This window comes from Bubalus kerabau, chromosome 23 (genome assembly GCF_029407905.1).
Source record: "Bubalus kerabau isolate K-KA32 ecotype Philippines breed swamp buffalo chromosome 23, PCC_UOA_SB_1v2, whole genome shotgun sequence".
NCBI classification, from domain to species: domain Eukaryota; kingdom Metazoa; phylum Chordata; class Mammalia; order Artiodactyla; family Bovidae; genus Bubalus; species Bubalus kerabau.
In genome coordinates this window covers 37489415-37560846 of record NC_073646.1, presented here as the reverse complement: position 1 = coordinate 37560846, position 71432 = coordinate 37489415, and the positions used below count along the sequence as shown (strand labels likewise).

Sequence of the window (71432 nt, the reverse complement as noted above, 5' to 3'; positions counted from 1 at the left end):
TAGTTTAGGCAACTGAGGCTGAGAAGGTTTAAATAACTCACCCAGGGCCTTCATATCAGTCATGTTCTGTGGATCCCTACTGGCCAACTGTCTATATAGCAGAGAGCATAGGTGTCCCTGGAGCACATAGAAGGCTCAGGGGCCTCCTGAAGCAGGTTCCCTCCACACTCTTTTCTCTCCTTTCTCTCCCTCTATCTCTGGCAATCAAACCATTCGATCCTAAAGGAAATCAACCCTGAATGTTCATTGGAAGGACTGATGCTAAAGCTGAAGCTCCAATACTTTGGCCACCTGATGCAAAGAGCCACACATTGGAAAAGACCCTGATGTTGGGAAAGATTAAAGGCAGGAGGAAAATGGGATGACAGAGGATGAGATGGTTGGATGGCATCACCGACTCAATGGACATGATTTTGAGCAAACTCTAGGAAACGGTGAAGGACAGGGAGCCTGGCGTGCTGCAATCCATGGGGTTGCAAAGAGTTGGACATGACTGAGCAATGGAACAACAACAATCTCTGGCAAATTCTTATAAATTCTTAACCATTTAATTTTTTATTTTAGTTACAGAAAATCAAAGTTTCAGAAATCTTATTGCACCACAAGCACTACGATGGTTATAAATAAAAAAGGTAAAAAGCAAGTGTTGGTGAGAATGTGTACAAATTGGATGGCTCATTAATGCTGGTGGGATTGTAATGTAGTACAACCATTATGGAAAATGGTTTGCAGCTCCTCTGCAAGGTTGGCATAGAATTACCACATGACGCAAGAATTGCACTCTTGGATAGATGTCTAAGAGAACTGAAAACAGTTTCTCAAATACATGTATCTTCATATCCATTGCAGTGCTATTCCCCAAAGCAAAAGGGTGGGAACAAAATCAATGGATGAATGGATAAACAAATTGTTGTGTGTCCATACAGGATGATACAAACTTATTTTTAAGGCAAAATAGAAAAAGGTTTTCTTTTTTTTAAAATTGGGGTGTAGTTGCTTTACAATGGTGTGTTAGTTTCTGCTGTAGAGTGAAGTGAACTAGCTACATGTATACATATATCCCCTTCCTCTTGGGCCTCCCTCCCACCCCCGCTATCCCACCCATCTAGGTCACCACAGAGCACCAAGCTGAGCTCCCTATGCTAAACATAATGTTACAAAGCAACTATATCCTGATTTTAAAGAATAAAAGGGTTGAACAAAAAAGGTTGACAACAAAAAAAAGAAAGAAAAAATTGTGATACATAAAATTCCTTTTGAACATTTGGGCCACCCTATCTCTCCCTTTAGGGTACCTTGGGCACATGCATTGACCAGCCCCCTTAGAAGACATCAGAATGCCTGCTTCATGTCAAGAGCACTTTTCCCTGGTGCCAGCAAGATGACTCCTTAGAGACAACAATCCCTTTAATCTTCTAAGGGTGCAGATCTGGGTTGCGTAAACTGTCAATATGTCATTTGATATACAACCTTTTCACTCAAAAACTTACCTAACTTTGCTTTGACCTCAAATGTTCAGAACAGTCCTCAGAGCTTTCTGAAAGATTGTCTCTTGGGTTATAATCCTCAGATTGGCTCAAAGAAAGTGTTCTGTTTCTTTCTTAGACGGACTGTTAATTTTTTCATCCACAAATAGAATAGTATTCAGCCATTGAAAGAGTGAAGTACTGAATGCATGGCGGAAGAGGAATGAACCTTGAAAACCTAAATGAAAGAATCCAGACACAAAAGGCCACATATTACCTGAATCCATTTATATGAAACATCAGAAATAGACAAATCTATGAAGAGAGAACTTACATTGGTGGTTATCAGGGCCTGGGGCGAGGAGAGAGTGGGGAGAAAGTGTTTAATGGGCACAAATTTTATTTTGGTTTAATGGAAATATTTTGGAACAAGATAGAGCTGTTGGTAGCAGAACTTTGTGAATGTGGTAAGTGACGCTGAATTATTCACTTTAAAATGGTTGATTTTGTGTCATATGAATTTTACCTCAACTAAAATTTTCAAATCCCAGTGATGTACCCTAACAAGTATCAGATAGGTCACGATGGTGCCTGCAAAGCCCAGAGGCTTTTTCCAGAGGCCCTGCGCACTGGCCAGCCCCCTGTTGACCAGACCAGGGTGAAACCTTGACCTTACAAGAAGAGGGACCCTAGTTGGGTCTGGGATTCATCATTTCTTTATCATTAATAGCAGTAAAAAGTTGGCTTGATTCAGACCCTGTGTTTTGCAACTAAGAAATGAGAAGCACACTCAACAATGATAACGATGGATAAGATCAGCCGTTCTCACAGCCTGAAATGCCCTCTCTCCTGTTCTCCCTCTGGCCAAATGCATGACGAGATGGGTCTAGACAAGTTGAAGAAGCACTCTTAGCCAGATGAAGAAGAGTCTTGAGATTCTACCCTGAGGCACTAAGATTTTATCTTGGGGATGATGAAGGTGGTTGTAAGGATTTGAACCACAGAGGAATGTTACAAGATCCATGTATTAGCAGGCTCTGTCAGTGGTTTAAGAAGAGAATCACCAGGAGGGAGGTGGAAGGGGGGGGTCGGGACAGGGGGACACATGTACACTTGTGGCTGGTTCACATCAATGTATGGCAAAAAAAAAAAAGCACAATATTGTAAAGTAATTAGCCTCCAATTATAATAAATAAATTAATTTTTTATAAAAAGAGAATCACCTGGGTGAGGCCAGCATAGAGTCAAGCAAAACTTGTTAGGTAGTCACTGAAGCAATGAGGAGAGGCCAGTGCTTTGCCTTTCTTCTGCAATGTACCCCAGGACACTTGTTTTTTCCCTTCATCTCACACTTCCTGTTTCATTAATTCCCTTCTATATAATTGTCTGATATTTCCCTCTCTTCTCTGATTCCTCTTTCACTCCTTTTCATCACTTTCCGCTCTTCTGGAAACCCAAATGATTCTGATAGTGACATGTTTGAACCATCTGCAACATCCTCTAATATCTGACACCAAAAGTTCAGTGAATACCCAACATAGTCATGGGTAGAAGGAAGTACATATCATCTTTGTGGTCACAACTGGCTTTGCAGCATTTGGAACAAGAGTGGGAGCGTGATGGGAAGTGTGGAAGGAAATATTTATCCCACAGGAAGATGACACAACCTGCAGAGTTATTTCAGAATGCCCCTTGAATCTAAGCAAACAGGCAGAATTTGGAATCCCAAGTTCTGGCTCTGTGTTCTGGATTCATAGTTTAACTGCTTGGGCAGGACTCTTCTCCAGCCTGTCAAGTGGGAATTAAATAACCCCAATACTGTTTATAGGAGAAGGCAATGGCACCCCATTCCAGTACTCTTGCCTGACAAATCCCATGGATGGAGGAGCCTGGTGGGCTGCAGTCCATGGGGTCGCTAGGAGTCGGACACGACAGAGCAGCTTCACTTTCACTTTTCACTTTCATGCACTGGAGAAGGAAATGGCAACCTACTTCAGTGTTCTTGCCTGGAGAATCCCAGGGACAGGGGAGCCTGGTGGGCTGCCGTCTCTGGGGTCGCACAGAGTCAGACACGACTGAAGCGACTTAGCAGCAGCAGCAGCAGCAATACTGTTTATCTCACAGAGTTTTCACAAGGATCAGTTAAGAGAGACATGAAGGAACTTTATATGGTGTGGTTGAGATGATGTTCAGTTGCTAAAATGTGTCCAATTCTTTGCAACCCCATGGACTATATGCTGCCAGGCTCCTCTGTCCATAGAATTTCCCAAGTAAGAATACTGGAAAAGTGAAAGAAAGAAAGTGAAGTCACTCAGTCATGTCCAACTCCTTGCGACCCAATGGTCTGTAGCCTACCAGGCTCCTAAGTCCATGGGATTTTCCAGGCAAGAATACTGGAGTGGGTTGCCATTTCCTTCTCCAGGGGATCTTCCCGACCCAGGGATCAAACCTGGGTCTCCAGCATTGCAGATAGACGCTTTACCCTCTGAGCCACCAGGGAAACCCAAGAATACTGGAGTGGGTTGCTATTTCCTTCTGCAGAGGATCTTCCTGACCCCAGGGGAAGATCTCCTGCATTGGCAGGCAGATTCTTTACCACTGAGCCACCAGGGAAGCCCTTGGTAGAGATGTTAGCGGTTAGTTTATCAGAAAAGAGATTCTGGGATAGAGTAGAGAGTGAGCAAACGCTAAGGAAGTCCTCCTCCTCCTCTTTGCTGTAAAGTCTATAAAAGTGCCTCTGCTTTGGGGAGGGGGAGGGGATTTCTCTATGGGGCAATGTGTGTGGGTCTGAAAAAGCATTCTCCTACTTCAACCCAGCCATCTTGTCTCTGGTTTGGATGCCTACCCTCTCAAAAGATCCAGGCTTTAGCGATAGTCCCACACCCTCTACCCGCCCCCCACCTCCTCCCCCTGCCCCGCAACACACACACACGCACTATATTCCTGGGCGAGGCTGAGCCTGGTTGAAGTTAACACCTTGGGCTCTAAAGCTAGATGATCTAAATTTGAATCCCAAACTGCTTGAGTAGTTAGGGATGCATACTTGAGTGGTCACTTCACCTTTATGTGTCCCTTCTTGCTAATTTGTAGAAGAGGGGACATAACAACACTCAGCTCATAGGGTTATGGGGTAGACTGAATATCCTAATGCAGGCCAAGTGCTCAGAACAGGAATTATTAGCTTTCCTTGCCTGAGGATAGGTCTCTCGGGGAGTAGGGGTGGGGGGCAGCGGTAGGTGGTGTGCCCCTGTCTCTGCAATCTCAGTTGAGAACCTGAAGCAAAGCAGGTCCATATAGTCCTTGCCGCCCCTCCATGTCCTCAGCCTGCCTTTTCTCTGGGGAAAAACTTTAGCTAAAGAATAAGCTTAATCAGAGAACTGAGAAAATGCAGAAACAAAGGAAATCAGTGAAAGGAAACCAAATAATAATAGTGTGGTAATTATGCATTATCTTTTCATACTGTTCATGGGGTTCTCAAGGCAAGGATACTGAAGTGGTTTGCCATTCCTTTCTCCAGTGGACCATGCTTTGTCAGAACTCTCCTCCATGACCTGTCCAGCTTGGGTGGCCCTACATGGCATGGCTCATAGTTTCATTGAACTACACAAGGCTGATGCTGTGATCACTCACCTAGAGCCAGACATCCTGGAATGTGAAGTCAAGTGGGCCTTAGGAAGCATCACTATGAACAAAGCTAGTGGAGGTGATGGAATTCCAGTTGAGCTATTTCAAATCCTGAAAGATGATGCTGTGAAAGTGCTGCACTCAATATGCCAGCAAATTTGGAAAACTCAGCAGTGGCCACAGGACTGGAAAAGATCACTTTTCATTCCAATCCCAAAGAAAGGCAATGTCAAAAAATGGTCAAACTGCTGCACACACTAGCCCTCGTATCACACACTAGCAAAGCAACGTTCAAAATTCCCCAAGCCAGGCTTCAACAGTAGGTGAACCGTGAAATTCCAAATGTTCAAGCTGGATTTAGGAAAGGCAGAGGAACCAGAGATCAAATTGCCAACATCCACTGGATCATTGAAAAAGCAAGAGAGTTCCAGAAAAATGTCTACTTTTGCTTTATTGACTACACCAAAGCCTTAGACTGTGTGGATCACAACAAAGTGTGGAAAATTCTGAAAGAGATGGGAATACCAGACAACCTGACCTGCCTCCTGAGAAATCTGTATGCAGGTCAAGAAGCAACAGTTAGAACGGGACACAGAACAACAGACTGGTTCCAAATTGGAAAAGGAGTACGTCAAGTCTGTATATTGTCACCTTGCTTATTTAACTTATATGCAGAGTACATCATGAGAAATGCTGGGCTGGATGAAGCACAAGCTGGAATCAAGATTGCCTGGAGAAATATCAATAACCCTATATACGCAGATGACACCACCCTTATGGCAGAAAGAAAAGAAGAACTAAAGAGCCTCTTGATGAAAGTGAAAGAGGAGAGTGAAAAAAAGCTGGCTTTAAACTCAACATTCAGAAAACTAAGATCATGGCATCTGGTCCCATCACTTCATGGCAAATAGAAGGGGAAACAATGGAAACAGTGTCAGACTTTATTTTCTTGAGCTCCAAAATCACTGCAGATGGTGACTGCAGCCATGAAATTAAAAGATGCTTGCTCCTTGGAAGAAAAGCTATGACCAACCAAGACAGCATATTAAAAAGCAGAGACATTACTTTACCAACAAAGGTGCATCTAGTCAAAGCTATGGTTTTTCCTGTGGTCATGTATGGATGTGAGAGTTGGACACTAAAGAAAACTGAGCGCCGAAGAATTGATGCTTTTGAACTGTGGTGTTGGAGAAGACTCTTGAGAGTCCCTTGGACAGCAAAGAGATCCAACCAGTCAATCCTAAAGGAAATCAACCCTGAATACTCACTGGAAGGACTGATGCTGAGGCTGAAGCTCCAATTATTTGGCCACCTGATGCGAAGAACCAAGTCATTGGAAAAGACCTGATGCTGGGAAAGATTGAAGGCGGAAGGAGAAGGGGACGACAGAGGATGAGATGGTTGGATGAAATCACTGACACGACGGACATGAGTTTGAGTAAGCTTCAGGAGTTGGTGATGGACAGAAAAGCCTGGCGTGCTGCGGTCCATGGAGTCGCAAAGAGTAGGACATGACTGAGCGACTGAACTGAACTGATTATGCATTGTCAAGGACCTTTAGTTCCTTTTCAAGGACTATAGATAAAATTCTGAGCCATATCTTGTGAGCTGTCTGGTAGATACTGAAACCCCACCAGGTGGAAGAATTTAAGTACAAGATGACTATGATGTAGCCACAACATAAGCTGCCACAATTCTGAGAGTTGGCCTCAAAGAAATGGAAACAAACAGACCCTGGATCTGAAGATTAACTATATTTAAAACAATCAAGATGGGACTTCCCTGGTGGTCCAATGGTTAAGAATCTGCCTTGCAATGTTAGGGATGTGGGTCCAGTCTCTGGTAGGGAACTAAGAACCTACATGCTGTGGAGCAACTAAGCCCGAACACCACAACTACTGAGCCTGAGAGCCACAACTAGAGAGTCATGCACTGCAATGAAAGATCACACATGATGCAACAAAATCCTACATGCTGCAACTAAGACCCCCCCACACACACACAAAATCAAGATGACGTTGATCAGACCAGACCACCAATGACTAATTCAGGATGACTGTCAGAGCCAACTGTGCTGTTTCTGCAGGTAAAGCTTTTGCGCCCTGATTGTCCAGAGGTTGGGGGCGAGGGGAAGGAGTCAGCCTTTGGACAGGCATCTGCCTTCCCCCCACCCCCCAGTTACCGGCATCCAAAATAAAGCGAGGCATACTTTCCATCAGCCTGGCCTCTTTATTGGGCTGGAGAAGGAAGTGGCAACCCACTCCAGTACTCATGCCTGGAAAATCCCATGGACGGAGGAGCCTGGTAGACTACAGTCCACGGGGTCTCGAAGAGTCCGACAGGACTGACCAATTTCACTTTCACTTTTCACTTTTCACTTTCATGTGTTGGAGAAGGAAATGGCAACCCACTCCAGTGTTCTTGCCTGGAGAATCCCAGGGACGGGGGCGCCTGGTGGGCTGCCGTCTATGGGGTCGCACAGAGTCAGACATGACTGAAGCAGCCGCAGCAGCTTTATTGAATTTTGAGTAGCTAGCGGCTGGACTCCACTTTCAGTAACAAGGAGACCCAGAAAGTTTGTCTATTTCCATCTCCCAGCCACCAAAACTTAGCTATCACCTATTACCTCCAATGGCAAGATCAAGTTTTGCTGTCCTGAGAGAAATGAGGATATGGGAGCAGAGATATAACACAAGTATATGATCTTGCTTTCATTATTTGCACACTTCAGAGTGTAACCTGTGAAATTTGAGTCTAACACATAAATCACTCCAGACCAACACTGCCTGTCATATTGTGGGCGATTCTCTCAGCCAGTGGAAGTCAGGACTGACTTCCCAGAAGAGGAACCAACCGGGCTAACAAAATAGAAGGATGGGAATAGCAGACTGATGGGGCCTCTTGTATCGCCGAGTCTTCCCTGAGTGTGTGTGTTTTTTTCCTGAGTGTTATTTGATTTTCAACTTTGACTGATTGCTGACTTGTGAGAAAGAAGATAATCTACTTAGAGTTGGTGAGGATACTGTGTTCTCATGCCTGTGTAGTAAGTTTACCTTGGCTGTACTATAACTGCCTGTTTATTTGTCTCTGAATAATGTCTGGATCTTAGTCACATCTGCTCCCTAAGCATTGAGAACAGAGCTTTGAAAGTACATGCCAAGGCCATTGGTACACAAATGATTACACGAGAGGGTGCTCTTCATGCACACATGTCCTTCTTCACAGTCAGAACGTGAGTCTCTTCCTGTTAGGTCTTACCAGCGGTGGAATGAAGGAGCACAAAGATCATGCCTTCTATTATTTCCCCTTGCAGAGCAAGGCCATTTGCCTTTGCTAGGATGTGGCTCTGGCTACATTTTATTCCCAGGAAATAAATGACTAGTCTACCTCTGTTGGGTTATACTCCAACCAGCTAGACTGGCCCTGAGGTGAATAGGGCAGGTGATGGTTGTATAAGGCTTAGTGAGAAAGTCATCATAGCTGAGTATATGCTTTGTAGGAAGATAAAAGCATATACTTCCTACAAGAGTTTTATTCTCAAGAAGAAAGGCTGTGGGTTAGCTGAGTGAATTAAGTTGTCAGTAGTTATCAGATATCACCCCAGTTGTCCCTGTGGGATGTAGTTTGTGTACCTCTCAGTCAGGAACATAGAGAGGTGGGTCCTCATGACTTGCACTTGTCCTTGTTCCTGCTGAGGTGAGATGGAGTCCTTCGTTCTGGAGACCCATGGGGGAGCCCCTGGGCAGGGGTAGCTGTGGAGATAGAGGCCAGAATTTCATGCAATTTGCATTTGTAGCCTTGGGTCTCACTATTTCCCAAACTGACCTTTATCACGAAATGGCAAACATTAAATACTGGCATTGCAGAGCAAACGACCTGCCACTTTCTCAAGAATATTGAAGTGAGTGTTGTGTGTGTTAGTCATTCAGTGAGTAGCCCTTCCCCTCTCCAGGGGATCTTCCCAACCCAGCCATCAAACCCAGGTCTTCTGCATTGCAGGCAGATTCTTTACCACTGACCACCAGGGAAGCCATTTCTCATATTAGCTTATTTATAACCTGTTGTTTTGATCAATAGTTGTTGGGAAGGCATTTGCAGTCACTGAGCCTCAGTTTCTACATCTATAACTGGGAATATTAGCATTAAGCTATGTAACAGTGCCCATAGAAGGCACCAAGAGGCGGCAAAAGCACATCAGAATTCTTGGGACTTTCTATCCTACTTTTCCTGAGGATCATCTTCCAGCTTCCCAGGTCTGTCCTTTGTTGATACTCAGGCTTGTTTCCATTTCTGTCCTTTGCTACCTCTCTGTAGGGCTCCATTTTCCCAGAAATTTCAGAGGTATGCCCCACACAGACCTTGGCTATGTGTCTCACTCCCTCCACCGGGAGGCTGCTCCCAAGGGAGGGGACTATGTGGATTTCTAGCACACAGCCCAATACAGTATCCATACCTAATATTCACCTACTTGTGCTTGAGTCAATGGACAAAAGAATAGATATATTCAGGCATTGTATTTACAGTGGCAGCTGTGGATTATAACAGGTGCGGAGTTGGTGATGGACAGGGAGGCCTGGCGTGCTGCGATTCATGGGGTCGCAAAGAGTCGGACACGACTGAGCGACTGATCTGGTCTGATCTGGGAGAAAGTCTGAACCAAAAGTTGACGGGCTATGATGGTAGAAATTTCATGCTGCGTGATAAGTTCCCAAGCAAATGAAAGAGGGCAGGAGACATAGTTGGGACGTACTGCAATTTACCAGTGAAATATCCACACACTCAGGCTGTCATCCAACAGCCCTGCAAACTCTCAGGCCAGAATGAGGGAAAGAGTAGGTGAAAGGTGAGTGCTACCTTCTGCAGATGAACTGAAAGTGAGAAAGGATAAACAGAGAAAGAAGTGCACAAACACAGCTTAAATGTCTTGTGTTTCCGTTAAGTTTAAGAATCTTTTAGATTTAGTTTTTCACATAATTCATGATTTCCCAGTCCAAGAAGTCCCAGGACATATGGGGCAAGAGTAATGACAATAAGGCCATGTAGTTTCCAGACCCTCAATCCTTGGGCTTCTCTCATCAGGAATGGAGTGAAGGCTGACAGATGACCGACTTCTAATATAATCCTCCTCGCCATGTCCTCAGGCCCCATTATAAAGTCCCTATTTGTCACAAAGCAGGAAGCCATCTGCGCTGACCCTGTTTTGCCCCACAGAGAAGCTTCATGCCACGTTTCTGGAGTCCTGTATGTGTGCTGTATGCGCCACATCACTTGTGGATAAAGAGCTGGGGTCCACGTGATGATCAGGCTGCTTTCTCCTCTTTATACCCATTGATCTTGGACTTGCAGCCTTTTCAGAGAGAAAGGCAACCGTTATTTGGTCTAGAATCTGTGTAACTTGCTGTCCACTGCAGGCCCCTCTGAGGGCAGGACAGAAATAGGCCTGAATTGATACCATTGGTGCCGGCATCACCATCTCCTCCGCGTCCTGTGTCTCCTTCAGGAGCCCTCTCATCAACAGAATCCTGATGGATCCTCCTAAATGTACAGGGACAGTGACCAAAAGCCCAGCCAGGCCCTCTGATTGTGTTAACAATTCAAGAAGATGGTGTGGTCACCAAAGAACCACTTGAAAAGGACATGCAGCCGCCCAGTGGTCTTACCTCCACCAACTCAAGTCCACCAACCTTTCTCATTCCCACTTGGCAGGAAGTGCTCTCTTGGTGCCAGGGACAAGTGTGTTGTGTTAGTCACTCAGTCATGTGACTAGCCCACAAGGCTCCTCTGTCCATGGAATTCTCTGGGCAAGAATACTGGAGTGGGTTGCCATTTCCTACTCCAAGGGATCCTCCCAACCCAGGGATCAAGCCTGGGTCTCCCGCATTGTGGGTAGATTCTTTGCCATCTTAGCCACCAGGGAAACCCATGGACACAATGGTGAAAAATACCTACACTCTGTCCACTCTATAAATGTGGCAGGGGAACTAGGTGAGGAATCCAGCAATGGTGCTGGAGATAATAGAACTGTGTGCAGAGGACAGCAGTTTGCCAGGAGAGGAAGGGGTTATATCTGTTCAAGGGAGTTGGTCAGGAAAATCTAAAACAGGGGATTCTGTCTGCACTGGGATTTGAAGGATGAGCAGGGGACTTATGAAAAAGGAGAGGCGTTTCTAGGCAGGGGGAGCTGCATGGGCAAAGATCTTTAGACCTAGCTCACTGGAAGAATTTCAAGTATTTTAAAGCATGAGCACAGGGTAACTGAGCACAAATTATGAAGATAAGAATAATTTAGAGGGGACATGGCCAACAGTTTTATGAGAGTTTCTGTAATGGTTGGGCTTACTGATGACGCTGATTGAGTTGTTATTGAATTCCCACAGAACACAAAGCCAAATGAGTGTCTGTGATGCTCCGCCACCTGTCAAAGCAGAGAGGGCTCCTGCAGGTGGAGCCCAGGGGGCCCTTCTACTGGCTGCAGCTCCAGCCCCACCCCCTTCTCAGTGCTTAAACCTCCCAGCCTCACTGAGTCTCCACTATCCAGGAAAGGAAGCTCCACATTCAAAGGCCTGCAAAGAATAGCACACATAGCTGGAAGAGAACTCAGAGGAGAGGATCTCAGCAAGAAGTTGCCATGGACCTGATCCCATACTTTTCCACGGAATCCTGGTTCTCCTGGTTACCAGTCTGGTGCTCCTGTATTTGTGAGTAACTGTTCAGACTCCTCTCCTCTGTAATCTTGGACTTGGGGTGGTAATCAGGTCTCCCTTTCCCTGTCTGTTATGAAAATCAAAGTTAACAGATAGGATGTTATTAAAGCTTTAGGAACTACCAAAAATATTTCCCCTTTCTACCTAGAATGACAATCTCGAAATCATGAGTCAAGTAATACGTTTTTGTTCAATCTCTAAGTCGTGTCTGACTCTTTGCAACCCCATGAACTGCAGCATGCCAGGCTTCCCCGTCCTTCACTGTCTGAGTTTGCTCAAACTCATGTCCAATGAGTCAGTGATGCCATCCAACCGTTTCATCCTTTCTCCCTCTTCTCCTCCTTTCCTCAATCTTTCCCACCATGAGAGTCTTTTCCAACGAGTCAACTCTTACCATCACGTGGCCAAAGTATTGGAGCTTCAGCTTCAACATCAGTCCTTCCAATGAATATTCAGGGTTGATTTCTTTAAGGATTGACTGGTTTGATCTCCTTGCTGTCCAAGGAACTCTCAAGAGTCTTCTCCAACACCACAGTTTGAAAGCATCAGTTCTTTGGCACTCGGCTCCTTTATGGTCCAAGTCTCACATCCATACATGACTACTGGAAAAACCATAGCTTTGACTACATGGACTCTTATTGGCAAAGTGATGTCTCAAGTACGTGCACGCTTAGTCACTCAGTCATGTCTGACTTTGAAACCCCGTGGACTGCAGCCTGCCAGGCTCTTCTGTCCATAGGGATTCTCCAGGCAAGAATCCTGGAGTGGGTTGCCATGCCCTGGTCCAACAGATCCTCCCAACCCATGGATCAAACCCAGGTCTCCCACATTACAGGCAGATTCTTTACTCATAAACATGAGTAATTCCCTGGAAGGATTCCTGCCTGAACCTCTCAGGACCACTCAAATTGGAAACATTTATAAAGTATCCATTTTAGGATTGGTCCCATGAAGACTTCAGCTGCTTTTAACTAATCATCATCACTTTCTGTGAGTCTCACAGTGGAGGTGGGAAAGGAGGTGATGAGTGAATGTAATATCACTTTTGGAGTTGCGGATATTATTTATTGCCTACATGTTACCTCCCTAAGTTGACAGTTCCAGTTCTGATCAGCGACTGGCAGCTCCAGCACCAATAGTCCACAATTCCTGTGACCTGCTTTTCTGTTTCACTTTATAGATGCGGGACTTATTCACATGGATTTTTTAAGAAGCTGGGGATTCCTGGACCAAAACCTCTGCCTTATTTTGGAAATATTCTGTCCTACAAAACTGTGCGTGCTATTTGAGCTCCAGCTTTGCTTCTTGTGGTTGCAAATTCCAGGTGAGTTCCATAATAAAAATTCCCCTTCTTAGGAAGAAGGTATGAGGTTTCAAGCTCTCTAGAAATGGCATCATAGGCTCTACTCAGCACATGGCCAAGGTTATCCCATGACCCCACTGCCAACTACTAAGAGCTTCAGGTGTGCCTCCCCAGACAGCTGAGTTCTCTGACTGATTCAGCACAGGACTTGATGTTCCATCTTGTGAGTGTTGTGAAGAGGATTTTCTTTCTGCCAGATTCAGATTCTCGGGAAGGCACAATCCCCCTTAGGAGAAAAGAATGAGGGGGGTGCCCAGTCATGACTCATAAGCTGAGTACACTAGAGTCAGACTTTCCTGTTGCCAGCATATGCTGTGGGTTCCCCTTTTTAAAAATTCCTTCTGGACTGATTGGAAACTTCACTTTCTAAGACAACCCTCATACTCACCCTTGAGTAATTGGCACATACGTGAATTCCCTCAAGAACTGCTAACACCAGCAGTTATTTCCATACACCTCTTGTAACTGGTGACCACTGAGGGGATTTGAGAGCTGGAACAAGAACTTCCTGCTGTACTTCTGTGCCTTCAAAGCAGGCACCTCTTGTGTGGGTCTTTGCAGAGTGAGTGAGTGAGCATCTAACAGAGACAAGATGATGGCTGTCTTCAACTTCAGATATTTATCTACTAAATGAATTGGTTTTAAAAAATAAGGCAGAATCACTTATATAAAATCACTAGAAAGGACGTGATTTGGCAAAATTATTAAAATTTTAACTGAAAGGAATGTACCAGGTGGCAAATTGGCTGTGAATTCTAACCAAGCCTTGATATTCATCCAGCTCTGATGCCTCCCCAGGGCCCAGCCCCTGAACTGAAGGTTGTGAGCTGTGTCCAGATGTTCAGAGGCAGAGCCCTGTGTGCAGGCTGCTCTCTGGCTCAGATTTCCTGTCCTGCAGACATGAGGCTTATTTCTCAGATCCTGATTCTCCCACCTGAGCTCTTCACTGTCTCATTACTGCCTCAGAACTTCCTGAACTTTCTTTCCCTCTGAAGAAGCCATATTTCCTCTCCACCTTTCCCAGGTGAACTCCTTTAGTAGATGCACCCCGAACCCACATTTCTGGAACTGGTTTTTTTTTTTTTTTTTTTTTGGCATAGTTAAACCATCAGATATCACAGCAGAAACTTAGCTACAGGAAGTTTTGTTTTGGGGGTTTTTTTATTTATTTTATTTTTTTCACTTTCTACTTTATATTTTTGATTCTTTTAAATATAAATTTATTTATTTTAATTGGAGGCTAATTACTTTACAATATTGTAGTGGTTTTGCCATACATTGACATGAATCCACCACAGTATACAAGTGCTCCCCATCCTGGACGCCCCCCACCTCCCTCCCCGTCCCATCCCTCTGGGTCATCCCAGTGCACCAGCCCCGAGCACCCTGTCTCATGCATCGAACCTGGACTGGTGATCCGTTTCACATATGATAATATACATGTTTCAATGCCATTCTCCCAAATCATCCCACCCTCGCCCTCTCCCACAGAGTCCAAAAGACTGTTCTATACAATAGGCTCCAGTTTCATCCACCTCATTAGAACTGATTCAAATGTATTCTTTTTAATGACTGAGTAATACTCCATTGTGTATATGCATCACAGCTTTCTTATCCATTCATCTACTGATGGACATCTAGGCTGCTCAAAGAAGTGAGAACTCAGGGCACGTGTTTTCATTACGCTGTCCTTTGTCCTTTGTCCTTTGTGTGGTTGTGGCATCTCCCCATCTTTTCCACGTTGAGCTGGAAAACTAGAAAGCGAGTCCACTTTGAAATTCATTCGTTCACTCTTTCTCTTTTTCTCACTCAACATATGCTCTCAGTTCAAGAGAGAGAGTGAATGAATGAATTTCAAAGTGGACTCGCTTTCTAGTTTTCCAGCTCAACGTGGAAAAGATGGGGAGATGCCACAACCACACAAAGGACAAAGGACAAAGGACAGCGTAATGAAAACACGTGCCCTGAGTTCTCACTTCTGTAAGCAACCTATATGTCCATCAACTCAACATGTGCTCTGCTGCTGCTGCTGCTGCTGCTAAGTCGCTTCAGTCGTGTCCGACTCTGTGCGACCCCATAGACAGCAGCCCACCAGGCTCCCCCACCCCCGGGATTCTCCAGGCAAGAACACTGGAGTGGGTTGCCATTTCCTTCTCCAATGCATGAAAGTGAAAAGTGAACGTGAAGTCGCTGAGTCTTGTCCGACTCTTAGCGACCCTATGGACTGCGGCCCACCAGGCTCCTCAGTCCATGGGATTTTCCAGGCAAGAGGGCTGGAGTGGGGTGCCATTGCCTTCTCTGCAACATATGCTCTGCTGCTGCTAAGTCACTTCAGTCGTGTCCAACTCTGTGCGACCCGATAGACGGCAGCCCACCAGGCTCCCCCGTCCCTGGGATTCTCCAGGCAAGAACACTGGAGTGGGTTGCCATTTCCTTCTCCAGTGCATGAAAATGAAAAGTGAAAGTGAAGTCACTCAGTCGTGTCCGACTCTTAGCAACCCCATGGACTGCAGCCTACCAGGCTCCTCCATCCATGGGATTTTCCAGGCAAGAATTTTGGAGTGGGGTGCCATTGCCTTCTCTCTAGATGCTTTTACATCTGCTAGACACTAGAGATTATTGGCACTTTATCTTCCTAATTCTACTAAAATTCTAGAAAGAGCTCATTAGATAAATGAAAAGGCTGCTTAGCTTGGAGATGAAAGCGTGTATAGGAAACTCTTCCCTCAGCTTCAGTTTTCTCACATGTCCATGGAGAATTAGAGGGTTATGAACTCGTGTACAAGCAAAAAGCCTTCAGAAAGACAAGCAGTAATTAGTATTCATTGACAAGTGTAGGTGGTTAGTATCTACAATACTCAAAGAAAATTTGAGTGATTTTTAAATTCTCTGTTTCAGATATCTCCTCTATTTTTGTCTCCTCTACCCTATCTCTTAGGAAAAAGAGTTTCATTGCATTTGCCAGTGGAAAATAGTAAGCCTGATTTCACGGGATTCAAGTCATTTTTATCCCAATTTGTGGTAGTGTTCAGTACGTTTGGAGAAGGCAATGGCACCCCACTCCAGTGCTCTTGCCTAGAAAATCCCACGGACGGAGGAACCTGTAGGCTGCAGTCCATGGGGTCGCTAAGAGTCACACACGACTGAGCGACTTCACTTTCACTTTTCACTTTCTTGCTTTGGAGAGGGAAATGGCAACCCACTCCAGTGTTCTTGCCTGGAGAATCCCAGGGACGGGGGAGCCTGGTGGGCTGCCGTCTATGGGGTCGTACAGAGTCAGACACGACTGAAGCGACTTAGCAGCAGCAGCAAGGTACAGAAAATAGTGTAAAGATTCTTTCTGCTCAGGATAACTTAACTCTTTCCTAATGTATTGGCAGCATTCTTTAATACAATGCTTAGTGGTAGCAGTAATTGTGAGCTTTGTATCTTTAGTTTTGGAAATATTTCTAATGGGGTTTTTTTTTTCCCATTAAAATGTATGTTTGTGGTAGGTTTGGGGATTATACCTTTCATCTTGATGTATGGCAAAACCAATATAATATTGTAAAGTAAAAAATAAAAATAAAAAATAAAATAAAATATCGTTTTCAAAAAAAAAATCATTAATGACGAGAGTACCCTGTATTCAATCCAGGCTTGAATACAGGGTACAGTTCAATCCAATTATGTAAAAAGCTTTTACATAATTTTTTTAAATTGAGATAAAATACCCATAACATAAAACTTACCATGTTTACTATTTAAAATATATAGTTCAGTAGTATTAAGTACTTTCATATTGTGTGCAACAAATCTCCAAAACTCTTTTTATCTTCCCAAACTACCCCTCTACACCCATCACCTATTTCCCATCACCAGGCATTCGTCATTTTAGGTTCCATCTCTGAACTTGACTCTTCTAGTCATTTGTATTTTAATGAATGGCTTAGTTCTCATGGAATAATGTCCTCAAGTTTCATCCATATTGTAGTACGTGTCAGAATTTCCTTCCTCTTCAAGGATGAATAAGATTCCATTGTATATATATTTGCCACGTTTGTTAATCCATTTATTCATCAAGGAACCCTTGAATTGCTTCCACTTTGCTGCCCTTGTGAATTATGCTGCTGTGAACAAGGGTGTACAAATACTGCCTTGAGATCCTGCTTTCAGTTCTTTTGGTCATACACCCAGAAATAGAATTGTTATAATTGTCTTTCTTTTTTTAATCTTTTGAGGAACCATCAAATTACTGAGTGGCTGCACCATTTTATGTTCCGCCAACAGCGCACAAGCTCTCCAGTTTCTCCACGTCTTTACCAACAGTGCTCGTCTCTGCTGTTTTAGTAGTAGCCATCTTAATGAGCATGATGTGGTATCTCATCATGGCTTTTGTTTGTTTTTATTAAAGAGTGAGACTCATTTCTCCTACTGCTGTTAAGATGTGGATGACATTTGACATTGTGTTAGTTCAAGGTGTACAAGACAATGATTCAATGTACGCATATATTCCAAAATGATTACCAAAATGGGTTTTGTTAATTTACCTCAAGTAGTTATAGCTTTTTCTTTTATTGAACTTTTATTTTAGTTTAGTCCTTTTATAAGAAAAAGATGTAATCTCTTGGCAACTTTCAAATATACAATTCATAGTGTTAACTGTAGTCACCATGCTATATATTATACCCTTCAAACTAATTTATCTTACTACTGGGAATTCTTACATTTTGATCACCTTTTCCTGTTTCCCTCACCCCTAGCCCCAGCTCTGGAAATTACTAATCCGTTTTCTGTATCTAAAAGTGGAGGGTTTTTTTGATCCTACACACAAGTGATATCATAGAGAATTTGTCTTTCTCTGACTTATTTCACTTAGCACAATGTCCTCAAGGTCCACCCATGTTGTCACAAATGACAAGAATTCTTTATTTTTTATAGAACTAATATTCCATTGTATATACATGCCACCTTTTCTTTATCCATTCATCCATAGACAGACACTGAGGTTGTTTCCATATCTTGACTACTATTAATAATACTGCAATGAACATGGGGGGAAGATAACTTTTCAAGATGGAGATTTCATTTACTTGAATTTCTACCCAGAACTGGAATTCCTAGATCATAATGTGGTTCTATTTTTAATTATTGAGGAACCTGAATATTTTTTCAATAGTAACTCTACCAATTTACATTCCCAAGATCCTGATGCTGGGAAAGATTGAGGGCAAGAGGAGAAGGGGGCAGCAGAGGAAGAGATGGTTGGATGGCGTCACCAACTCAATGGACATGAGTTTGAGCGAACTCCAGGGGATAGGGAAGCCTGGCATGCTGCAGTCCATGGGGTTGAAAGAGTCAGATTCAACTTAGTGACTAAACAACAACAACAACAACAGGGCACAAGGATTCTCTTTTTTCCAAATCCTCTTCAGCAATTATCTCTGTTCTTTTTGAGAAAAGCCATTCTCACAGGTGTGAGGTGATACCACACTGTGGTTTTGACTTGCATTTCCCTGATGATTAGGGATATTGAGCACATTTTCATATTCCTGTTGGCCACTTGTGTGTCTTCTTTGGAAAAAGTCTTTTCAATTCTTCAACCTATTTTTTAATCTGATTTGTGTGTGTGTGTTTTGGCTATTGACTTGTGTGGGTTTTTGATGTATTTTGGATATTAAGCCCATATCAGGTAAATGATTTGTAAATATTTCCCCCATTCTCTAGGTCGACTTTACATTTTTTGATGATTTCCCTTTCTGTGAAGGGCTTCCCTGATAGCTCAGTTGGTAATTAATCTGCCTGCAGTGTAGGAAACCCCAGTTCAATTCCTGGGTTGGAAAGATCTGCTGGAGAAGGGATAGGCTACCCACGCCTATATTCTTGGACTTCCCTTGTGGCTCAGCTGGTAAAGAATCCACCTGAAATGTGGGAAACCTGGGTTCGATCCCTGGGTGGGGAAGATCCCCTGGAGAAGGGAAAGTCTACCCACTCCAGTATGGCCTGGAGAATTCCATGGACTATGGGGTCGCAAAGAGTTGGACACGACTGAGCGACTTTCACTTCACTTCACTTCACTTGCTGTGAAAATCTTTTGCTTTTTAGTTTAACATGGTCCCACTTGTTTCTTTTTGCTCTCATTCTTTTTGCTTTTGGTGCCATATCTAAAAAATATTGTCAAGACCGATGTCAAGGAACTTGTCCCTTATGTTTTCTTCCAGGAGTTTTGTGGTTTCAGGTCTTACTTTCAAGCCATTAATCCTGTTTGAGATGATTTTCATAAATTATACACCAGATGATCTGTGAGGTTGAGCATCCTTTCATGTGCTTCTTGACCATTTGTACAACTTGTTTGGAAAAATGTCTTTTCAAGTCCTTTGCCCATGTTTAGGTTATTTTATCTGATTGTCTTTGAATTGTAGTCATTTTTGTGTATTCTGGATGTTAACCTCTAAGCTTTTCCCTTATGTTTTCTTCTAAGAATAAAATAATAGTTTAATAGTTTTAGTTCTTACATTTAGATATTTGATACATTTTCACTTAATACTTTGTATAGTGTAAGGTAAGGGTCTAGATATATGCTTTTGCATGTTTTCACATGCAAAGTTATTCACAGCACAGTTATTTCACAGCACAGTTATTGAAAAGATTGTCCTTTTCCTGTTGAATGATCTTAGTATTCTTGATGATAATAATCTCATTGTATATATGAGGGTCTTTTTCTGAGGTGTCTATTCCATTCCATTGGTCTATACATCCCTATATATGGTAGTATCACACTCTTTTTGATTACTATAAATTTGTAGTAAGTTTTGAAATCAGCAAGTGTGAGTTTTCTAGTTTTAGTCTTTTCCAGGATTGTATTGGCTATTTGAGGTCCCTTGAATCCATATAAATTTTAGGATAGATATTTCTTTTTTTGAAAACAAAATGCCACTGAGATTTTGGTAGGTTTTGCCTTGGCTCTGTAGATCGGTTTGGGTAATAAAGAGGTCTTAACAATATAAATATTTCCAATCCATAAACATAGGATATCTTTCCATTTATTTACATACCTTTACCTTCTTTCAGCAGTGCTTGAGAGTTTTCAGTGTACAGATCTTTCACTTTCTTGGATAAGTTAATTCCTAAGTATTTTATTCTATTTGATTTCTATAGTAAGTGGAAAAAAGTTGGACGCTTACCTTACACCATTTTCAAAATTTAACTGGAAATATATCAAAAACCTAATGTAAGAGCTAAAACTACAAAACTCTTAGAAGAAAGCACAGAGAGAAAATTTCATGGCATCACATTTACAGTGTTTTCTTGGATATGACACAGAAATCCCAGGCAACAAAAATAAAAATGAATAAATGGGAATATATCAAAATTTTAAAACATGTTCAACATGTTTTAAAACAATCAACAGAGTAAAAGGCAACCAATGGAATGACAGAGATATTTGTAAGCCCTTTATAAGACAAAGGGTTAATATCTAGAATATATCAAGAATAATTACAATTATAGAGTTAGGTGGCATCATCAACTCAATGGACATGAGTCTGAGCAAACCCCAGGAGATAGTGAAGGACAGGGAAGCCTGGCGTGCTGCAGTCTGCGGGGTCGCAAAGAGCTGGACACGACTAAGCAACTGAACAACAGTGAACAACAGTAACTCTCCTCAAGGTGGGGTCATAACGCACTATACTATTTACTTTTGGCAGATGTTAGTGTTACATGAATAACCATTCATCAACTTAGCTCAGATTGTTTCATTCCCAGATAAGCCTATAGCATTCTGGACAAGGTCGTAGTTGTTCGTGTATGTGTGTAGAGAGTGGGGGTGGGCGTAGCAGAAGAACAGCCACTCTCTGTAACTAGGATTGTGAGCTAGCTGCTTATATCAGACCCATGTGCCTTCAGGAATAACCCAGGCATCATTTCTCTGAAAATTCTACTTGATATTGGAGTGTTACAACACAAATCCAACCTTAGGGCTTTGTGTATAACATAACCCTACTCGTGATGGGCAGCTCATCTTATTATAGAATGGTGAAAAGCTGTTTCTCAAAGAGAAAATACTTACGCATCAAAGAAAGCATAACTTTGCTCTCAAGCATTAAGTATTTTTCTTCTGAAGATGGTCCCAGGACTGAATAACTAGTAGGAAAAGCAAGATCTAGATATTTGGCTGTGGCTTTGGCATCCCTCAGCCCACTAGACTCCAGGAAAGTTCACTGAGATGTCAAGTCTCTGCATCTACATGGGATTAATATGTGGCTATCTTTCATGTCACATGAGCTAGTAAGACAATCTAGGTCCCTTTCATTTATTAATCCATAAACAAGTAGTTATTGAGTACTTATTTCATGTCAGAAATGTCTTTTCTTGGCATTGGTGAGACAACAGAAAACAAAGTAAAACTCCTTACCCTCTTGAAAATTTCACTCTAGGAAGCACATAGTAAGAATAGAATGTTATACAATATCAGGGAAGTATGATCATTAGGTAGGATCAGGGGACAAAGAGTGAAGAGGCTGCTTTAAATAGGCTCATCAGGGAGGCATGTTTGGGCAAGATTCCACTTGAAAAGAGATCAAAAGGAAATGAAAGAGTGTCTAGCACTGTGAAGACTTGATCTTCGTACGACTCAGCCTCCGAAACTGTGAGAAATAATAATGTCTGTTGTCTAAGTCACCAAGTCTTGGTCGTGTTGTTACAGCAGCCCAAGTGGACTAAGACGCTACTGTATGGGGCTTCGATGCCTGAGAGCAAGTGAGAGTACTGGAAATGTTTGTTAACCACTGCAATTTTGCAGTAGTCATCAAGGCTCCGGACCCTTGAAAAAATCATTGCAGTTTACAGAGAACAATTGACGGAGCTGATGAGAATCCCACTAATGTGCTCAGGAGAACTGCACTTGCGATCTTTTAATGATAAAGTCTCTCCCCAGCACCCGCCGCAGAGCCTTAGCTACATCCTTATTCCGGAGAGTATAAATCAGTGGATTCCATGTGGGAGTGATGATGCTGTAGAGCACAGAACCAACTTTGTCTTGCAGTGGAGTGTGCTGGGACCTGGGCCTCACGTATGAGAAGATGGAAGCACCAAACCAGAGGGAAACCACAGTGAGGTGAGAGCTGCAAGTGGCAAAGGCCTTTCTCTTACTCCCACGCATCTGAATGACACTGTGGAGGATGAAGACATAGGATGTAGAAATCAAGACGATGGGGAGGAGGAGGAGGAGGAGGGTGCTGATGTACACTGTGGCCTCATACACAGTGATGTCTCCGCATACCAACTTCACAACAGCTGGAAACTCACAGTAGAAGTGGTGGATTTGCCGAGGCCCACAGAAAGGGAGGTGCATCAGGATTGCCGTGTAAATTAGGGAATTCAGGGACGCTCCCAACCAAGACACGGCAGCCATCATTAGTGTCGCCTTTCTGCTCATGAGAAGAGTGTACACAGTGGACGACAGAGGGCAACGCAGCGGTCATAGCACATGACAGCTAGGAGAAGACACTCCGCACCTCCCAGAGTCAGATAGAGGAAGTGCTGGGTTGCACAGCCCACAAAGGATAGAGGAAGTGCTGGGTCGCACAGCCCACAAAGGAGATGGACTTCTGGCCAGAGAGGTAGTTGGTCGCCATCTTGGGGATGGTGGTGGAGACGTGCATCAGATCCATGAGGGAGAGCTGGCTGAGGAGGAGGGACATGGGTGTGTGAAGCCGGGGGTCAGCACAGATGAGGAGAAGGGTGAGGCTGTTGCCACTCACAGCAATAAGGAAGACCACCATGGTCAAGGAGAAAAGGAAAAGGTGGGCGAGAGAGTCATCAAAGAGCCCTTCCAGGACAAAGTCTGCCAGAGAGGACTGATTCCTCTGCCACGTCTCCCCGTCCTCAGCCCCTGGGAAACAGGAAGTGGAGATGAAATGTGATGTCAGGAATACTGGGCTTCATCCAACCTGACGATAAGCCTCTTTCGATCCACAGAAGAATTTTGAAGAATAATATTTTTCTAGTTCTAATTATTCAACAGCTCTGATTATTGAAATTTCTCTTGTTAAAAATAAGAGAACTTCAGATCTCTACTCACAAATATGATCCCTCTGAAATTTCAGAATACCTAGACTTTGTTAGTGCTAGACTTCTAAACAAGTCTCTCCTCATTAAGGAAGATATATACATTTATATGTGTATATATACATATGTTCTTTTTAAAGTATACATACTTTATAGATACACTCTAAATTTTATATATGATATAAAATATATATATACAGATCTTTTCTTACATCAGTCAGGGTTTAACCAGAAAAGCTGAACTACCAAGAGATTTATACATACATATACATTTAATGGATTGTATAGAAATTTGGCCTTACTTGACTGTGAAAGCTGGTTAAGCAGTCTATGTAAAGCTGTCACCTTTCTATCTGATTCTAGAACTTGAACTCCATGAGGCAAGCAGTCAGGAAGGGAAGATGGGTATAAAAGTGTGGTAGCTCAAGGTCAGGCTGGAACCCACAAACATGACATAAATCCCACAAGGGCAGACTGAGACCCATGTCATTATTGTTGCCTCTGGAATTGGTGGCATGGTTTCTCTTGCACAAGCTGGAGGCCTGCTTAACAGGGCTAAACGCACAGTCCTGGCCGCAGAGTCGGAGAAGCTAGAGGAAGGTCCAGGGGAAGGCAGAGTAACTGCCGGTCCACGGCTGCCTCACACCAGTGAGGGGAGTGAGCACATCAGCAGCAACAGATGCTTCCCCCTGCCCTCAGGGGGCAAGAATCTCTTCCCGAGAATCTCTCAGGTGGCCCACCTTAACCAGAAACTCACAGCAACGGGAATTCTAGTAAATGTAGTTCATCCTAGCCAAGATGACACATTAAAAAACTCCAGAGTTCGTCTTCAGTATATTTGGCAAACATATACTTAACACATCTCCTTAAATGACACATCATCCCCCAGTAAACACAACAAAGCCGTCCTTCTGCCTCCTGTAACTATCCTGCACACCATCAAAAGTATGCAAATATTCACAGCAAAACAAGGGAGAAAGATCCACTACTGTGGCCCACAAAATGAGTCATCCTTTCCAACGGCTAACCTCTTCTGTGGACGCCGGCCTTCTTTCTCACTCGGTGCTGTTCATGCCAATGGACTCCCAGATTTGCTATAGCAGCACGGATAGAGGCTCTACATGGGCTCAACAACATGGACTTGTAGTCACCACGGCCAGCCTAGCCACCACTGAGTGCCCATCTGCCAACAGAGACCCAGCTCTGAGCCCCTGATATGACATCATCCCATAGTGATATCAGACACTTGGCGATAGGCTGATTATACTGGATAGCTTCCATTATTGAAGGGACTTTACTTTTTTCTTATTGGAGTTGACACTTTACATATGGATTTGCCTCCCTTTCTTACAGCGCTGCTGTCAAAAGATACCACCTATGGATAAATACAAAGCTCTGTTCACCATAATGTTATTCCATGAAGTGATGTTATTACTGCCAAATAAAGAGTTCATTTCACAGCAAATGAAATGTGGGGATGGGCCCATGTTGAAGGAATCCATTGGTCTATTCCATACTCTCCAGCATCCTGAGACAGTTGCCCAAACAGACTTCTGAAGACTCAGTTACAGCAACTGGTAGTTGACAACACCTCATATTGCTGGGGCATTGTCCTCTAAGATGTGGTATATGTTCTAAATTTCTGTATCAATTTATGGTGCTGTTTCTCCTGTTGCAACAGTTCGTGGGACCAGAAATCAAGAGGTGGAAGTGGGAGTGAGTCCCCCACTGTACCATTTATAACTGGGATCCACTGCCAAATTTTTTACTCTCACACATTTGGGCTCTGTGAGTTACAAAGAAAGGAATTCCTTCATCAGGCAACACAATTTCATTTACTGAGAGCTGAGACTGCCACCCTGCCACTTTGGACTCTTCTTATCACTGAATCAACAAGCAAAGAAAGTTACTCCACTAGTGGCTGTGATAGATCCTGACTAGCAAGGGAAAACTGAGGTGCTACTACATGGGAATGAGGAGGAACAAGTCCGGAATTCAGATTTTCTAGGGTGCACTCTGTACTCAAATGTCCAGTGATGAAAATCAGTGGAAAAGCACAACAACCCAATTCAGACAAGACTGCTAATGGCCCAGATCCTTCAGGAGTGAAGGTTAGGGATGCTCTCCCACCCAACACGTAACCGTGACCCACTGAAGACAAAGGGAATATGGAATGGGTAGTGAAAGAAGGTATTTAGAAAAACCAGCCATGACTGTGTGAGCAGCTGCAGAATGAAAACTTGAAATATTATATGCATTTCTTACTTATTGATATGTGAATATTTTATGTATAGATATATTTACTAAATATTTGTTTATTTCACTCAGTCATCCCTTTGTCTAACATAAGATATATTAATATGGTTAGCTTCATATCTCAGTATTTAAGTTACAGGACATAAAAGGAGAGTATGAATTAGGAGTAAAATTAATTTCACCTTTTTTATGGATAAAAGGTTAGTGTGTTTTATATATTCTTCTTGGGAGAGGGTTACATGTTTTTTGGTTGTACATGGGCTAGTTGTATCCAGGTAGGTGGAAGGGTACATTGATATTGTCTTTATTTGAAGATTGCTAAGTCACTTCAGTCATGTCCGACTCTTTGCAACCCCATAGACGGCAGCCCACCAGGCTCCGCCGCCCCTGGGATTCTCCAGGCAAGAACACTGGAGTGGGTTGCCATTTCCTTCTCCAATGCATGAAAGTGAAAAGTGAAAGTGAAGTCGCTCGGTCATGTCCGACCCTCAGCGACCCCATGGACTGCAGCCTTCCAGGCTCCTCTATCCATGGGATTTTCCAGGCAAGAGTACTGGAGTGGGGTGCCATTGCCTTCTTCAATTGAAGATTAAGTCTAGTTTAAAGAGAGGTGCATGGGTGCCAAGGTGACACATAACAAACCCACCATAATTATGTATTTGAAAACAGGAAAGATATGACCTAGGAAGACCTGAGAGCATGAAAATTACAAATCAGGCTGATAAAGCTAGGATCACAACATTTAATCAGCCAGATTTCCCAATCAGCCCTTTACCTAATTCTCATATGAATACTGATCAGAATAAGAGCTCAATCTCCACAGTGAAAGTGAACTTTAAAAAAAAATACTCTAAATTGATCCCCAAATACCCACCCTATCCCTCTTTGTGTTTTTCCCTCTAAGCATCTTCCTGGATCTTCATGTATTCCAGATTACTTACTTTTTAGAGTGAAGAACTCGGGATTGAATGTATTCTTCCGGGTGTAATTTGACCAGTAATCTCTCTCCATTTCATGCAGCAGAGGAGCATCTTTAGGGCTGTCGCCTTACACTGTTATTTCAAACTCAGCTTCCTGTGGTCTGAGTGCCCAGTGTTCCCCACATTCCCGCTGGTCATTCCAGCCCCATCAGCACATCCATACATTTCCCTTTACTTAGGGATCCATATTCTTCCCTCTTTCCTCATTAGTTTCTATCTTTCTCTGTAAATCTCCATAGCATAATAAATGTCCCCATTGTCTGGTTCATGCCTCTCTTCCTCCCATAGGAACTTCACTAATAGTTTCCCTGGTCTGATTTATGTCCCTCAAGAGACTTTCCTCTGCCTTCTCAGGCTGCTTTCCTCACGGAATCACCAATCATCAGCCTGTAACTTGAGGGTTCCAGTGATATGCTGACAATGCCAGAGGATGCCTTAGTTTCAAGTAAAAGTTTCTTGTGGGGAACACAAGTACAGTAGTTAAACAGGAGGTGCAGAATGCTTCCACACTGACACACACGTTAGCTACTGAACATCCAAACAGGTCCTTTCTGAGATGTTCCTCAGATTCCCATCATAACTCTCAAAACTGCCATTTACAGAGGAATAGATGGAGGATATCATCTACGCAGTCTTTGTTGTTTACACTAAATCTCTGAATGACAGAGCATCAGCAGGAGCAAGACAGTATGTAATTCTGGAACGCTCTTGCAAAATGTGTTCAGATTTTGAACTCCATCATCATGCATCAGCACAAATTAAGTAACTAAACTTTTCTTTAATCTGTTAGTTGAGCCTTTGAATCATGCATATGCTTTCTCTGCCCCCAAACACATGAGCCACTTCTCCATCCAAAGATAGCAATGAGCACTTGAATCATAACCATCTACGTTAATGTTTCCTGGTTAAGAAGCTATACTTAATACCAGCGTCATCATCAGTGAGTCCAAAGTCAAAAGAAAAATGTTTTGGATTTCATGTTCTATTGGATCATTCAAGGCACTCTCTTCTTAGCTTTACACCTCCTTTCCCACTTAATGAAGTAAAAATCTGGCCTTTAGCACCGGTGTTTTGAGAATAAGCCCCTTCCTGATGACATGACGTTTCCTCAGCAGGAATCATAACAGCTAGAAGGAGGAAAGACTTGGCCTGACATGAGCCAATCGTGAAGAAAGAGGAGCATCATCTGTGAGAAATAAAACTTCCCTAAACCCAGAGGATCTATGTCAGCAGAGGCAAATGGGGGACATGGCATCAGGGATTCCCACCCAAAGGACACACCCTAAATCTCTTCTGGAAACCATTACTCAGGGTGCCAATTAGGCTTGCATCGTGCATGAGATAAGCATTCCCAAAGGGCTTTGCTTAAAGTTTGTTTGTAGGGGTCAGGGGGCCGGGATATTTTGAGGATTGTGGCTCAGAAGACAACATGGGAATTTCATCTCCAAGGGCCAGTTAACCGTGGAGAGAAACAGTTCCTAGAGTCCCTGGTTTATTTTACCATCTTGAAACCCAGACTCTCTTACCCCTTTCCATCCAACCCTTTGGAGAAGACAATCTGAAGAAGATCTAGTCCCTGTTGCCCACAGGACCTGGTGGAGGGTTTCCCCATGTGCCATACCACGGGAGAAAAGGTAAGTAATGGAGAGTGGTGATTCCCAGTAGCACTTCCCGTCCTTGCTGTTGGTCATTCTCCAGTTTTTTAGACTACATCAGTATAACATGTGGAAAGACTTCAGATACAGATACAGAATTTTTAAGTGGTGTAGCTATACATCTCCTCCTCATTTACTCCCATCTCAGTTATGCCCTTCTCTTCCTCTCCATTACCGTTACCATTAGAGGTGAAGGATCTATTGAGATATCCTTTGCTTCTTTTTCTCAACTCAGATACTGAAATGTCTTATTTCACCGAGTTTATTTTGTTTATTCTTTGAGTAGATTCACTGTATCACCACTTTCTTTGAAACTTCTGTCTAAGGATTTACTTGGTGCTCTTATTCTTACGAGCACTTAATATCCTTCCAGTTAAAGTAGTTATAGCATTTATGTATTGATTTATTGACCAGTATTTGATGATCATCTGCTAGGTCCCAAGCACTGCATTGTGCACAGTGAGAAACAGGCAAGCATGCTCCCTTCCCCCATGAGACCTAGAGAAAGTAAATAAATATATCATGCTGGGTTAACAGTTTTTATTAATTCACATTCTTCAATTGCCAGTGACATTAAAACAAAACTTACACTATCTTAAGGGAAGGTTGTGGGATCACAGCAGTGAATGGGGTAGAACTAATCTCTGCATCACCTAGAGCCAATTACTTGAATCATGTCAATGCCTTCTTTTTCCACCTTTCATCTTGGCTTGGGTCTCTGATCTCATTCTCTCAGACATTTTTAGATGGAGAGTACCCATACAGCTGGAAGCTCTCATGCCATACTTTTAGCTTGAAATCCAATACTCCTCCACCTCCAAGAAAACTCCAGGGAAGAAATCTGTTCAACAGTTTAGCCCTGTGGCCACCCCCTTGGAGCAATCGCTCTGTGTCAGAGCCTGCAGTAAAAAGACAGACCTCCCTGGCACAGGTGTCTATCTCTTGCAGCGGCTGGAGAGGTAGGGTGGTGATAGAACAAGGAAAACGGAGATTTGGAATGGAGTACTATTACACAGAAAGTGTGGCTGTGAAGGGGTGACGTTAGAAGTAGGGAAGGAGAGCGTGAGAAACAAAACAATGCATATCCATTGCTAAATGATGATAAAGAAGACTTTACTATGTACAGTAAAACAGGGAGATCACTGTCACAAACGGTCACAAGGGAAAGCCTCTTTTTAAAATGCCATCTAAGCTGAGGTCTCTAAATTGAGATAAGGATTATCCAGAACATTGAAGGTAAAAAGAGATCCAGATAAAGATGTACAAAATCCTTAAGTTGAAAAAAAAATCTTGATGTAATTAAGGCGCTGAAAAGAAGCCAGTATGACAGTAGATGTAATTGCAGAGCAAAGTAGGAGATGGCAGGATAGATATAAGCATGAGGGGAAGGGGAAGAAAGAGAGGGTGCGGAGAAAGGGAGGGAGGGAGAGGTAAGGAAGGAAGGAAGCTAGAAAAACCAAAGACGTGGAGGGGGAGGAAGGAGGAAGGAAGAGAAGAAGGAGAAAGGAAGGAAAAAAACCAAAGTCCAATAAATTTTATTCAAAGAAAAATGTGAGTTCTTAGACAGTTTTAAAATAAGGAAGCATCAAGATACAACCACTCAAAGCTGGGGAAAGAACTGCCTTGACCTGGACCTAAGCCAGGCCAGGAATAGTGCCTATTCCCACCAGCCAAACTGGAAAACCAGTTTGGAGTACTGGGTGTAATCCTCAGAAGACCCTTGCCTCAATGGTGAGGAATAATTCTACCTAGACTAAACCCTGTTGTGGTTCTACTTAACAAATCCCAAAAGCAAAACCCAAAAGGATCAGATTCCCAATAACTGCATTCCAAAAAAAAAAGCTCAAGAATATTTTTAGGAATACAAAAATATCTAACACACAAGATAAATTTTACAACGTCTAGCATTCAATAAATAATAATAATAATAATAACCAGGCTTGCAATTAAACAAAATGAATAGAAAAAATCAGTGACTTGAAGTCCACTCAGAACTGATACTCAATAGACAATTTGAAGTATTCTATTGACTATATTGATTAGATCAGACAGAACCCTGGTGGTCTAGTGGTTAGGATTCTAGGCTTTCACTGCTGTGGCCCCAGGTTCAATCCCTGGTTAGGGAACTGAGATCCTGCAGGCCACAGGACACAGCCAAAAGAAAAAAAAGACAAAGACATTAAATAATTTATTACAACATATTCCATACATTCAAAACGATAGAGGAAAGATTAAATATGTTAACAGACATATTTTAAAGAAGATAAAACAGAAGCACACACGCACACACGAGTTTCTAGAGATGATAGCTACAATGTCAGAAATGAAAAGCACACTAGAGAATCAGCAGCAGACAGGACATTGCAAAAGGGAATACTGATGCATAAAGACTTAGCAATAGAAACTACAAGAAATGAAATAAGATAGGAAAAAAATTTAAAAATTAATGAACAGAGTATCTGTGAGCTTTAGGACAACCTCAAATGGCCTAATATTGTATAATTGGAGTATTGAAAGAGAGGAGAAAGGACAGAGAAAATATTTGAAGAAATAATAGACACTATTCACTACCTAGACCTAATTGAGAACATCCATTCAACAAAAGAATAATACACATCTTTCAAGTGCATATGGAACATTTATCAAGATACATCCTGTCACAAATGGCAGGATTTCCTGTAAGGCTGAATAATATTTCATTGTATGTACATGCCACACTTTCTTTATCCATCTGCCTGATAATGGACATTTGGGTTGCTCCCATGTCTCAGCCAGAGAAGGCGATGGCACCCCACTCCAGTACTCTTGCCTGGAAAATCCCATGGATGGAGGAGCCTGGTAGGCTGCAGTCCATGGGGTCGCTAAGAGTCGGACAGGACTGAGCGACTTAATTTTCACTTTTCACTTTCATGCATTGAAGAAGGAAATGGCAACCCACTCCAGTGTTCTTGCCTGGAGAATCCCAGGGACGGGGGAGCCTGGTGGGCTGCCGTCCATGGGGTCACACAGAGTCGGAAACGACTGAAGTGACTTAGCAGCAGCAGTAGCATGTCTCAGCTATTGTAAATAATGCTATAGTGAGCATGTGAATGCAGGTATATCTTTGAGGTACTGATTTCAGGTCCTTTGGACATAGAGTCAGAAGTGGAATTGCTGGATCATATGGTAGTTCTATTTCTACTTTTTTGAGGAACCTCTGTGTGCCATAATCTTTTATTCTCTTGATAATAGCCATCCAAACAAGTGTGAGTTTTGTGGTTTTGATGTGCATTTCCCTGATGATTGTTCATGTTGAGCATCTTTTCTTGTAAATGGTTTTTGGGAAAATGTCTTCTTCAGAAAAATGTCTCTTCAGATCTTTTGCCCATCCTTAACAAGATCATTTAATTTTGGATATTGAGTTGTAGGGATTCCTTATATATTTTGATATTACCTGGTGGGCTACAGTCTATGGGGTCACAAAGAATTGGACATGACTGAGTGACTGAGCACAATCCTTTATCAGATTGTGGTTTAAAAATATTCTTTGGAAAAATGTCTCTTCAGATCTTTTGCCGATCCTTAATAAGGTCATTTATTTAATCTTGTTTTTGAGTTGTAGGAATTTCTTATATATTTTGGTTATTAATCCTTTATCAGATTATGGTTCAAAAACATTTTCTCTCACTCTGGAGGTTGCCTTTTCATTTTGTTGATTAATTCCTTTGCTGTGCAGAAGTTTTTTAGTTTGATATAATCTTATTTTTGCTCTTGTTGCCTGTGCTTTTGGGGTCATATTCAAGAAGTCATTGCCAAAGCCAATTTCAAGCTTTTTCTCTATTCTTCTAGGATTTTTCTTTGGGGTCTTACATTTAACTACTTAAGCCATTTTTAGTTGACTTTTGTGTGTGGTCTATGATAAGGACTTGATTTCTTCTTTTTTATGTGTATATCCAGTTTTCTAAAAACCACTTATTGAAAAGGCTTATAATTTTCTCCACTGTATTGAAAAGTAGTTCACCAAAGTATCAAATTTAAAATTACTTTTAAACTAGGTATAGCTCTGTAAAGATCCAATAACTGAAATAAAGTATAATTTTAAAATATTTTATTAAGCCAAAAGAAGGCAGGAAAATAGTAATAAAGAAAAAAAAAACAGAAAGGAAAAACTTGTTTTTAATTTTTATTTTTGGCTGCACTGCACAGCATGTAGGATCTTAGTTTCCCAGCCAGGGACTGAACCCATGCCCCCTGCATTGGGAGCACAGAGTCTTAACCACTGAGCCACCAGGGAAGTCCTGGGGGGGGGGGGCGGGGAATTGAAGCAAATTCAAAAATATCAATTTTCATTGAGTGAAGACTAAAAAGCCTTTCAGTACCCACAAAGTGACATGTTGTTTGAAAGTAGACTCAGACCAAAAGCCAGAGATTTTTACAATGGATAAAGAAGCACGACTTGAAAGTGTGTGCATCATGCTGAATGAGAAACCAAAAATGAGATGACCTGTCTACAAGCATTCTGTAGGTCTACACCATGACACCAGTTAACGGCAAAACTGTGAGGAAGAACAGGTTTATTCAGAGGACCATGGTCCCTCTGACTCAGGAAGTCTTTCCCACTTCAGAATCACCCATCTCCTGCATTCTTTCTTTCAGCCCTGAAAGCAGCCCAGGTCCCCAAGAATTAAGGGCTGGACTCTCAGAATCCATACTCCAGAGGATCTCCGATTTTCTCTTTCCTGAGAGTCCCTATTGGTTGCCTGAATACCGATCCCTTCTAGGTCATCAGTATGGATATTCCATGACAAACACCTTTCCAAAATTTCGTATGATTCTTCAGTTACCTGGATTTCTTCATTGTCTCTCTTTTCTACTCCTTTTGGTCATTTCATACCACCTTAACATTTTTCAGCACACCAAAGGAAGATGTTTAAAGCAAGTGTTTAAAGCATTAATAGTAACAATGTATTGGGTGGTTATTGCATACCTAAGAGTGAAACTATGAGGAAATGGAACAAGGACTGGGAATCGAGGTAACACTGTTTTCAAATCTTTCACCTCACATGAAATAATACTATTGGAAGGTAGATTCAGATTTTTCAAAATGTACACTGTAAACTCTATGGCATGACTCAAAGTTTTCAAAAGAAGTACAAAAACTAAGTGAGATAAAATCAACTTTATTTTTTAAATAATAAAACTAGAGAAGGCAGAAAAGGGAAAAAAGAAATAGAAGAAATGAAACTAATAGAAAACAGCTAGCAAAATGGTGTATTTTAATCCAACTATACATAGTAACTTTAAAGGTGAGTGGACAAAAAAGGAACAGTTAAGAATTGACAGACTGTTTTTTAAAAAAAGCAAGACTCAACTATATGAGAACGTATTAGTCATGGTTCTTCAGTAAAACAGAACTAATATTGGCCACTCCTGTGCTCGTGGAGGACAAAAAGTTCCACAATCTGCTGAGAGCTAAAAAAAAACAGGAAAGCTGGTGGTTTAATTCTGTCCACATCCAAAAGCCTGAGAACCAGGAGAGTTGATGGCATAAGCTCCAGTTGAGGTCCAGAGGCCCAAGAATCAGAGGGCTGATGATGTAAGTCCCAGTCCAAGTCTGAAGGTCTGGGAACCAGGAGCACTGATGTCCAAGAGCAAAAGAAGATGAATGTCCCAGCTTAAAACAGAGAATAAATTGGCCCTTCCTCTGACTTTTTGTTCAGGTCTCAACGGACTGGGCGATGCCTACCCGCAGTGCTGACTGCAATCTTCTTCAGTCTGTGGACTCAAATGTTGATCTCTTCTGGAAACACCTCACAGATACACCAAGAGATGTTTTACCAGCTCTCTGGGTGTCCTTAACTCAGGTAAGTTGACACATAAAACTAACCATTACAGTGGTCTACGAGCCACCTATTTTAATATTATAAAAGAATACTTCCAGTTTCAGCTCCAACATGTAAAGAATTTGGAAATCATAACACATCATTGTGATGTGAAAAAGATGATAAGACTGAAAATCATTGGCTTTTTTTGGGCCAATTAGAGAACTGAGGTTGCACGGCAAACTTGCACCCCAAAATCTGGAAAGACAGACAAATCCACAGACTTGAAGCGGAGATCTGCTTAACAGAGAACCAAAATCTACTGGAGCCATAACCTAGTGGGCATACTTAAATGACAGTTTTGACAAATTGCTGGTGGGTAAGTGTGGTCTAGCTTAAAAGTAAGAAGCTTTGGGGGAGCTGCAGTATTGGGAGAGCTGCCTATTTTCCTGGGTTTTGCCTCCAGGAACCCCACCAGATTCTCAGAGTGAAAAGCTGAGAACGATCCCCTCCTGGCTTTAGGCAGGGGAGAAGGAGTAGAAATTCCAGGAGATCTGTGCACAGTGCTTTCTGCAACAAAGGCTGGCCTCCAGAGGAAAAGACTTTGGCAGAACTTTATCCAGGGCCACACAGAGTGGGCGGCTCACAGCACCAGTGCGTGTACCCGCCGATCCTGGGGGGGTGGGGGGGGAAGGCTCGGTTAACATCGGAGATGGTCAACAGCACCTCCAGGGAGTTTCCTGGCAGTCCAGTGGTTAGGACTCCATTCTCTCACTGCCAAGGGCCTGGCTTCAATCCCTGGTTGGGGAACTAAGATCCCACAAGCTGAGAGCACAGCCAGAAAAAAAAGTCACTTTGAGAAAGCACAGGATAAATAGTGGTTGCCAAACTGTCTTCTGGGGGGGCTTCACTGCCGCTCCCAGAGCTAAGTTTCCCTGGCGAAGAACTGTTTACTGTCTTACAATTCTGGAGGCTAGAAGTCTGAGATCAAGGTGCCGGCAGGGCCAACTCCCTCAGAAGCTTCAAGGCGAGGATTCTGCTTTGCCTTTCACAGTTTCTAGCAGCCCTAGGCATTCCCTGGCCTGGGACAGCATGACTCCAGCCTCTTCCACGGCCATCTTCCCTCTGGCCTCATGAGGCATTTTCGCGTGTGAGCGTCTGTGTTTACGAGGTCCCTCTAAGGATATCAGTCATATTGGATTAGGACCCACCCTAACGGCCTCATCTTTTTAATTAATTTTTATTGGAGTATAGTCGCTTTACAATGTTGTGTTAGTTTCTGCTGGACAACAAAGGGAATCAGCTATATATATATACATATGTCCCCTCTCTTTTGGGTTTCCTTCCCATTCAGGCCATCATGCTAATGGCCTCATCTTAATTTCCAAATAAGGTCACACTCACAGCTAGGACTTCAACATATCCTTTTCTTTGGAGGATAGAAATCAACTCATAAGAGCAAGTATCTTAGAGAGTTAAGGAGAACTCAGCAGAGATCACTGAATGAGGAGGACTGCTCAGGTTGAAAAAAGAGACAAGCCAGGATGGGCAGGGACATAGCAGAGGAGACGGGTTAGGGAGGGGGCTGGACGTTTTGTAAGAAGCCGTGTTAAATTACTGCCAGAACATCTATTCAAAGTCGAGGCAGAAACACATTACAATGGTTAGGAGTGGTGGTTATTAGCAATAATTTTAATTTTCCATCTCTGCTGTGAAAGTCACATGGGGGCATTACATGAAGAGGCTAGCCCAGCGCAAATACTTAACAAGTATTTCCCAGCATTTGCCAGATGACGTTAATAACCCTGCGCACACGGTATACGGATCTGACAAGGGGAAAGCACAGTGAACACTCGAAGGCAGAGGCGTGGCCGGGTGAAGAGGAACAGCACGGGCAGAGCAGGGCAAACTGCCCCAGCCTTCCAGTCCAGAAGGAGCAATACTGGTGCTTACTGGAAAGAAAGGGAAGCACACGACTGAACAGGAAGACAGTCTATAAATCTGTCAAATTTTGGCACAAAAGTGAGATAAACCTACACTGTGGGGTGTCCGCGCCGTGCAACAGCAGCAGCGGTTAGGACGCGTCAGCCGGCAAGTGACCAAAACGCAACCAAAACCGCCTCGCATAATAAGGAGCAACAATCGCATATAACAAGCAACTCGGGATTAGGGAGATTCCAACTGTTTCATGAAGCCAACAAAGACCACGTTTCCCCTTCCTAGTCCACGGTTACCATGCTCCTCTCACTCCAGTACAGCTGCTGACGTCAGAAGACGAGCTATGTCTTCCCAAACATCTCTTTCTAAAAGCTAAAGAACTTTCCCCAGAAGCACCCTGGAGGATTTCCCACCCGACCTCGCTGGCCAGGACTCCCTCCCATGGGCCTGCCTCTCCTGAAGCACGTGGAGTGCACGTCCCGAACAGTTCAATTAGGAAGAGGCAGAAGAGAGGGAGGAAAAAGTGCTCCAAGTGGCTACCGGAAAGGTACCCCACAGGGGCTTCCACATCTGCCTACACACAGGACATGCAGGGGGCTGAACAGAACATGAGGCTGGAATCTGAATGAACCACCCAGGATGGAAACGCATGAAGTCAAAGATAAGGGCCAAGCAATGGGTATCCCCGGCCTGCGGTACAAGGCGAAGAGAATCACCTCATTTCCCAGCAGTCACTGGGGGGATGACTACAGATGCTAATGGACTCAACCAGAAAAACGGCCGGAGGCGCAAGCTGGAAGAGCAGGGGAGCGTGTGCAGGTGCTCCCCGTCCACGGCGTTGTAGAAGGAGACCTCCCCAGCCCCGTGATCCAGGAAAACTCCCACCCGCTGAAGAGCCGGCTCTCGCTTGGTAGGACTCACAGAGGTGCCTGTCAGGGGCCAATAGCCAGCAGAGCTCCAGCCAACAGCCCAGATTCCCGCCTTGGGGCACATTGTTGCGCCACCAGGGATCCCCATGATGTCCTCCCGACACACCCCCACAGCCACCTCCAGGCTGCCTCGGTTCTCAACTTCCCAGTAATGTTTCCCTGAAGTGAAAACATTTTTCCCCAAAACGCAGGGTAAATGCTGAAATCGCTCCACAAAGCCTGCGGTCCTCTGCGGATTTCGCCATCCGGTAGCGTAGCTCCATGCTGTAAAAAACAGTGGCCAAGAACTGGTTGATGCTCCGTTTTTCACGTATCTCCCTTCCTGGGAGAAGACAAGTTTGGAATGAGCGGTGTCCTCAGCTAGATTTACAGCCACTGCAGAGAAAATGAGAGATGAGATCAGCGATGAAGAGCTGACCACTAACCCTGCTCCAGAAATGCCCATCTGTCCCGGCTTCAGTTCCATCCTTCTCCTCCTATCAAGTACTGTTAGGGACGAGACACCTCACTGCCCCTCAACTGGTCCTCAGCTGGACCTAGCAAGGCACAATTTGCATTAGCAACCTGAAGTCTTCACTTCCCTTCGGCTCTCAAAGACTACAGCCTAGAAAATGGGAGCTTATTATTCCACGGCCCCAAGTCTTCACCATCAGCATAAAATTTGAAGAAACAATAATAAATACCAACTTGCTGAATAAGTACCAGCACCAAGGCTGTCACCTGGCTGGTTCTTTGTACAGAACACACAGGTGTCCTCCCAGGTCTCTCTCTACTGTTTCTCGTGGCTCACTGGGCATCTCCACAAGCCCCCAGCAGGTAACTCAAACCAAATTCAGAGCCTCGAAGGCCCCCTCCCTTCTCTTGAGACTAATCCCCCCTCACAAGCATACATCTTGTTTTCTCTGCTCTCTAAGGCTTAAGGACATGACCGTCACCCAAATGCTCATACTTGGAAATCTTAACCTTATTTGATTCTTCTTCCCCTCTGACCCTCGTTGGCTAATGAATCACCAAGTCCTATCAGTTCTACCTCTGAGATGATCCCTCGGGTTCTTCCTTCCTCTCCTATCGCCATTGTCTGCATTCAGACCTTCAGCAAATGTGTCTATAACTTCCTCCCTGGCCTGCCTCCTAATTCTCTTCCTTCCCAAACCCTCCATGTCTCTTCAGTTTGCTGAGAGCTGTGTTTTGTTTTTTCTTAATTGACATAGATGTTAGATTTTGACAAAGGTTTCTTTTTCCTCCATCTACTGAGGTGATCAAATTTATCTTTTTTAAAGTGCTAATGTGGTGAATTACACTGATTTGCAAATATTAAACCAAACTTGCTTTTCTGCGATAAATCCCATTTGATTGTGATGTATTATACATTATTGAATTCAACTTGCTAAAATTTTCTTTCAAATTCTTCTGTGTCATGAGGGACATTGATCTATAGTTCGCTTTACTTGTCATGTCTTTGATTTTAGTATCATGGTAATGACTGGTTCCAAATAGGAAAAGGAGTACGTCAAGGCTGTATATTGTCACCCTGCTTATTTAACTTCTATGCAGAGTACATCATGAGAAACGCTGGACTGGAAGAAGCACAAGCTGGAATCAAGATTGCTGGGAGAAATATCAATAACCTCAGATATACAGATGACACCACCCTTATGGCAGAAAGTGAAGAGGAACTAAAAAGCCTCTTGATGAAAGTGAAAGAGGAGAGTGAAAAAGTTGGCTTAAAGCTCAACATTCAGAAAACGAAGATCATGGCATCCGGTCCCATCACTTCATGGGAAATAGATGGGGAAACAGTGGAAACAGTGTCAGACTTTATTTTGGGGGGCTCCAAAATCACTGCAGATGGTGACTGCAGCCATGAAATTAAAAGACACTTGCTCCTTGGAAGGAAAGTTATGACCAACCTGGATAGCATATTCAAAAGCAGAGACATTACTTTGCCAACAAAGGTCTGTCTAGTCAAGGCTATGGTTTTTCCTGTGGTCATGTATGGATGTGAGAGTTGGACTGTGAAGAAGACTGAGTGCCGAAGAATTGATGCTTTTGAACTGTGGTGTTGGAGAAGACTCTTGAGAATCCCTTGGACTGCAAGGAGATCCAACCAGTCCATTCTGAAGGAGATCAGCCCTGGGATTACTTTGGAAGGAATGATGCTAAAGCTGAAACTCCAGTACTTTGGCCACCTCATGCGAAGAGTTGACTCATTGGAAAAGACTCTGATGCTGGGAGGGATTGGGGGCAGGAGAAGAAGGGGACGACAGAGGATGAGATGGCTGGATGGCATCACTGACTCGATGGACATGAGTCTGGGTTAACTCCGGGAGTTGGTGATGGACAGGGAGGCCTGGCGTGCTGCGATTCATGGGGTCGCAAAGAGTCGGACACAACTGAGCGACTGAACTGAACTGAATGCAGGTCTTATAGAACAAGTTGGGAATAGTCTCTTCAATTTTTTGTTAAGAGTTTGTAACAATAACCCTGTGTACGAGACAGCAAAAGAGACACTGATGTATATAGATCAGTCTTATGGACTCTGTGGGAGAGGGAGAGTGGGGAGATTTGGGAGAACGGCATTGAAACATGTATAATATCATGTATGAAACTAGTCGCCAGTCCAGGTTCGATGCACGATACTGGATGCTTGGGGCTGGTGCACTGGGACAACCCAGAGGGATGGTATGGGGAGGGAGGAGGGAGGAGGGTTCAGGATGGGGAACACATGTATACCTGTGGCGGATTCATTTCGATATTTGGCAAAACTAATACAATATTATAAAGTTTAAAAATAAAATTTAAAAAAAAAGAGTTTGTATAGAATAAATATCTCTTAAATGTTTGGTGAAATCACCAGTGAAGCCATTTTGGGAGGTTTCTAACTATAACCTGAATAAAACTATTCCAGTTATCTATTTTTTTCTTGAGTCAGCTTTGGTCATTCGAGTCTTTTAAGGACTTTGTCCATTTCATCCATGCTGTCAGATTTATCAGCATGAAGTTGCTCATAATATTTCCTTATTATCCTTTTAGCATCTACAGAAGCTGTAGAAATGATGCCTCTCTCATTCTTGATACTAGTAATATGTCTTTTTTTCTTCCAGTCATTCTGCTTAAAATACATTTCAATAAAATTTAAATTCTCAAAGAGACAACTTTTGGTTCCACTAATTTTCTGTTGTTTTTCTGTATTCTGTTGCAATAATTTCTGCTCTGATTTTTAATTGTTTCCATCCTTCTGTTTCTTTAGGGCTTTATTTGCTCTTCTTTTTCTAATGTCTTATGGTAGAAACTGGTATCACTGGTTAAGAAATTCCTTTGTATTACATGTGGTTAGTGCTATAAATTTCCCCTTAAGTATTACTTTAGCTGTATCCCACAAATTCCTTTTCATTCAGTTCAAAGTACTTCCTAGTTTCCCTTTTGATTCACCTTTAGCTCATGGATTATTGAGAAGTGTGTTATTTAGCTTCCTAACATTTGGGGACTTATCAAAGCTTTTTGTTTTTGTTTTTACTGATTTCAAAATGCACTGTAGTTAAAGAACATATTTTGCATGGCCTGAATCCTTTTGAATACTGTAGCCCACAGGCTCCTCTGTCAATGGGGATTCTCCAGGCAAGAACACTGGTGTGGGTTACATGCCCTCCTCCAGGGGATCCTCCCAACCCAGGAACTGAACCCAGGTCTCCCACATTGCAGGGAGACCTGCATCTTTACCATCTGAACCCCCAAGGAAGCCCTTTGAATACTGATGTCTTATGGCCCACCTTGTTCTACCCTGGAAAATGTTCCATGTACACGCAAAAAGAATGTGTATTCTGCTGTTGTTTGGGGCAGTATTCTATAAATAACAGGGTAGTCAAGATGACTGATAGTTTTATTCAGTCTGTCTTTGATGATTTTCTGCCTACTTGTTCTAAAATTTATTTTTAAAAGGTATTGAAAATTCCAACTGCAATTGTGAATGTGTCTATTTCTCCTTGCAGCTCTATTAGCTTTTGCTTAATATATTTTGAAGCTCTGTTGTTAACTGTGTAAATGTTTAGAACTGTTATATCCTCCTGATAAACTGACCCATTTATCATTAGGAAATGACTTTCTTCATCTCTGGTAATATTCCTTGCTCTGAAATCTATTTGATAATAACATAACCATTAGATTTTTGACTAATGTTAGCATGATGTATCTCCAGTGTTTTTGCCTGGAGAATCCCAGGGACAAGGGAGCCTGGTGGGCTGCCATCTATGGGGTCACAGAGTCGGACACGACTGAAGTGACTTAGCAGCAGCAGCATGATGTATCTTTTCTCATAACATGAATGGGTCTTTGTATTTAATGTGTGTTTCTAGCAGCATATAGTTAGTGGGGTCTTGCATTTTTTTATCCAGTCCAATCAGTCTCTCCCTTTTAATTAGAATATCCAGACCATTTATATTTAATATGATTAGGTTTGTACCTATCATCTTGCTGTATTTTCTACCTGTCCTTCTTTCCTCTTTTTTGCCTTCTTTCTGATTAACCAAGTATTTTTTTAATAATGATTCCACTTTATCTACTTTGTTGACTTATTATCTATAACTTTGTTTCTAGGGGTTGCCATTAAGTTTACAAAGGTACACCTTTCACTTAACAACCTACCTTCAAGTGATATTATACCACTTCACATGTAAGAATGTATAACAGTATACCTTCATTTCTCCCCTCCCAACATTCATGTTCTTGTTGTTATAAAATAAAAGAATATATTATTTTCTGTTTGTTTAAACAACCACTGTATTTGTCAAGCTTCTCCATAGAAATAGAGCCAATAGGATGTGTGCGTACTTGTAGAGATTAGAAGGAACTGGCCCATGTGATCATGGTGACTGGCAAGTCCAAATCCATGGTGTGTAACAGCAGCAAGACCCAGGGAAAATTAATGTTCCAGTTCCTTCTGCAAGGCAGGAAGAACCAAAGCTGCAGATGGAGTCTGAAGGCAGTCTGCTGTAAAAGTCCCTTGTTCATGGGGGAAAGTCAGCCCTTTTGTTCTATTCAGGCCTTTAACGGACTAGATTAGGCTTGCCAACATTATGGAAAGCAATCTGCTTTCCTCAAGTTTCCTGATTTATATGTTCAGTTCAGTTCAGTTCAGTCGCTCAGTCGTGTCCGACTCTTTGCGACCCCATGAATCACAGCACGCCAGGCCTCCCTGTCCATCACCAGCTCCCGGAGTTCACTCAGACTCACATCCATCGAGTCAGTGATGCCATCCAGCCATCTCATCCTCTGTCATCCCCTTCTCCTCCTGCCCTCAATCCCTCCCAGCATCAGAGTCTTTTCCAACGAGTCAACTCTTCGCATGAGGTGGCCAAAGTACTGGAGTTTCAGCTTCAGCATCATTCCTTCCAAAGAAATCCCAGGGCTGATCTCCTTCAGAATGGACTGGTTGGATCTCCTTGCAGTCCAAGGGACTCTCAAGAGTCTTCTCCAACACCACAGTTCAAAAGCATCAATTCTTTGGCGCTCAGCTTCTTCACAGTCCAACTCTCACATCCATACATGACCACTGGAAAAACCATAGCCTTGACTAGACAGACCTTTGTTGGCAAAGTAATGTCTCTGCTTTGAATATGCTATCTAGGTTGGTCATAACTTTCCTTCCAAGGAGTAAGCGTCTTTTAATTTCATGGCTGCAGTCACCATCTGCAGTGATTTTGGAGCCCCCCAAAATAAAGTCTGACACTGTTTCCACTGTTTCCCCATCTATTTCCCATGAAGTGATGGGACCGGATGCCATGATCTTCGTTTTCTGAATGTTGAGCTTTAAGCCAACTTTTTCACTCTCCTCTTTCACTTTCATCAAGAGGCTTTTTAGTTCCTCTTCACTTTCTGCCATAAGGGTGGTATCATCTGCATATCGGAGGTTATTGATATTTCTCCTGGCAATCTTGATTCCAGTATATGTTAACCTCATCTAAAAACACTAACAGCAATACCCAAAACAATGTTTGACCAAATATCTGAGTACCTTATACCCCAAATTACCACAGGCATTAGCCATCCCTATCACCTTTAATGAGACTTAAATAATGACAAAAATAGATATTTCTTTACATTACCATTTTGGAAGATCTTTTATTCTTTTGTATAGATCTGACTTCTATCCAGCATCATTTTCCTTCTGCTTGAAGGACTTCCGCTAACATTTCTTACAGTGCTGGTCTGATAAACTCCTTCAGTTTTTGGATATCTGCAAACATCTTTATCTCACCTTTGTTTCTGAAGTCTATTTTTGCCAGGAATAAAATTCTAGGTAAAGAGTCTTTTTCTTTCAGTCTTTTAAAGTTCTTGCTCACTAGCACTGCTTCCAATGGGCACTGGGATGTCATCTTTATCTTTGTTCCACAGTATGTAACGTGTCCTTTTCTAGTTGTAGCATCTAAAATTTCATCTGTATCACTGGTTTTGGTGTGGTTTTCATCATGTGTCTCATTTAGAACTTGCTGAATTTCTTAGACGTGTGTGCTTACAGTTTTCATCCAATTTGGAAAGTTGAGTCACTGTTTCTCCAGCTGTTTTTCTGTCTCACCCCCATCCTTCTGCTCTGCCTGAGGGATCCGTTACCAGACATAAGGCTGCATGAAGGTGACCCACAGCTCACTGAGCTGGCTTTCATTTTTTTTACGTTTTTTTCCTCTGTTTCATTTTGCATAGTTTCCACTGCTCCATCTTTTCAAGTTCGTGTCCAATCACCTATTAGCCCCAACCAGCTTATTCTTCATCTCATAGTTTTCATCTCCAGAATATCTCCCATGTCCACAATATGCATCTTTACAAAATAGCTGCAATAACTGCATTAATGTCCTTCTATGTTTATGCTACCATCTTGGTCAATCTTGAGTCAATTTCAATTGATTATTCTCACCACATCATGTTTTCTACCTTTTTGCCTGCCTGGTAATTTCTGATGGGATGCCAGACATTGTGACTGTACATTGTTGGGGACTCATTTTTAAAATACCTATCCATCTTCTTGAGTTTTGTCCTGGGATGCAGTTACTTGGAAATAATTTCATCCTTTCGGGTCTTGCTTTCCTGACATGTAAAGTGGGTCCAGAGTAGTGCTCAGTGGAGGGTTAATTATCCCCACTGATGAGGCAAGATTTTCCTGAGTACTCTACCCAGTGCCCCATGAATTAAGAGCTTTCCAGGGGCTGGTAGGAACAGACGTTGCTCCTGGCCCTGTGCGAGCACCAGGAACTGTTCCTTCTAACCAATTTGAAAATTTCCTTAACCTCAGGTAGCTCTTCACAAGCACGTGCTGATCAGTCCTCTGCTGAATGTTCACAGGACGTCTCTGTAAACCATCAGGGTTCTCCCTGTCCAGCTCTCTCCTCTCCAGCACTCTGTAAACTCCCACTGCTTTGTTCTGACTCTCAGCACTCCTCAACTGAGGCAGTCCACCTGGATCCCCCCGTGTTACCTTCCCTGAGGTGGCCTGGAAACCCTCAAGGCTGGCGGCTGGGGCCATCGTAGGACTCCGCTCATTCAGTTCACATTCCCTTGTATCATTGTCCTTCACTGCCTGATGTTCAGTGTTTTAAAAACTGTTGTTTCATGTATTGCCTATTTTGGGTGTCTTTGGTCAACTACATCTCAAGAGTTAAGTCCAGTCCCCTGTCACTTCACTTTATCTGGAAGTGGACATCTACAACATGGCTCCTGATCAGGGATGTGCTCTTGAGAATGCAGCTCATGTCATGTCAGGCCTTGGTACTTCTCTGGAGATCCAGTCCGTTTACCTCCAGTCGTCCTTACACTCATCTTCTCAACCTTATTCCTGCCTTTCCCCGTCCGCACCTTACGCTGAGTCGTATCAGACACCCTCCCCTCTATCTTCTCCACATCTCAGCTCATGCTGCCACCTCTGCTTGGAAGCCGCCTCTCATTTTCCACTTGGCAAACTCCTACTTATCCTTCAAAGTCCCAAACAACTGACACCTGTGCTGTGAAAACCTCCTCACCTTGCCCCAACAGAGAGGCTGTCGCCTGCACTTCTGTGATATTTCACTCATACCACTGGTAAACATTGGGCCCCACGGTACTGCACTAAGTGATGTGTCTGTCTCTCCAACTTGCTCATGTGTTCTTAGAAAGAATAGGTCCTTTTCTTTTTGTGTAACTAGTACCTTTAACATCCTAACATCCTTTACCTTTAAACGGATGGTTCTTCAGTGAAGCATATACCCATTTATCCCTAAGTAGTTATTTACCATTTTCTTGACCCTCCTGTTGGCTACATGCTCTGCTTTCTCCTTCCTTTTCAGACTCCTCTCGTTGTTCATTCTCTGAGCTCCAACTCCCTGAAATTCTGCTCACCTTGGAATCGCTTCAGCATTTCCTTCATCATTGGTAGTCGGCACACAGTCTTCACTGTTAGGTCTTCAAGGGAATAGTTCACATCCTGATTCTCACACCTAGGAAAAGCACAGAAGGCTGTTGTTCTTAGGAGACAAACAGGATGGCCAAGACCCTCCACTCCCACCGAAGGTTCCAAGCCCAGAGTTCAGACTACTCTCCCATTCCTCCTGGTGCAAGCAAGCAGGATTCCTCCCACTCGGCCCCCTCACATCAGTGCCCAGACTGATCCGTGGGGCCCAGGCCTCCTTTCCGCTCTGCTTGGCCTGTATCTTTACAATCTACTCAACCGCCCATAAGCAGGAAAGAGCTCATACCTGGTCAACACCTCTGCTGGATTCTGTGAAGAGAAGAAAAAAAGAAGTTATGTACCCTCACCGTGAGATCTGTTACTCAACTTGGTGAGCAGCTATTTTTCTGTCAGTTGCTTTTGTGAGCATCACACATGATCTCCCGCTGCCAAGCCCAACAGGGTTAACACAGGGCAGTCTTTTTTTCGTGTGAGCCCTCTGCCCTATTTAACAATGTTGACCCATCCTTTCCTTGAAACCCTCCTCTTCCTCCTTTGGCACTATGACATGAGCTGTCTCCTGGCTCTCCGTCTACTTCTCCATCTACACTCTTTCAATCACAGACAAGTGTTAGTGAGGATGTGGTGGGAATATAAAATGGTGCTCTCCGTCTACTTCTCCATCTACACTCTTTCAATCACAGACAAATGTTAGTGAGGATATGGTGGGAATATAAAATGGTTCAGCCACTTTGGAAAAAGGCAGTTTCTTAAAAACTTAAATATAAATATACCATCAGTTCAGTTCAGTTCAGTCGCTCAGTCGTGTCCGACTCTTTGCGACCCCATGAATCGCAGCACGCCAGGCCTCCCTGTCCATCACCAACTCCCGGAGTTCACTCAGACTCACGTCCATCGAGTCAGTGATGCCATCCAGCCATCTCATCCTCTGTCGTCCCCTTCTCCTCCTGCCCCCAATCCCTCCCAGCATCAGTCTTTTCCAATGAGTCAGCTCTTCGCATGAGGTGGCCAAAGTACTGGAGTTTCAGCTTTAGCATCATTCCTTCCAAAGAAATCCCAGGGCTGATCTCCTTCAGAATGGACTGGTTGGATCTCCTTGCAGCCCAAGGGATATACCATATAGCCTAGCAATTCTGCTCCTACTAGTTAACCAAGAGAGATGAAAACCTATGTCCACACGAAGAATGGCAGACAAATATTAAGGTAGAACCCTTTATAGTAACATTTGGGTTATGTCCATCAACTGGTGAACAGGTATACAAAACGCGGTATATTCTGCAGTGGAATACTGTTCAGGAATAAAAAGGGAATGCAAATATGATACGATGCTCCAACATAAATGAACCTCAAAATCATCATACTCAATGAAAGAATTCATACACAAAAAAAATGTGTTATTTCAAAGATTCTGCTGTAATATATGTTTGAATATGGAATTGGAACTTTACTGCTCAAGCAAGTTGTAAACGTTCTAGACAGTTCTTGGAATTTAAGTATCTCATATTACCTGAGCTCATCAAACCTAAACTTCACATTAATTTCCCTTGGAAAGTAAATCTTTGACTCTTTAATTATATAATAAAAATAGTAACACAATTAGCAAAAGAGAAAAAACATGTCTGCTACTAAACCCACTCACCAGGAAGGACACTCAGCTCTAAAGACAAGAGGGAGATGAGTTAGTGATGTTAACAATTCAGTAAAGACAGAGACTATGCCCTTCCCTGCTGGTCTCACCTGGAGCAGCTCCAGGGTGGAGCTCTGGCTCTTCTCCTTCACCTCTAGGATGAGCTTCTTCAAAGAAGTGATCATTTGATTGAGCCTAGATATGTTCTCACTTTGCTTCTTCTTTGTCTCTTCTTCTTCCTGCCTCAGTCCCTGAAGAAACAATTGCTCTTCTTCATTCAGGAGGACGTGCAGCTTTGCAAACTCCGCGATGACTCTCATTCGCTGATTCTTCATCTTCTCCTGCAGCCACAAGACACTGGCTCAGTCCTCTCTCTGCCTGGTCCTTCCTCCTAAATTCCCTGCATGGGACTCCCCAATAGTCCACGATCCTTTCATTCAAATCACGTCCTCCAGAAAAGCTCCTGCTCACCCCCTACAAATTTCCTCTACTCCTTTCTCTATGCCTGCTTGATATCTTTCTACTAGTCTATAGTATTAACTCGTTCTTTGTAGTATCTGAGTTTCTACTACTGATCGTCATGCCTTGTTCGTATAGTTTTTAAACTTTCACACCTATTATTTAATTTAGCCCTCAGAACACCTAGTGTTGAGTTGTGGTAAATCTCAGACATACAGGTGCGTACCCACATCATGCCTCCCAACCGGACAACAGCTCCGGGGGAAAGTTCATTTGCTTTCCACAAGGCCATAGACCCAAATCAACAGCTACCTCAGAAGCCAACCCAGGAGGACTGCAGGAAGGAAAGGGGCACCACCTTTGAGGTCTGAGGATGAAGGGTGTGGAACGCGTGTGCTCCAAAGCCAGGGTAGAGATCAATTCTTCCTTTTCTGTCAGCCTGACAACTGATAAGACCCTGTGAGCTCTTCCCAGCCAAAGCCCTTGAGCAGCCTCAGGCTGAAAGGACAAAGGGCAAGAAATACCCAGCTCCTTCTGCTATTACCTTCCACTCTGCAGCATTCTTCACTTCCATGTCCTGAAAATGTATGACTTTCTTCATCTTGGCTGTCAGACTAGACTGAGTCTTCAGAAGTTTTTCCTGCCAGCAGAAGAAACACGCCTAAGTAGGAAATCATCTCTTCCAGCATCTTCCTTGTTCAAGAGCTAAAAGTCACCTCGGCCAAACATGAGACTGAGAAGATGCTGAAGATGACCACAAGTTCATGCACGAGAACTAGTCTGCTCTCAGGTCATCAAAACACTACATAAAGTTTGCTCATTAAGTAGACAAAAATTAATAAATACCCAGTACCGGCAAGGGAGAAGACCTCTGGCACCATAGTGGTAGGAGAACAAAAAGCTCCCATCTAGTAAACTAATTATCCTACAATTAAAATAAATAAATAAAAAATTTTTTTAAAGTTCCCACCTTTTTGAAGGGCAACTGGCAAGATTTAACAGTATTTAAAATATGCAATAATCCTATTTCTAATAATAATATCCAATAAAACACTAGTAAAAATTATATATATAGGAATGTTTATTGCAGCATTCTTCATTATCCATCAGTGGGGAATTATTAAATTATGATACACTGATACTCTACATCAATTTCAGCTCTCACTATAATTCTGTTTTGAAAAGAACAAATATACATGTGTCTGTGTAACTGTGTATGTTTATAACTGAATAGAAAATAATCTGGAAAGATATATAACTAGGTATTATTAACATTGCTTATTTCTAGGGAATAAGAATGGTGGAGGGAGTCAGAGGGAGAACTAGAAATTTAATAAACTTGTTTTGTTTGGATTTCTACAAGAAGCATATATCCTTTTGTAATTTAAAACACCCAAATCAGCTATTAAAAAATCGAGCCAATTAGAATTAACAGAGTAAAGCTGCAGAGTGTCAGGCAGAACCTTAGAGGCAGAGGCAGACAGGTTAGAGACGGCACACATCAGGGTCAAATCTCACGTGCGTGTGAAGCCTCTAATGAGATAAACAGCTCCTCTGAATGTGACTAAGAAATTTTTTTCAAGTTTTCACTTTTGTTTGCTAAGAAAATATATTTGAAATAGAACTTTTCCATTTTTAAAAGCCCTTAGCGATTCCAGTATGCATGGATTATGCTGCCCCCTTACCCAAGACTCTACCTATGCATTTCTGTATCCTGGCAGCTAAAGAGGTCCCCTGGGTAAACCCTTTGGGGAGATTAGAAAACTTCTTCCCTGCAGTAACAGAAATTGCCACAAGGTGGCGGGAGGGCAACACCGAGCATTTCAAAGCTGGGTAGACCCACAAGTTCAAAAAAATCACTTTTTCTTCATTTAACTTCAGACTTTTGTGTTTATACAGAACTACAACAAAAGAACATCCATTTATAGAATGAAGACATTTTCTGACTTGTGATCATGTAGTTTAAACGACACGAAACTTCAAATCAGATCTGAGTTTCAGTCTAGAGCTTCGCCAACTAGCTATAGATCCGTGGTTAAGTCAGTCTCACACATTTCCTGGGCTACAGCTTCCTTACCTAGAAGATGAAGGCAACCACGATAGATGTTCTTTTCTTAAACACCATGCCAGCTCTGAGGTTTTGTGAATTTCAATCATTGTAACCTCTGCATCCAATCCAAGCAAGTAGGTCTTACCTCCAAAATACATGTCAAATCTGCCCATCTGCCTATTTGCCACCCCCAGCCACCTCCTTGTTCAAACCACCTCTTGTCCGGACAGCTATCAATACAACAGCCTCATGACCGGTCTCCCTATTTCCAATCGTGTTCATCTGTCAGCCAATGTCCTCAGAGCAGCCAGAATCATCTTCTAAGACCAGTCACGTCACGTCAGTCCCCTGCTGAGCTTCTCCACTGGCTTCCCTCATCACTGAGGAAATTCAGCCACCCCGCGGTCCGACAGAACGCCACTCTTGCCTGCATCTCCCAACTCATCTCGCGCTACTTTTCCCCTTGCTGATCATGCTTCGGGAGCACCGCTCTTCTTTCAGTGTCATGGGGATGTCCCGCTCTTCCCAGCCTCAGGGTCTGAATTTGCTGTCCACTGCCTGGGATGTTCTCCCCACAGTTCCTCTGATAGTTCCATCAAGCCTCAGCTGAAATGTCATCTCTTCAGAGAAGACTGCCTGCGCCCTTCTTAGAGCCCTCGTCCCTTCTCTGGCGTGGCACACTATTTCTTTCATAGCACATATTATCATCTGTGGTTATTTCTTTGTCTACTGTTTACCTCCTACCCCCACCCCAGCCAGACTATAGTAAGCTCCATGGTCTTTTCATCACTGTACTCCTTTTCTGGGTCTGGCACTATAGGACAGCATCTGACACAAAACGGGTGGTTCAACAAATATTTCTTAAATGAGTTAATAGCAACAAAGGGATTAGTTCCCAGAGTCAACAGACTAAATATTGGCTTGAAGTAAAGAGGTGCTGGGCTTGGAAGCCCTTCCCAAAAAAACACTTTGCTCCCTGAAGTTTATGAAGTTATTTCTCTCTGTGTGTTCTCTCGTTCTCTCCCACCATCAATGACTCCATTAAAGGCAACTTCTGCTCTGAATACTTCCCTCTGTGAAGGCACTATGATGTAGGCCCATGGTCCTCTATCCTGTCTGTATATCAGAATGTCTTAAAAGTGCTTCCAGGTGGCTCTAATGTGTATCCTGAGCCACTGGTGTGGCCCAAGAGAGCAAGCAGAGTGGGCTAGGAATTCATCAAAGCAGGTTTCCTGGACGCGGTGCTCAGGGGCTCAGATCCTAAGAGAAAGCGTCCAGCACACTGTTTGCAGAGCACAGGTGTGGGCACAGATGGGGGTATTTTCCACAGACTTAGGGAATGCCAAACATTTATGACACAGTGCACGTGCTGAGAATGGGATGGTGGAAACAGGGTAGCTTTACCCGAGAGCAGTCCAATGTTTTTCACGTTAACTCGGGGTGGGGATGTGTATGTGTTAAGTCACTGCAGTCGTGTCTGACTCTTTGAGACCCTACTGACTGTAGCCCACAGGCTCCTCTGTTCATGGGATACTCCAGGCAAGAATACTGGAGTGTGTTGTCATGCTCTCCTCCAGGGGCTCTTCTCCACCCAGGGATCCAGCTCGTATCTCTTCCATCTCCTGCATTGGCAGGCAGGTTCTTTACCACGAGCACCAGCTGGGGTGGGGATGGAGGTGGGTAAACAGAGCAGTGATTACACAGAAGAGGGTGCAGAAAAGGACCAATCCTGGGGATTTCCCTGGTGGTCCAGGGGCTAAGACTCTGTGCTCACAATGCAGGGGGCCCGGGTTCAATCCCTGGTCAGGGAACTAGATCGAACATGCCACAACCAAGATCAAGGATCCCATGTGCCAGAGCTAAGACCTGGCACAGCCAATTAAACAACAATAAATAAAATTTTTTAAGCGAAAGCTTATAAATATATAATCTAATATATAGAGAGAGAATCTAAAACAAAATAATCTAAGGGGAAAAAAAACAGGATAGACTGATAATTCTAAAATGCTGTGTTTCTAGTCTCCTATGCCCCCTGCCTCCTGTCCCTCCTCCCTGGACTTCACGTCACAGTTACTTCACTCTCACCGTGTCCCCAGTGAGCACCAGATACGCAGTCCTAGACTCCTCTCTCTTCCCGACCCATCATTACAATTAGTTACAGTGTTACTCAGTTAACCCACGCCCGCCTCTTCTCCAGGACCCCTGTCCTGCACTGATTCAGGCCCTACAGCCTCCTGCTTCAAATGGTGCAACAACAGCCTAACTGCTCTTCTGCATTCATCCCCCGTGGATGTCACAATGAACTTGGTAAAACAAAAGAGCTGAGAGCCAATCATGGCTTCCCTTGCCTTAAAGTCCTTTGATGATCCCAATTTGCTGGAAGAGAAAACTCAGACTTTTCAGTGTAGTGAACAAGATCCTCCACAACACAGACCCTGTCTCTTTCTTCAGCTTCAACTCCCACCAACCTCCCTCCCATGTGCCACCCTCCCAAGGCAAAGAGCAACCTCATCCATCAAGAGCGGGCTTATGTTTCACTCCTCTGTAAAGGTGATCCTCACTCCTGTCTGATGCCTCTAATCTCAGACCTTCTGTGTGTTGATAACTCACATACACTGAAATTACCGGTCTATATGCTTACATCCCCTACAAAACAAGACCTACGTCTTCCTCACCTATTTATGTCGAGTCTAGAACAATGCCTAGCATACAGGAAGCACCAATAAAGGCTACTGAATAAAGAAATGAATATATACTTTCTAGTCTAACTTTGGAGAAGGCAATGGCACCCCACTCCAGTACTCATGCCTGGAAAATCCCATGGACGGAGGAGCCTGGTGGGCTGCAATCCATGGGGTCACTGAGGGTCGGGCACGACTGAGCGACTTCACTTTCACTTTTCACTTTCATGCACTGGAGAAGGAAATGGCAACCCACTCACTGGCACTGTTCTTGCCTGGAGAATCCCAGGGACAGGGGAGCCTGGTGGGCTGCCGTCTATGGGGTCGCACAGAGTCGGACGACTGAAGCGACTTAGCAGCAGCAGTAGCAGTCTAACTTTGCATGTTTCCTGTTTATAGTCAGCTGATAAAAATGAACAGCATTTGACAGTTTACAATACACTTTAACTTGTATCATTACATTCATGTTTTCAACGAGTACTTACTAGATACCAATTCAGATGGAGACCAGTGGAGTGACACCTTCAGTAATGGAAGGGGGTGGGGCTAGTCTGGAAAGGATGATCAAGGAAGGTCTTCAAGCTAAAATCTAAAAGGATCTAAAGGACAGAAGGTATGGGTAGAGAGAGAGAACAGGCTTGAAACAAAAGCAGGAAGGCCAGTGTGGCTGGAACAGAGTATGATTAACTGATTTATTTAACTGAAGCTTCTTAACCCATAAGATAGGTAGAACAGAGAATCTCCCAATTCAAACATTAAGTGATTTTCCCAACTGATGAAGCTAGTAACAAAATCTAGGCTTATCCCTCCAAGCCAGGCTTTTCCCAAATCATCAGCTGTTGATGACATCTGTAGGCACAAACCTGTACTGTCCAATACAGTATCCGTTAGCCATGTGAGTTCCTGATATATGGAGAGCCCAAACTGATGTGTGTAAATGTAAAGCACACACAGATTCAAAGGCCCATCATGAAAAAATTAAAATATCTCATTGATAATTTTCATATCGATGTTGGATATTTTGGATAAATGAGTTATTAAAATTAGCATCACCTGTTTCATTTCAACACTAGAAAAACTTTGAATAACAGATGTGCCTGGTTCCTTTTGTTTCTATTGGACAGCACCAGTGTATAACCCCTCAGGATGACCGAGCTGCCAGGAGGCCAGTCCCTGGAAAGTTCTGCTGTGATGACTGAGCCTCCACAGCCCTCCCAATTCCAGTTTTAAACTCCAGCTCTGATCTGTGAGTCTCTTCACTTTTTTGAGCCTGTCAGGGGTGGGGGTGAGGGTAGGTTTATGCCTGCAGTACATACACTGCATAACATAAAGGTTCCCAGGGCATATAGCGGCAGCCCAGCCCCGTAAACGGCCGGCTCACCCGGTAGCTCTTGCAGGCCTCGTCGGCTGGGGACATAGTGTGGGCCTGGTGCTCCTGCGACTCTCTGCACACCAAGCACACGAGCCGCTGATCATCCTCGCAGAAAAGCCGCAGCGGCTCCCAGTGGCGGCCGCACAGGCCCGCGGGCACGGGGCCCAGGCGCCGGCGCCGCATCCTCTCGGTCAGCCGGGCCAGGGCCCAGTTGGGCCTCATCGAGGCGGGCGCCGACGGCCGCCGACACTCGGGGCAGCGGACGGGATTGCCGCCCGGCGCCCACGTGCGGCACAGGCAGCCGCGGCAGAAGTTGTGGCCGCACTCGATGGACACCGGGTCCTCGAAATAGTCCAGGCAGATGGCGCAGGTCAGCTCCTCCTGGAAGTCCTCGGCCTCCATGCCGCCCCTCTGTTCCGGATGAGTCGCCTGCGGGCGGCGGGCGGTGGCCTTCGGACCCGGGGCCGCCGAACTCCTCTGCGGTTCGCGATCCAGCGGGGGCGCGGGGTTGCGGGAGCGCTGCGGCCCTTTCCGCTGGCTCCGGAGCGTGCGAACCGCCGGGTTTCCGCGCGAAAACAGCCCGTAGGAAGTGACAAGACGACGGGCTGCGACGGGACCAACAAGAGCGATGCGGAAGTCCCCCGGGAAGCCTAGAGAGGCTTCGAGGCGCGCGTAGGTTTGCGAGGCGCGCGGGAGTATGGTGCTACCGCAGCTGCAGGCGCTGCTGGTGGAACCAAACGGGGAGGTGCTAATAAACTTGTCCTTCCGGTTCTCCGGCTGCTCCCAGAAGATTTAGGGTCTGGAATCCTAGGCTAGCTGCTGCCCAGAAAGGCATTCCGGGCATTCCTCCATCCCTAGCGGCGTGGAGGGCCAGGCGGAGGACCTGGGGCTGGGGGCGTCTGTGCAGCCCCGCTGCAAGCGGGGCTAAGGAGGCGCCTTGCCCCACAGGCTGGCTTTTTCTGAAGTTGTCTTTTTTTGTTCAGCTTCATTCTGTCAGTACAAAGGCAGACGTACAGATACACAGACACAGGAAAGAAACCCGTTCTTGACCTCCAACCCCGAGGTCTAGCTGAGATGCTCAAAAGGCAGGATTTCTTGCTGCTCCCACAAAACCCACCCACTCAAAGCTCAACTCTCCTGGAGTCTCCTGGGCCGACCGGAGAGCCAGCTTTCTGGGAGGCGAGCAGGAAAGGGAGTGTTTAGCCCCCACGACCTAGTAGGGAGCCCTCTGATCACCCTACCACCCTGATTTCTCTTTCTTCCCCAGCACAGGGGACACCAGGAAGAGGAAGCCCAACCTCAGGGCATGGGGCACACTCAGCCAGTGCAGATAGTGGTTCTAATAATTAAGTTAGGGGGAAGAACCTAGGGTTAGATGGTTTCCCCCAGGTTTGAGACTTCCCACCAGTATTTTAGGTGGTTAGATGCAGAGGAAGTCTGTAGGCTGAGGATGTTCTGTGTCAGCTTGTGGGTGATCTGTGAGCCGCTGTTGTCTGAGATGCTAGGAAGGAGCAGCTGCTGGTGCTAGAGCTGTTCCTGACCCTCCCACCTGAGAAGGTCAAGACCAGGGTGTGAAAGCAGTACCTGGGGAGTGGAGCTGAAGCTGTAGCTGTTGTGAGGATGTTGTGAAAGACCAATAGGACCGGGAGAGTGGAAAGAAATCAGGTGTTTTCTATGGGAGTGCTTAAGATTCAGAAGTGTGGGGGGCTTCCCTGGTGGCTCAGTGGTAAAGAATCCGCCTGCCAATGCAGGAGACACGGGTTTGATCCCTGGTCTGGGAAGATCCCACATGCTGCAGAGCCACTAAGTCCACGCGCCACAGCTGTGCTCTAGAGCCGGAGGGCCACAACTGCTGAGCCCCTGCCCTGCAACTACCGAAGCTGGCACTCTAGGGCCTGTGCTCTGTAATAAGAGAAGCCACCACATTGAGAAGCCTGGGCACCACGACTAGAGGGTATTCTCTGTTCTCCACAACTAGAGAAAAGCCCACGCAGCAGCCGAGACCTAGCACAGCCAAAAATGAAATGAATGATTAAAAAAAAAGATTCAGAAGCACAAATGAATTGACTTTTGGTACCCAACTTGAAGACACCATTTTGCTCTCCAAAGGAGTATCCATTGAGGCTTTCAACACACAAGATGCTTGTCTGTCTCAGGGAACTATTTGTTTCTCTTCAATGGAGTTTTGATCTTGTGTTTCTGAGGTGCTCAGTTGTTTATTCTTCCCACTCTATTCCTTTTCTTATGAAAGAAATGTTTCATTCTTCTTGTGTCCCAAAATCAGATACTGCCTTTCCTGTAATATGCTCCATAAGTGGTTACTAACGGTATGATCAGATGATTTGGAAAGGGGGTTCCTGTGGTCACTGTTTTGGGGTTTTGATGGAAGTTCTATACAATGTCTTAAATGTTTAAATTATAAAACTGATAGCTGCATTTTCTTTGTGAATTGGAATACCATACTGAGAAGGAATCTGCGGGCATTCCCTGTGGCCCAGTGGTTAGGACTCTGCACCTGCACTCTGGAGCCCAATTCCATTCCTGGTCCCCGGTGGGGGGAACTAAGATCCTGAGTCCCACAAGCTGCACAGTGCCGCCAAACAGAGGAGAAAAAAAAGAGAGAAGGAATCTGAGTCTTAAATATGAGCCAAGCAAGAAGAGGGGCTCTTATCTGTTACTGATGCAAACATGAGTATCTGTGGTGTGTCTGTGTATCCGTATGTCTGCCTTTGTATTGAACTATATCTCTTTAATGTCTCTGTGTCTTCAATCCTGCCATACTTCTGAAACGAACATCCTTCTTTACTGAAAATATTGAGGCTCCCTAATTTACAATTTTATTCATATGGAATTTCAGGGGATCTTAATTGGCTAAACAATCTTAACAAAGAAGAACAAAGCAGGAAGATTGACACTTCCCAATTTCAAACATTATTACAAAGTTACAGTAATTAAAACGTGGTACTGCCATAAGAATAGACACATAAATCAATGGAATCAAATTGAGAATACAGAAACAATGCCATACATCACCAAGCAATTGATTTTCAACAATGGTGCCAAAAACTATTATATGTAGGGAAAATAAACTTTCCGACAAATAGTGCTGGGACAGCTGGATATCTACATGGAGAAGAATGAAGCTGGACCCTGTCTCATAACATATACAAAAATTAATTCAAAATCAAAGACCTAAATGTAAAGCTAAAACTATAAAACTTTTAGAAGGAAAGATAGATGTAAGCTTCATAGTCATGGACTAGGCAATAGTTTCTTAGCTATAACACCAAAATCATAAGCAACAAAAGAAAAAAATTGATAAACTGGATTTCATCAAAATTAAAAACCTGTGCATCAAAGGATGCTGTCAGTTAAATGAAAGACCACCCACTGAATGGAGAGAATATTTGGAATCATACTTGTGATGAGGATCACACAAGAAGAACTCAACAACAAAATTACAAACAACCCAATTTTTTTTAAATGGGCAAAGGGTTTAAATAAACGTTCCTCCAAAGCAGCTGTACAAATGGCCAATAAGCACATGAAAAGATACTCAACATCATTAGTCATTAGGAAAATGCAAATCAAAACCACAATGAAATATCATTTCACCCACTAGGATGGCTAGAATTTAAAAATCAAACAGGGAAAAAAAATAATACGAAATGTTAGCAAGGATGTGGATAAACTGGAACCCATTTATACATTGCTACTAGGAATGTAAAATAGTAACTGGTACAGCTGCTGTGGAAAAGAGTTAGACAGTCCCTTAACAGGTTAAACAACGTTACCATGTGCCCCAGCACCTTCACTCCCAGGTATTTACCAAAGAGACCCGAAAGTATGTGTCACACAGAAACTCGCACATGAATGTTCATGGCACCATTTTTCATAATAGCTCCAAAGTGGAAACAACCCAAATGTCCACCGCCTAAAAAATGAATACATAAAATGTGGTATAGCCATACAATGAAATAACACTCAGTCATAAAAGGAATGAAGTGCATGATGCTAAGGGAAAGATGCCAGGCACGAAAGACCACATACTGTATGGTTCCATTTGTAGGTAAAGCCCACCCTAAGGAAATCTGGAGAGACAGAACGTAGATTAGTGATTGCTTATGTCTGACGGGTATGGGGATTTGGGGGTAGAAGCTAAGTATTTTCGAGTTTCTTTTTGAGTTGATGAAATGTTCTTAAACTGTTGGTATTATGGATACACAGCTCTGTGACTATACTAAAAGTCATTGAATTGTATACTTCAAATGGGTGGATTATATGGTATGTAACCTACATCTCAATAATGCTATTTAAAAAGGGACACCATCAAGGAGAAATTCAGAATGATGCCAGTTGCTTTTTTCTTGGCTGGGCTCTGGCTCTAACTAAATACCAGATTCTTTATGAAACACTGTGTAGCAGAAAGAAAACATTATTATTTTGATAGCTGTTGCCAGAGTGTCTTTGGGGAACCAGATGTCTTTCCTTCAGAATAAACCTTCCTAATTTACTGGAGGATCCTTTGAGATTCCATTTCCAAACCTGGAAACCGCTCTTTGTTGAGAATTTGAGGGCAAGGAAGAACTGAGAAAGGAGGTGTTTCTGCAAAAAGGTGGAAGGCTAGAAAGCTTTTGGACCGAAATGACTGAGAGACTCAATAGAAAAGCAGCCTGGTACTCGGCATTAGATTACCTACTGAATCATACTGTGATATAAATGTCCCTTACTATTAGCCCTGAATCAGCAGTAATGATTTCTGTGTTATATTGAGGACTATGAATTTAAAAAAGTAGTCATAGTAATCTTCCAAAAGAGTGTAGCCAAGTGTTTGAATACATCAAATCTACATATCAAAGGACCCTGGGTTATATATGCGTGAAAAGCCAGGGTTTCTGAATAAGACCTATGCTGCGGGACTGGGCACATTTTTGGTTACAGGACTTCGAAGGTGGGGGAGCAGAGGACGTGAACAGCTGGAAAGAGGAGGAGACCCATTGAGACAGGAAAGAGGACTGTCCTCAGCAACAGGAATGCCAGCTCGGTGGTCAGGATTTATTGCGCAGGACAGGGAAAGGTGCTGTTTTATGGAGGCTTCTGCTGGCCAGCTCTGGAAACAAGCCTGTGAGAGCTGTGATGCTGGCACTGGGGAATTCTGGTGAGAAGGCACGACAGGCCTCTCCAAGGAAAAGCTTCCGACACCAGGTCTCACCCCCCACCCCACCATGGCTCTTGGATTCGCAGCCACAGCCTTTAATTTGCCATGGAGATACACCCCCACTCACTAGATGTCTGGACCAAGAGCTGATCACAGGGTTTCCTTCACAGGGGAGCCAGGTGTCTTCATAACTCTGCAAAGCTGAGACTTTTTCTAAGTGGAAAGAGACCTAAACGGAAGGGCAGGAGGTAAAATGGGCTGAGTACTCTGGCCCTGATTCATTGGAAGGAACCATCCAGCTGTTGGGTGGTCAGAACACATTTGCTGAGAACCTGCTTTTCTACTTTATAGCTTATGGGGGCATTGTGCTCCCCAGAGGGTGAGGGACCCACCCTGGGGGACCTTCAGGATCCATACATCAGGGGCGGGCAGAAAGAGGGACCTCAGAGCCCCTCTCACCTGCTTCTCTGGGCCGTTCTCTTATTTCCACTACTGGGAAGTTATCCGTGGGTGCCTTGCATCTTTTGGCACTCTCTGAAGTTGGGGAGTAATTAGAAGAGGGGGATTTGTGCCTCCAGATCCTCCACCATCTCCCCAGGCCCAGGAGGACAAGCTCCAAAAGCGTGAACAAGAGACAGAGCCCCGTGACCCCAAACATGGTCTTCAAGAAGATGCTCTTCTCAGAGGGGCGAGAGAGGTAACAGTTCGTACTACCAAGGCAGGGCTCTAGACGACACACAAAGGGGCTGGGCATCCTGAACCCGTACAGGTGGTACTGCCCCCCCAAGGATGCCCCCTCAAGGGCCAGTCGCACGCCGAGCTGTGCCACGTAGGCCCAGAGCAGCCTGGAGCTGCCAGCCCCTGAGGCCTCTCCGCCCTTCTCCCCTTGGCTCAGCGTCTCTTCTTCCGTCTTCACCTTTTCCGATGCCTCCCAGTGCCAGATGACGTGATACAGAATGAAACCCATGTAGAGGGCGCTGGGCACAGCCACCAGCGTGACCTGGAAGGCCCAGAAGCGCAGGGGGGAGAGGGGGTGGAAGGCATCGTAGCACACGGCCTTGCAGCCCGCCTGCTGGGTGTGACACACGAACTCGCTCTGCTCCTCGCCGCCGCCGAAGACCCCCGTCCCGCCGGCGGCCAGCAGCACCAAGCGCAGCCCCAGGAGCGCGGGAAGCAGGAGGCGGCCCACGGGGGTGGGGTGCCGGCTCTCCTCCGCGGCCACCCGCCTCAGGAAGCTGCCGCACATCCTGTTAGGAAGCAGAGGACAGCGGTGAGCATCGTGCGCTGCGCGCCGGGCCCCAGGAGAAGCGCCTGGCCCGCTCTTCACTCCCGATCCAAGGATGGGTAGGGCAGGCTTGCTTGCTCCTCCCGGAGAACCTGGTTGATCAGATACCACGACCTGACTGCACCTCTTTGTAATTATGGAGTCATCTCTCTAAAATACTAATTGTGAGGAAGTGTGGCTGTGGCTTTCTTTTCTTGCCCCTTTCAGTGCTGCTGGGAATTCCGGTGAGAAGGCATGACAGGACTCTCCAAGGAAAAGCTTCGGAGGCCAGTACCCTCCCCCCCCACCACCACCACCCACCACGGCTCTTGGATTTGCAACCACAGCCTTTAATTTGCCGTGGAGATAAGCCCCCACTCACTGGATGTCTGGACCAAGAGCTGATCACAGGGTTTCATTCACAGGGGAGCCAGGTATCCATAACTCTGCAGAAGCTGAGACTTTCTAAGTGGGAAAAGACCTAAATGAAGGGCTGGAAGGGAGAGAGCAGAGACAGGCTCTGCTCTTGACCTGCAGGGAAAGCAGAGCCTCTTTGTCTCTCTCTTTCCCTCCTTTCCTCTCTCGCTTCCCAAAGGCTGAATAGTCAGAGTCCTCTGAAAACCGCTGCCTCCCCAGGCCCGGGTCCTCACAGGCTGCCCGTCTGGCCTCTGCTCCCCTCACAGTGGGGAGACCGAGAAGAGGTTAGGTCAGGGGGGTCAGTGGGGGTCCAGTGAACAGAGCGAGTGTTGAGGCTTGTCTGGTCTGATGTTCCAAGCAGCTTAGGAAAGAACACTTGGAAGAAGACCCAGCAGAATCTACTAGTTAAATGTCACGGGGTTTGGGCCAAAGCCAGAGCTGACTGGACAAAATTCGAAAACTCGACCCCGCTTTGTCATTGCTCTTTGGGCTTGTATCTCCCTCGTGGTGAGACGTGACTGGAGCCAAGGACAGGCTGCAGAACTCCTTCAGTTCTCGGGATGGAATGCATCACACCGTGAGGCCAATTTGCCACCTTTCATCTCCTCTCAGCAGCCCTCAACATCCAACTGTTCTTCTAACTCTCCTCCATCAGCCCGAACGCTCACACACCTGGTTCCCCTGACTCACAGAAGAGAAAATAGACACTATAATGTGAAACCCTGCAGCTACTTCTTTTATCTTCACAGTCACATCCTGATGTAGCATCTTCGAGAAACAAGTGTCTTTCCACTTGTCCAAGGCAACCCTCCCTTTCAAATCTATGTCCCTGGAGCACTCCTTCCAGCTTCTTTGAGGATTTGACCCCCAAATTACCTTTCCTGTAATTCTGACCATCCTTGTTTCCTCTCTGACTTTGAACTGGCTTCAGTTTCTTCCAGTTAAGTCTAATATTAGTAACCTGAATTTCTAAGTTAATATGGCAGCAAGTGCAACATGCCTAATTGCTCTCTTATCAGCTATTATAATACCCAGGGAGATGCACAAAACAATCTTAAATGATTATTAGTGTTATAAACTATAGATAAGAACAGGCCGTATGCCAGAACTTAGGGAGAATGGCCACTTCTGTGCAATCAAAAGAAATTTTGAGATGCCTCCAAGAGACAGTTCTGAGGGCTTCAATTGACCAAAGAATTATGTCACCATCCACCAACTGTGCGAAGCCATATTTTGAGCCACTCAGAATACGAGTTTGAACCTCTGCCTGCCCCCTCAGTCCCTCTCTTCCTTCCTTGTCACAGACTGTGAAAACTCCAAGCATATCAGGCTGCTGAAAATTCTTTTCGGTAAAATTGGGTTAAAATTTTAAAAGAAATTTATTCCAGTCTCTAGAAAGATGCAAAACTGGTCCCATGACTAAAGATGGCAGATTGAAGATAAAAGGTTATCCCCTCTCATCCCTAACACTCCTCGAAAATGAGAGTAAATGGATCTTTATGAGTGCACCCACTACAAAGAGAGTAGAAGAGCATCAGATTGATCCCTGAAGGCAATAGAAAAGGTTCTGGAGAAAACTCAGTCAGCATGCTAGAAAGCACACTGGATAATTCTTTCAGAATTCAAAGGAAGAAGATGAATAAAAATAATAAAAGGTAAATAGATATGGATAAAAAGTAACAGTTAGAACTGGACATGGAACAACAGACTGGTTCCAAATAGGAAAAGGAGTACGTCAAGGCTGTATATTGTCACCCTGCTTATTTAACTTCTATGCAGAGTACATCATGAGAAACGCTGGGCTGGAGGAAGCACAAGCTGGAATCAAGATTGCCGGGAGAAATATCAATAACCTCAGATATGCAGATGACACCACCCTTATGGCAGAAAGTGAAGAGGAACTAAAAAGCCTCTTGATGAAAGTGAAAGAGGAGAGTGAAAAAGTTGGCTTAAAGCTCAACATTCAGAAAACGAAGATCATGGCATCCGGTGCCATCACTTCATGGCAGATAGATGGGGAAACAGTGGAAATAGTGGCTGACTTTATTTTTTTGGGCTCCAAAATCACTGCAGATGGTGACTGCAGCCATGAAATTAAAAGATGCTTACTCCTTGGAAGGAAAGTTATGACCAACCTAGATAGCATATTAAAAAGCAGAGACATTACTTTGCCAACAAAGGTCTGTCTAGTCAAGGCTATGGTTTTTCCAGTGGTCGTGTATGGATGTGAAAGTTGGACTGTAAAAAAAGCTGAGCGCCGAAGAATTGATGCTTTTGAACTGTGGTGTTGGAGAAGACTGTTGAGAGTCCCTTGGACTGCAAGGAGATCCAACCAGTCCATCCTAAAGGAGATCAGTCCTGGGTGTTCATTGGAAGGACTGATGTTGAAGCTGAAACTCCAATACTTTGGCCACTTGATGCGAAGAGCTGACTCATTGGAAAAGACCCTGATTCTGGGAAAGACTGAGGGCAGGAGGAGAAGGGGACGACAGAGGATGAGATGGTTGGATGGCATCATCGACTCAATGGACATGGGTTTGGGTGGACTCCGGGAATTGGTGATGGACAGGGAGGTCTGGTATGCTGCAGTTCATGGGGTTGCAAAGAGTTGGACATGACTGAGCAACTGAACTGAAAATCTGTTTATAATTTGGAAATCAAAACAACAATAAAGTCGCTAGATGTATTAGATGGGAAAGCTTAGTGAAAGCTTTCCTTAGAAAGGAGTGATTTCTCCATAGATGTTTCAGTTTTGTTTGGTGACTGAGCTCCACAGCGAACCAAAAGAGAGGTCAAGTTTCATGTCTGGTCCTGGGTTTCTCAGCCTCAGCACTGTTGACATTTGGGGCCTGTGTCTTTAGCGTGAGGCCTGTCAGAGGAGAGCTGGCCCCTGAGCTGTAAGACCTTTAGCAGCGCCCCTGGCCTCTGTCCACTAGATGTCAGCAGTGCACACACCCCGCCCCACAACGGTCTCCAGTCAATGCTAAGTGTCCCCTGGGGCGCAAATCACTCCAGGCTGAGAACCACTGCTTTCCGTAGCACTGATCCATCACCTGCCCACCCTTGGCTTCAGTTACCAGCTCGTAAAGCAAGACATCTGTACCAGAGCATCTCCAAGGGCTTTTGCAGGGCAGATCATCCGCCCATTTCCAGGTCGGTCGTACACCCTCCCGTGACGATGCCTCCAGCCCCCGCCACTGCTGAGTTCAAAGGGTCCCAGCACTTGTTGTGCTGGTGGGCAGCACTGAGCTCTGAGGGTTTCTGCCTCAGCTCTCCTGTCAAGTCACCAGAGTAAATGCTAATTTAGTAAACTTTCACCCTCATCTCATTTCAAAGTGCAGCTCCAAACACACATCTCCCCAGCAGACCTGGGATTTAACAGAGAGCGGAGAAGGCAATGGCACCCCACTCCAGTACTCTTGCCTGGAAAATCCCATGGACGGGGAAGCCTGGTGGGCTGCAGTCCATGGGGTCACGAAGAGTCAGACACAACTGAGCGACTTCACTTTGACTTTTCACTTTCATGCATTGGAGAAGGAAATGGCAACCCACTCCAGTGTTCTTGCCTGGAGAATCCCAGGGACGGGGGAGCCTGGTGGGCTGCCGTCTATGGGGTCGCACAGAGTCGGACACAACTAAAGTGACTTAGCAGTAGCAGCAGCAGCCCCGGCATGTTCCAAGTGTCAGGAGTTTGAGTGGTTTCCAGAAGCCCTATCTCTGTTCTTCTCTCTTGCCCATGCCCACCCCAGACCTGTAGCCAGACACCCAGATGTTCTCTGGGAGGCTCTCAGAACTGAGCTGAGGTCTCCAGGTTTCCCCACAGAGAGAGAGAACAGGAAAAAGCAGGACAAGAGGACTTGCTTGAGAACCCCTGGTTTGGAGCACCCTTCCATGTCCTTTACGCCACGGCTGTTACCACCAGCACAGGGCTTATTCCACACACATTCCAGGGCCTAGAGGGTGTAGGCAGTAAATATCCTGCCCCATCTTCCTAAGTCTGCAGACCAGGGGAAGTTTCTGATAAACTAGAGCCCAAATATAGCCACCCCTCCTCCCCTGCTTTCCTGGGACCCCCTGCTTTCCCCATCTATTCCAGCCATCCCCTGCTCACCCCTCTTGTTCTCTGAGACTCTCTCCTCCCAGAAACATATCTTTGCCCACAGTGGGTCAGAGACCCCAGGCCAAACTATGGGACCCAGAATGCTGAGAGCTCAGCATTGTTGAGAAAGCTCGAGAGACTTCTCTGTTTCTGGAAGGGGAGAAATAGTTGGCAAATCAATTTATTCAAGAAGGGGTTGGCAGGACCTGAACCCTGCCAAGATATTAGAAGCAGTTCCTATGAGTTCAAGAGTTAGGAGAATGAGGAAAGCCCAGAGTTTGAGGAGATTTTCAAATATATAAACATATTTTTAAATTCCATCATGATTTTGCTAAGAATTTTTCTGAGCATGTCTTTTTTGGCGGGGAGAAAAATTCCAGGATTCCACAGGTGGCAGAAGCCACCTCGGGAGAGAGTTAAGACTTGACATGGCCATGAAGGAAGGATGTCCACTGAGGCCAGTGCTGGGCCCAGCCCCCTGCCACCAGCTCACCCCACCTGGCCTTGAAAACATTCTAGATCTTCTGCTAAAGGGTGGTTAAGGGTACAGCGGCCCTGGCATCACCAGGTGTGCAGAACCTCAGGCCACATCCCAGGTTTAGCGAGTCAAGTCTGAATGTTAATGTTACCCCATCTTGGGCGGTGGGCGTGAGCATTAGAATTGCAACTGAGCAGCCCAGAGCCCGGGGTGGCCCCCTCCGCTACCCCAGGCCCTGGGCCAGCCCAGTCTTGTGCTGCCCCAGCACTCACCTGGCAGCTTCGAGCCAAAGCACCCGCAGCAGAGAAAAGAGGCAGACAGAAGAGTCCTCAGGCCGAGCCTGCAGGGTCCTCGCTGTCCCCCAGGCCTTGCCTCCCTCCACCACCCACTCCTTCCCCCACCCCTTGTCATTCCTGGCAGCCTTATGCAGGGTCAAAGAAATGCAGCCAGAGGGGCAGGCAGCCCAGCTGCTAAAGAATGGACTCCGGAGAACAACCCTCTGTTGTCGAGGGTCAGGGGTACATCGTCTACGTGAACTGAAATGGGGAGATCATCCGAAAGGAGGCAGAGGCTTTGGCGTCTTTTCAGTGTGGGGGCTGGCAGGCAACAACAGAGAGCATTCCCTACGGTTTTCTTGGCTGGGAGAAATAGTGCGGGCCTCCCCCATAGCCCAATGGGCGTCTGCCTGCTCCTCGTCCTCTCAGCAGCTCAGGGAGCCCAAACCCTGGGAGAATTCCAACACTTGAGTTCCAGATACCGCCCCTGTGGAGATGCGGGGCATCGTGCCACTATTTTCTAGCATTTAATATTATTACGGAGAACTTCAAGTCCAGCTTGGTAGTCTTCACCTTTTAAGCCATTTGATCTTTTTACAGTTTGCCAGATGAATTTTTTTCTTTTTTTTTTGGGGGGGGGGGGTGGTGCGGTGCCCACACTGCATGGTTTTTGGGATCTCAGTTCCCCGACCAGGGATTGAACCCCCTGCAGTGAGAGCATGGCGCCCTAACCACTGGACAGCCAGAGAATTCTCAAATGAATGTTTTACTTTGGAAGCCTGTTCACTCCTCCAGGGGATACTATTCAGCAGGACTTCAGGAACCTCTCACTGGCTCTCTTCTGTTCACATCTGGTCCACAGGAAATACTGATGCATCTCTAGGCCAAAAAACCCTGGGCACATAGGCCGTATCCAACACAACCACACCGCCTTCCGTTCATCTGCTGGATATCCTATCTCTTGCCTCTCTGATTTATCAGTCCGGGGCCCACCCATTGGACTCTCTCTGGGCATGAGATGCAGGCAGAAGGCAGCATCCTCTTCCAGCCCTTTCCATTGGGAAGAACTAAAAGCACATCTCTTTCCCAAGTAGCTTCCCTCCAGGGTCTTCCCTGGTGACCCAGTGGTTAAGACTCCGTGCTTCTACTGCAGGGGGTGCAGGTTCAGTCCCTGGCTGGGGAACTACTAAGATCCCACATGCCTCGCAGCATGACCAAAATAAAAATTCAAACTGAAGATAACAACAACACCAAAAAAAAAAGCAAAGCAGGTTCTCTCCAGAGTTAGCCCTCTTTGCCTTTAATTTCCAACAATTCAGCCAAACTTAGATGTGGGCATAGAGTTTGAGTGTCATAATTGCTGTTCATTTGGTTTTCCTTTGAAATACTGCATCTCAGACTAGCAACCACTTTAGAATGTCCTACGTATTGTATTTTCCAAAACATTGCATCTTGAAATTCCAGTCCGAATTTCCAATATCTTCTTACACCAACATTTATTCAGTGCATATAAGTGATGGATAGAAGTGCTAAATGGTTACGAACTCATACTTCATAACAACCTTATGAAGTACATACTATTACTACCCTCTTATAGGGGAGAGAAATAAAGAACTGAGAAGTTGAGTAACTTATAAAAGGTCAACCAACTAGTGAATGGAGAAGCCGGGATTTGGATAAGCAATCTGGCTGTAGATAGCAAACCCCTAAACTCTACTATGCTGCTAGCCTGCTCATATTTCAAATTACCAGCCTTTAAAGACCTATTAATGGTAAATCCACTATAATTTCATACCCTCATGAAAATAAAAACCCTCTGCTTACATTTTCCACATCTTAATGACTAATTCTGCCATCCGCCCTGGATCCCAACCAAAACCTTTGATGTCATCACTGACAGCTTCTCCTTCATTGAGCACATCTTATCAGTCTACCGGTTGTGGAGATTCTGTCCCTTGAATTAAGAAGACGCCTTAGTTCAAGACCGAATTACTGAAACGGCTTCTGTTTCTAGATTTGTCTACCCCTAATCCATTCTCAGCATTGCAGACAGAATATTTAACTCAATTCTTATTTAAATTTAACAACATCTTTACCAGTTTCTTTGCTCTGGTTGCTTCTTGAATGTCATAACTTCCTTCTGGATTAAATCTTACTCTCCTTTTCCGTGTGTGTGTGTTCATCTTAACTATTTTGTGTTCAGTTCAATCATGTGAAATATATTCACATTTTGGTTCAGTGGATTTCCAAGACTCTTTCATCTCGCAAAACTGGAATTCTGTCCCCATTTCACCCTCCTGACACCATTCCATTTTCTATTCCTATGAATTTGACTACTTTAGACTCTTCACATCAGTAGAATCATACAGCATTTGTGACTGGCTTATTTTCAGTTCAGTCACTCAGTCACATCCGACTCTTTGCGACCCCATAAACTGCAGCACACCAGGCCTCTCTGTCCATCACCAACTCCCAGAGTCCACCCAAACCCATGTCCATTGAGTTGGTGATGCCATCCAACCATCTCATCCTCTGTCGTCCACTTCTCCTTCTGCTCTCAATCTTTCCCAGCATCAGGGTCTTTTCAAATGAGTCAGCTCTTCGTATCAGGTGGCCAAAGTATTGGAGTTTCAGCTTCAACATCAATCCTTCCAATGAACACTCAGGACTGATCTCCTTTAGGATGGACTGGTTGGATCTCCTTGCAGTCAAAGGGACTCTCAAGATTCTTATCCAACACCACAGTTCAAAAGCATCAATTCTTTGGTGCTCAGCATTCTTTATAGTCCAACTCTCTGTCTTCAAGGTTCATTTATGTTGTAACATCTATCAGAACTTCAGTCCTTTCTAAGGTTGAATAGTATTCCACTGCATGTATGTATGTGCAACATTTTGTTTATCCATTCATCCATTGATGAATTGTTAGGTTGTTTCCACCTCTTGGTTATTGTGAGTAATGCTGCTATGAACATGCTGCTGCTGCTGCTAAGTCACTTCAGTCGTGTTCGACTCTGTGCAACCCCATAGATGGCAGCCCACCAGGCTCCACCATCCCTGGGATTCTCCAGGCAAGAACACTGGAGTGGGTTGCCATTTTCTTCTCCAATGCATGAAAGTGAAGTCGCTCAGTCGTGTCTGACTCTTGGTGGCCCCATGGACTGCAGCCTAACAGGCTCCTCCATCCACGGGATTTTCCAGGCATGAGTACTGGAGTGGGGTGCCATTGCCTTCTCCAGCTATGAACATAGGTGTGCTAAATTTTTTTCTTCTTGAAGTACAACCTTTGGTAGTTCTACCAGGGAACTGTTTAGGGTTAAACTCTTTGTTTTCTTCCTTTTTTTATTGACGTATAGTTGCTGTACATTATTATATGTTTCAGGTGTATAACATAGGGGCCATGAAGCCAGGAATTCAAGAGTTCCCTCCTTTTCCAGACTTTATAGACTGACTTTGGTAAGTCTATAGATTTACTTTATAGACTTCACCTGTGGCGAGAGCATGGCAGAGTATGCTGTGACCCCATGTTGCATACAGGCCAGGAGGAGAAAAATCGGAGTATGTTTTGTAAGATTCTTATACTGTGTGTGATGGTCTGATATCCCTTGCAGGTAAACTGCAATAAGATGAAAATGTAAAATGTACAGTATTATACAGTCAAGAAAGGATTGTAGCTAATGGGCAACCAAGGAGACAAAGTAGAATTATAAACATATCATCAGTTCATCCAAAAGAAGGCAGAAGAGGAAAGAAAGGGAACAAATAAAGCATATGAGACAAATAGCAACATGGGAAGTTTGAATTTAACCATGTGAATAACCACATGAGGTGTAAATGGTTAAGCCACTTCAATTTACAGGCAGAGAGACAGACAGAGTAAAGCAAGAGCTACTCATAGGCTAAGTACAAATAACCCATGTTTTAACTTTCTTTCTCTATTTGTGGCCGTGCTGGGTCTTCGTTGCTGTGCAGGCTTTTCTCCAGCTGCAGTGAGTGGGGCTGCTCTCGAGTTGCGGAGCTCGGGTCTCTCACTGCAGTGGCTTCTCTTGTGGTGGTGCACAGGCTGTGCTGCTCCGCAGCATGTGAGAACGTCCTGGATCAGGGATCGAACCCGGGTCTCCTGCATTGGCAGGCAGATTCTTTACCTCTGAGCCACGAGGGAAGTCCTTAACCCACTTTTTAATTTCACATGTGGACCAGAAGTAAAAGGACGGAAACATATGCTATGCTGACACAAAGCAAAAGAAATCCTGAGGGGCATTATTAATATCAATTAATATTAATGATAATAGCAAAAATATTACCAGGGATAAACAGGTCATTCCATTATTATAAAGGGACCAATTCATCAAACTTTGAACATTTACACTCCTAATAACAGAGTTAGGTGACTAGCAAGGAAACCAAGGTCCAGACAGTTTGAATCACTTATGAAGGTCACTCAGGCAGCGAGTGGAAGAGGCAGGGTGGGAACCAAGGGTGGCTCCAGAGTCTGACGTCCCCCTCCGCTAAGCTGCGTTTCAAGAAGGAGCCACTGCATCAGGGGCCTTCAGCTCGTCTCTGCTGATGGCATGCGGTCACCTCCTTGGAAAATCAGAACTGGAAGCCCACCTTTCGGGGCCTCGCAGATGGTCCAGACCCAGTGACCAAAGTCCTTGTCTAACTGAAGAGGGGGTGGAAGGTGGGGAGAAACACAGGACTCGGGGAACAGGCACACTTTTCAAAGTCGCCTGGATTTCTCCCGATTCCTCAATGGCTCCATTTATAAATGTCCACAGTGCCCCGGGCAGTGTGGGTATCAGGGGAGGAGGTTAAGGTTGGTGCTGGAGGTTGGGGGAGGGGGCTTCTGCCCAATTCTTTCTAAGCTTCTGACAGGACCCTAAAGCACTGAGACAAACTTCTCTTTCACAGTAAGTTCTGAGGATTGGTGCCAGGAAGGGAGCCCCCAGGGGTGCCGAGAAGTCATCCCACTTCTTTATTCCACCACACAAGGCCTTCTTTGTCTCCCTCCTCCCACCAGATGAGACCGGCCTCCTCCCACAGCTGTATGCTGACGAAACGTGCCAAGCCCTGGAGCAGCAGCGTGCCCGGGGTGCAGGGGTCACCCAAGGGTGGGGGCAGAAGGAGGCCTGGCCTCTCCCTCCCTCTCTCCACAGCTGGATGGATCTGTCTGTGTGGGGGAACAGTGAGAGACCACCAGGAACGAGGGTGGGGGAGGAGTCAGGAGAAGGAAAGAATCGCATTGCAAGGCACTGGGCCTGGGAGACCACGTGACCTAGAGAGAAGGCAGATACGCTGGTCCTGGGAAGGTGTATATGACCTCTGGGACATAGAAGGTACCACACAGGTAAGAGATGGAGTTCCCAGGGTGATGAGGATGAAGGGAGATCCCAGGTGTGGAGAGCAACCTGTCAAACCCAAGATTCCTGAATGTCTTGTGATGAGATTCAAATGACTGGTGAGGCAGTTGAATAAGAACATAGAAAAGTAATAACCATCAGCTCCATTAAAAATAAAAAGTTGTGTGAGAAAGTAAAATGATTATAGCTCACTACACAGCAGAGCTGTGAATGTATTACGGTCATAATAATGAAAATAATGAAGATCTAGCCTAAGTTCTCATATAAGGTATTTTATTGGGAAGATGGATGATGGGAAATGGACGTCTGTGGTGAAGGCTAGGAAAGGATGAAGGAAAATCATCATTTTCCAGGATGTTGACTTAATAATGAAATGTCAAGAAAGCATTGAGAGACAAGGAGGTAAATGTCTTCAAAGTAACCAGCTGGAAGATACAAAAAATCACTGTGTGAAAAATAAGGGGAAAATATTCTTAAAAACCATATGACTTTGCATAAATCAAACATTGAAAAAAAATACTTATGGTCTTAAGCAAAGAATTTTGACTTAAAAATGATTAACGGGAAAAGGGAAGAATTGCAAAAAGATTATGTACTTGGAAGTAACAGTGTGGAAGTTTATTTAAAACAAAAAATGTGCAGGAATTCCCCAGCGGTCCAGTGATTAGAAGCCCGTGCTCTCCCTGCCGTGGGCACAGGTTCAATCCCCGGTCGGAGAACTAAGATCCCACATGTTAGGGACAACAAAGCCCACACACAGCTACCGAGCCCCTGTGCCACAACTGGAGAGTCCGTGCACCCCAACGAAAGATCTCGGGTGCCAGGAATAAGACCCGACTCAGCCGAATAAATAAATATTTTTAAAAAAGAAGAAGAAGAAGGCCTACATCTGGATTTGGTCCTTGTCCTGAGCTCCCCAGGGAAACACTGGCCTGGATAAATGCCACGGTCCTGTAGGTCTGTCTCATAGCGGTGTTTATTCTCACCCCGTACTCGATAGA

At 44.4% G+C, this 71432-nt stretch overlaps 3 protein-coding genes, 1 long non-coding RNA gene and 1 other non-coding gene across 5 annotated transcripts; 2 read left to right on the top strand and 3 right to left on the bottom strand.

Annotated features, from left to right (window-relative positions):
• The first annotated feature begins 11628 nt into the window (after positions 1–11628).
• LOC129637754 (uncharacterized) lies at positions 11629–19445 on the top strand. Its single transcript, XR_008707563.1, has 3 exons — positions 11629–11788; positions 12975–13118; positions 17378–19445. It is a non-coding gene; the product is annotated as an uncharacterized LOC129637754 (long non-coding RNA).
• A 2578-nt stretch (positions 19446–22023) lies between these two features.
• LOC129637750 (olfactory receptor 2AE1) lies at positions 22024–23002 on the bottom strand. The gene is given in 3 exon segments (XM_055562021.1): positions 22024–22586; positions 22589–22702; positions 22738–23002. Coding segments are annotated over 3 exon segments (858 nt in total). The 5' UTR covers positions 22919–23002.
• A 12584-nt stretch (positions 23003–35586) lies between these two features.
• Positions 35587–54307, bottom strand: TRIM4 (tripartite motif containing 4). Its single transcript, XM_055561999.1, has 6 exons — positions 53393–54307; positions 47825–47920; positions 46932–47162; positions 45481–45503; positions 45125–45222; positions 35587–37138 (listed from the first exon to the last, which is right to left on the bottom strand). Exons 1-6 carry the CDS (start codon positions 53783–53785, stop codon positions 36552–36554), a joined length of 1428 nt encoding a protein of 475 aa, XP_055417974.1. The 5' UTR covers positions 53786–54307; the 3' UTR covers positions 35587–36551.
• On the top strand, positions 51069–51141 carry TRNAV-CAC (transfer RNA valine (anticodon CAC)). Its single transcript has one exon. It is a non-coding gene; the product is annotated as a tRNA-Val (tRNA).
• Positions 54308–54911: 604 nt separating the features above from the next.
• GJC3 (gap junction protein gamma 3) lies at positions 54912–65129 on the bottom strand. Its single transcript, XM_055562011.1, has 2 exons — positions 65072–65129; positions 54912–59788 (listed from the first exon to the last, which is right to left on the bottom strand). The coding sequence occupies exon 2, from the start codon at positions 59785–59787 to the stop codon at positions 58960–58962; it is 828 nt and encodes a 275-aa protein (XP_055417986.1). The 5' UTR covers position 59788; positions 65072–65129; the 3' UTR covers positions 54912–58959.
• Positions 65130–71432: the final 6303 nt, after the last annotated feature.

Excerpts from the sequence above, each read along its gene's own strand:
- TRIM4 (XM_055561999.1), bottom strand. The coding sequence starts at position 53,785 with ATGGAGGCCGAGGACTTCCAGGAGGAGCTGACCTGCGCCATCTGCCTG. Across the intron at positions 47,163-47,824 it reads AGAATGCTGCAGAGTGGAAG|GAGAAGATGAAGAATCAGCG; the intron begins GTAATAGCAGAA and ends TTGTGGCTGCAG. Across the intron at positions 45,504-46,931 it reads CCACCCTGGAGCTGCTCCAG|AATCCAGCAGAGGTGTTGAC; the intron begins GTGAGACCAGCA and ends TTCTCTTCACAG.
- GJC3 (XM_055562011.1), bottom strand. The coding sequence starts at position 59,787 with ATGTGCGGCAGCTTCCTGAGGCGGGTGGCCGCGGAGGAGAGCCGGCAC.